Consider the following 72,089-nt stretch of genomic DNA (forward strand, 5'->3'; position numbering starts at 1 on the left):
CATGAAACAGTTATCAAAGGTTTTCAATCAATATGAGTACGAGTACATCTCATCTTCAAAATTAAACATGTGTATATCAATAAAAACACAAAATTGACACTGTTTGGCGTCATTGGTCCCGGGAGCAAAAACCTGTATCGCTGGTATTACAAAATCTTAATAGTAGTAATGAAAAATGAGACGTTTGATTAAACACCTCTAAATGTCTTTAATACAAGTCATTGTTCAATTGCTTAAATGATGTGACGTAAATACAGTGCCTACTCGTCAAAAGGAAAAGGTATAGGTTGTTACCAAAATAACAAAACTATCCTATAGGAATATTTATGAATATTTCTTTCATTCAATATATATTTAAAGTATTGAATTGGAATTGAACTGACCTAAATAATGTGATTAATGCTTTTGACATTTAGTCGTCAGCCAGCTAAACTCAATACGGAAAATAACGAATATGTAACCAAGTGCTCGCTGATTCGATCCTCGGACGCAGCAAATTGACGCCTGTGAAAATAGATCTCGGATGTTGGGTCTAATGGTTATCTGTCTCTCACCGCTGATTCAGAAATAATGTGGGATTAACGTTAAAACAAACAAACAAACAAATAAACAAATGCTTTATCTTTCCATCAGAAGAAAATATTGACCTGCTTTAAGCGTTAAATTTTGGTTAACTGAAAATCCTTCACGTATATTATTTTGGTCTGAAAATGACTTCAAAAAAGACCAACACATTTTTCACTTAACTTTGAACCTGTTCATTAGTTTATTTGAATCAATTTTAAGAACTTTAGGATTAATATGTAAATTTAAAAGATCCTGGTCAAGCTGAAATAATGTGCAGTCTGAATCGGCTTTATAATGATTTCGATGGCAAAATCGTATGTGAATTAAAATACGCCACCAACATTTGAAGTGTTACAGTTATGTGTGCACCATTCTGGGATTACCACAAGTATTGCTGCCAGCCCCTGATATTTGGGAGGTATTTAAAGTGCTGAAAACAGATTTTGGAAACATGAAAGGACTTACAATATTTTTTGAGATTTGTGTGCTATTTGATGTAGGTCTGGATGTGCAAATTTTCAGCTCATTCACTAAAAATATGATCCAAAATCCGGCCAAGAATGGCAATAAAATAACGATTGTTGTCAATTTTATTCCGAGTATATTTTTTGTTTTGATTTAAAAAAAAATAATTTTATGCCTTTGGTCCTCAGTGGACTTCCTTTTAAAGCGGGGAGGGGGGTTAATCCGTCAAAAATCGTAGGAACATTTTTTCCCTGAAGAAATGTTTATTTATTCCGTGTAAACGAATGCATGATTAGCAATGACATATTAAAATACTTGAGTTACAGAATGTTGTTTGTAGAGTAAACTTGATCAAGCAAAATACCATATATACATAGTGTGATCATAACCGTGGAAAAAATTAAGAAGATTCAGTTGTTGTATTACTAGAACTCTAAGTCTTAATTAATTGATAATTATAAAATCAATCATTCAAAATAACACAAAACTAAACAATCAATTTTCATTGTTTTCCATTGTTTTCCATTATCAGACTAAAGTTTACCGTGTATTCGAATTTCACTACATCGTTTGTTTACATTGTTGTCGGTGAATTTATTTGTTTCCTCGAGCGTAGATATACAATACCAGCTGTCAAGTGCAGAATGGCAGCTGTAAAACATTGCAGAGTAAATTAAGTAAGTGTCGTAACATAACTCTGGTGCTTTAAAATCATTGATTCTTAGATATAAAGTTGTTATACTGAATACGGAAGAATGGAGACTTGGTGCATGTTTCATCAAATTTAATTAGTGCATCAGTATTATCCGGAAGTGATTTATTTAAATATTGTTTGAAAGGAAACAATGTTTGCTTTTTATTTCTTACAAAAGGAAAAAAAAACTGTTTAGATTTCAACCAAGAGTGAATGAATTGATCTAAGTTGGAGCTGTGTTTGGTTTTCAATATCTTGATCAGACATTATTTATTTCGAACCATTTGTACTTAACCATTATGGCTTCTAACCCCGTCAGGGATTTTGAACTCGGTTATGTGAGGAAGCTATCAAGCTAGCTTACAGAACGTCAAGGGTTCTAATAAGCTGCCTACTCGTCCATGAAATAATGAATAGATGGGTATCTGAGGACTTCCTTTTCCAATAAAGCTTGGAAAGGCTTCAAAAGACAAATGACATAACATATATTCTTGTTCATAAATCGACCTTTTAAAAGAGCATAAAGAAAACAACATATTTATTAACGTTTACTGTTTGGCTCCATGACTTATATCAATAAAACAATATGCTTAATATGCTAATAATTGTCTTCTTCAGGAACAAAATCATATGTTTTAAATGCGATATCGACGATTCTTCCAGTTAAAGTTATTTAAACTTTTAAATATTTACGAGTATTGAATTGAAAATTTTGGTTTAGAAGCTAAATTCAGTGCATTTACATTTTTTAAAAAGAAGACCATGCTTAGGTAGATATAGATACTGTATAATGTATCGTCGTAATTGCGTTGCATATATCGTAGAAGTATCGTAGATTGAACAGTTAAAGTATTTGAATAAAGGGAAATATTAATGCAATCAGTAGTACAATAGCACTTCATACGAATTATTCTTTGGTATTATCATTTCTTACTTAAGTTTTATACTTTTATACACACATGATGATTAGCAAACATAATCAAGTATGAAATGCTTGCAAACCAAACTGCTAATAAAAATATTTAAAATGACTATTAACAGCTTGTATCATTTTTGCTTGATTTTTTTTATGATCGCAGTGTAGCCATTGAAGGAATTTATAAGTTTATGTTCACTCATCACCTTACACTGACCGTGGAAATTCATTTACGCGGTAATGCTCTACTACTTCAGGTACAATTCCTCAAACATCTTGATGTATCATTGCCTATAATACACATTTCAATTAACAATCCCCTATCTTTGTCATCTGATACAATGATGATATGGAAACAATAATATTAAAATAAGAGGAGGTCGGCAGACAATTTGTTAAACAAACAATTACATTAATTGTTTCTCAAATTTATAAAATAAACACTTTGTATATCCAAAGGCTGTAATGTTTAGCTTCTTAATAATAACGTCGATCTTTATATCATTCAGCATTGTATTTTACTTTGTTGAATTGAAAGTGAACTCATCTAACTTATACATGGTTATTCATGTGTTTTACATTTAGTAGCCCATCCGTTGAATTAAGGTCAATAAGGAGAGCGTCGAATTTGTAATCCAAAGGTCGCTTATTCGATTTTCGGGCAAGTGAAAGGGACGTTGAGCCAAATAGTAATTTGTCTCTCAGCGCTGATTCAGGAATTATGTGAGATAAGTGGTCGGTCCGTTGCGCAACTGATTATTACGGTTTAGTTTTCATTCAAAGCCGGTCGGCAAGATCCTTTAAATCGACGACGAAATAGACAGAACAAACAATTAAATCAATTTTTTCTCTTTCCATATAAATATAATGGTCTATATCTCTATTAACTACCAATTATTATTGTTATCATACTTAAAATGGTCGTTACAAAATGCCGAAAATCACACTTTACAGTACCATCATACACTATGATATACCACTACAAACTGCCAGTGTATCTTGTCCTCCAAACTCTCTCGCTATAGCAAAAAAATTTTCAATTGATTGATTGATTGCTTAGCAAAACTGTAAAATATCTTACTTCATAAACTCGCTGACTACACTTATGGTAATATTTCTGATATTATCAGTTACAGAGCAGACAAGCGAATTGCCAACACTAGTTAGATTGATTCTTTATTAATGCATCATCTTATACAGTAATATAAAAGTTAAATATTGCGTCTATCTGCTCGTGCAGTAAAAAATATTGACTTATCTTAAGCCTGACATTTTTGTGTTGAACGACAGAAATTCGAAACAGATTTGAATGTTTCTTCAAAATTATTTAAAGCAATAAAATGCATCAACTTTGCCATCATTTGTCCTTGCAAAAAGCGAAAAGTTATCTTTTTTGAACATCCATTTAATGAATATGGCTTAAATTTCAATTAGCTCAAATCCCAGGGTTTTGATTCTGTAAAAAGTTAAATCTTGAACATATAGCGTGTTATCAAAATGTAGCGTTTAATTAGCAAAAAATTATATAAGATTAGATTTTACTATGGGCATAAATGTTTTATAGCGAGATAAATATATTTCAAATGTTCAACTTTTCTCCTTTGTTGGAAAGCAGTAATCAAGTGGTAGGTAGGGCATGTGCTTTGGGATTGCAAATGTTTATAGAGAGAATTATCTCATTGTGTACACGGACCAAATTTCTGTATTTGTGTACACTTCTTGTTGATGTATGTTGATTAAATGCAATATCGGCATGAAATAATTAATGAAATTTGTAGCTTTCTTACTTTTGTAAAATCGATGTTTCCATCGAGTTAACTGTGTATAATTTGGACATTCGTCACTTTTAAGTGTACCCTAGCCCGCGTTACATGTTGCTACGATAGTGTTATTTGGGGATGTGCGGTGACTTAATTCTGATTTATTCTTGCTGTCATTTATATTGTTTTTCAGACAGAAGTGTATTAGCAACACTTTTGCTCTAACTGATAGCTGCAGGAATGTTTTACAATAAGCTGGATATACCGATAATGTATACATGAGCAATGAAGTTGAAACATTCCGTTTTTAACTAAAAAGAAAGTTTAAATTTAATCTAAAAAACTTGCAATACAGTTTAAGGAACAAAATCACTATCATACTAGTAACATCTATCACACATCCATATTACGATATTATCTTTATGGGTTCTTTAAGTATTACACCTCTGTCATATTTAAACTTTGTACCTTAAGAGAAATACATTTAAATATTCACAAGTTGTAAAAGAAACACTAGTTTATTTCGTTGATGTGTGCTGATAATCATTGCCATTTTGAAGAGGAGTTTTTTCCTTTTAAACAACTCAATATCTTAATTTGAATTATCAATTGATCATTCAAAATAAGTCTAAACAATTAACATGGTAAAGTTAACCGAGAATCTGAATTCACTTGGCTCTAATGTTTTCATTCTTGTTGGTGAATTTGTTTCAAAAAGCGCAGACATACTATTCCAGCTGTTAAGTGCATAGTAAAGATATAAAACGCTGCAAAATAAATTTTGTAAGCGATTACGTATCAGTCTCGTCCTTTAAAAATCATTCTTGAGTGATACTATTGAATCGGAAAAATAAGAGACTTAAGAATATATTCGAATCAGATTTAATTTGTTCCTAAAAATGGTTTTATAGCGATCAAATGCATCAGTTTTGCCATTATTCTTTCTAGCAAATAACGCAACGTTATCTTTATTTGAACAATCATTAATTAACAAGGCCTTTGTTGCAAGCCGTTTCCTTTAGCTACAGAGTTTCGTTTTTGTAAAGGATTAAATCATGAACACGTTATTCGTTTTTAAAATGAATCGGATTGGATTCTCAAAATGTAGCTTTGTATTAGCAACAAAACATAAGATTTGATCATAAAGCTATGAATGTTTTGTAGCGAGATGGAATTATTTTCTTGTTCGACATTTCTTCTTTGTTGGAAAGCAGCCCAGTAGTTGGTAGGGCACGTGCAAAATATTCTTTGTTTCAAATCAGTGTCCTGTGTACTAGTTGGAAATTCTTCACTTTTAAGCCTGCGTAACACGATGCTTCGATATTGAAGTTGGGGTTGAGCGGTAGCAGGTGAAGAATATTAAGAGTTTGTAGATAAAAGAATGGTGCCAAGATGGATGGTGAAATTCCTATGTCTCAGTTGTATGCGAATAATATTGTGTTGTTTTTATTGTCGTGTCATCGTTCTTTTAAAATCGTGTCATCGTACCATAGTGACTCTACAATGTGCTTTCATACCATTACAATTTGATTATCGTATCATCGCGGTTTAGTTATAGTGCCAACTCATTGGAACCGCTGACCTACATTTACTACGTTCTCATAATTAAATTTTCTTATGTTTTTTGCAGTATCAACGTTCACATAATGAGCTTATTGAGCGTTTCTGTAATGCGACATCTTCTAAAGGAATCAAGGCCTATAAATATGGAACAATTCTCTGCGTAGCGTGTGCTTCTTTAGGTTAAGATTGATGTAGCAATAAAATATGCAAAACATATTCTCCGAAACATGGCAAGAAAGTTGTATCTATCATAACAATATGTCGAAAGGACGTCATATAACGTGTCATGGTCACCTTGTATGAAATGTGCTAAGAAGTAAAGTTACTCGTTATTGCAGAAAGAAAAACATATTTTAAGTAGCTTGAAGAATAAAATCATTCCATCATCGACCTCAACATCATTAACAGTATCTCAAACAAAGCAAACAATGCTTCGATTGTGTCCTATAAATTCTAGATTCGCGAAGACATTAGCCGACATGAAATCTGATTTATTATTCCTGTCATTTAGATTGTTTTTCAGAGAGAAGTGAATAAGTAATGCTTTTGCATTAACTTATAGCTGCAGAAACTTTTAACTTTTTTTAACTTTTAGCTTGGAAAATGGTACCATTGATGTATACATGAACATTGAAGTCGAAAAAGTTCGTTTTTACTTACAAACAACCTTAAATCAAATCTAAAATAACTTTATTATTGCAATACGGTTTCAAAAAAGCTTTGCAGCGATGATAATATCAAAATCTTAGTTTAGCAATATCTATCACTCGTTTAAACTAATATATAATTCATCTTGGTTTTAACTTGTTCTTTAAATTGTTGCCTTTGCATGATTTAAATGTTATATTAGTTGACATCGGATCATTTCCTCTCACCGCTTACTCATACCGTCATGTAAGGAAACTATCAAGCTGGATTAAGGAACGTCGATGGTTACCGAATTAAACATTTCATGTAAATAAAGGGAGGTAATTAGAAATTTATTTTAAATTAAGATTAAGCCAGTTTTTTAACAATAAAAATGAATGTATTAATTTTTACGAGTAATAATAAAGTATATAAACATTTTTTTGTACATATTTAACATTTTCTTAGATGACTGGAAATTGTTTTAGAAGAATAATAATATACATATTTAAAACTTCACTTAATCGATGTTACATCGTTAATTAAAATATACTGAACTAAAAGGTTGTGGTACCGAGCTCAAAAAATATAAATGAATCAAAGTGCATAAAGTGTTGCAACAGTATGATTCAAAAAACAGTTATAAAAGGTATTCAAAAAATATGAGTACATCTCATTTTCAAAACTAAACATGTGTATACCAACAATAACACAAAATTGACACTGTTTGGCGTCATTGGTTCCGGAAACAAAAACCTGTATCCCTGGTATTACAAAATGTTAATAGTAGCAAGGGGAAATGAGTAAATGTCTTGAATATAAGTCACTTTTTTCAATCGCTTAAATGATGTGACGTAAATACAGTGCCTACTCATCAAAAATAAAAGGTATAGGTTGTTACAAAATAACAAAACTATCCTATATGAATAGTCATAAATATTTATTTCATTCAATATATTTAAAGTATTGAATTGGAATTTACCTCACCTTAATAATGTGAATAATGCTTTTGACATTTTGTCGTCCGCAAGCTAAACTCAATACGGAAAATATCGAATATGTAACCAAGTGCTCGCTGATTCGATCCTCGGACGAAGCAAATCGTCGCCATGAAAATTGATCTCGGATAATTGGTCTTATGCTTATTTGTCTCTCACCGCTGATTCAGAAATCATGTGGGATTAACGTTAAAACAAACAAAGTAAGAAACAAAAAAATCAATGCTTTATCTTTACATACAGATATAATGGTACAATATATGTAATAACTACCCATTATGGTTGTTATTTTTCTTAAAATGGTCATAACAAAATGCCGAAAGTCATATTTAAGAAGACATCATATTATACGTGTGTTTAAACATTACAAACATGCACAGTTTATGTTCCATCGTTTCTATAAATGACAAGAAGCAGTCTTCTGGTAAGTATCAATTCAAATTTGTGAAATATTTGTAACAGCAATTTCGCAAAGGGAAACTGTTTTCGGTTTATTAATGGTTAGCTCTACAGTAAAATGTCTCACTGATCCGTTTATGGTAATATTACTGATATTGGCAGTAACAGAGCAGACAAGCCAATTTCCTACACTGATTCGATTACTACTTTATTAAGAATTCAGCTTATACAGCAGTTTAAATGATTTAATATTGTGTCTTTCTAATCGTGCAAAAGAAAATATTGACCTGTCATAGGCCTTACATTTTGGTAACCAGAAAATCCTTCACTGTATTATTTCGTTCTGCAAATGACTGCGCAAAAGGAAATAATAATTGAAATCATGGAAATAAAAGTTCTTCTTTTATTTTTCTAGCCACATTTTAGACACAAAAAATTGGCAATATATTGTCATCATTAAAAAGTGAAATGAAACAACATAAACGAAAAGAATATGTTATACAACACCACGTGTACTGCAAAAAAGATTGGCATATGCCCCTTTTGATAGTTTTAATACTGTGTAATACTGTGTATTAGAATAAATCTACTCGCGCAAAAGAAGTTTTGGTATATTATCGACTTAACCTTTTGGTTTACATGAAATGTTTAAATATACCACGGAGTATTATTACGTTCAAAGTATGACAGCTTAAAAGCGAATTAATTAGACTTGAAGCCATTAAAAATATTATTTACATCCATTTTCTTTTCCCAGCCATATTTAAGACTCAATAAATTTCCTGCAAAACCTTTAAGACCTTGAATAAAAAATGCAATCTTTCTAATGTGAAATTTGAAAACGACTTAATACAAATACGGTGTATTATACAAAATAACGTGCCAACATCTGGGATTAAAACACAATGTTTTTGGCATGTGCTTAAAACAGAAACATTTTATGGCTCCATATACCAGTCCTTGTCAGCAGTAAATCAGATTAAGACAAAACAGGCAATTGCAGACTCATTTAGAATGACGGTTTGTCAATGTTACGCAATGAAATGTTCAAAATATTTTATGCCATTTAAAAACTTATAATGTAGTTCTGGCTTCCAAAACTTTGTAAGCCGCTATTTAATATTCTTAATTTTCATCTGATGCGACATTAAAGTTTTGGATTAGACACGTTACGAAACCTAACCAGAATAACATCAACTGATTTAACCTTATTTTTCACTTGCAAATACCCTTGTCTTAATCAATTCTTGTGCATTTTACGATTAAACAATTATTTCAATATCGTTCTATGCCATTTAAAGTATCAAAATATCAATACCGTCATTAAAATTGCCTATTTAACTGTAAAACATCAATTACACCAACTACAGTCGGCCATGACATTTAGGTGCTAAGCGAGACCTCTAAGACGTCTTTCGCGGGAACCGATTAGAGTAGAGTCGTGTACTATATTTAGACATATTTGTTGACATGCTTTAGTTTAAACATATTTATTTCAATATTTTACACATATTACATTTTATATGTGTATAATTGTTACATAAATTGAAAGGGATTAGAACGAAAGAAAACTTATGTAGTTTCTCTCCCTAAAAGATGATTTCGATATTTATAGTTCAAGATAATGTTTTTATTTATTTTCATTAATTTTCTAATACTTAAATATGATTAAATTGAATACAAAAGTCGGTAAATCACCCTTTTCAATATCTTTAAAAACGCAATTTATAAAGATGTTGGAAGCACATGGGTTCGTAAAGGTCAATCTCGTTATCACATGGCGGCCAAGTGCTGATTTTTTTTTTTACCTGTCGAAAACTATTAGGTAGTTTATGTTCGTAATAAGACGTTTATTTGTTCATCATTGGCTTATGAACAGATTATATATACATTTGTAGTTTTTTCAAGGTATGCTTCACTTTACTTCATGGCATTTTCGACGAAAGAATGCGAGCGTGTCAGATTCCTGGCACGATTATTGGTGGACTTTCCTTACGGGTCTGTCTTCAGCGTTCACGTCATGTCATAGTATATAAACGGGAACGCTGGAGACCTTAACCTACTTCTAATGAAGCATTTAATTTGATAGTAAGGCGAGTTGAAATGTTGTTTGTTATCGGTGTTCCGACCGACCCTAGATTTGGCTGCCGAAAACAAGCTGCACTTTTGATTGACGCCGCGTAATAAACTTTGCGCCGTTTAATTTCTATCCGTCGAATAAATCGATAGGATGGTCTAAGATGGCGGCAAAGGGAGTATCGTCCATTTTGGCTTTACAATTGTCAAAATGCCCACACATGGAGTCAATGGATGTCATGAAAGCGATTCCACACATACAATTCATACAGATGTGTTCAGCGACATCTACGGTTATGGAGAGAAAATGTCTCTTGTTTTTACAGTAAGCTGCCAAACGGACATATCAAAATCAGAAGGTTTTCAGATAGAAGATTATAAGAATCTAACACCGGCTGCCGGTACAGACCGGAATATCTAGCTCGAGGGTAACTGTTTACGGCGGTAACGAGGCTCTGCCGAGTTTCCGCCAAACAGTTACCCGAGAGCTAGATATTCCCGTCTGTAACAATTGCATATTACATGTCAATTATTTTCGGAACAGAAATTATGGAAACTGATATTCTCATTACGCACTTCTTTCTTATAGTAGCGTGTGAACATACAACTTCATTCATAACGGAAAAATGACGTCATCCTAAGAAAGCGATTCGTTCATAAAAGGCGCGCGTCAATGACGTCATTTAAATCACGCGACTTGTCTTACATGGGGGGTGTAAGACAGAGTTTTCTAGCACCGGTATAAACGATAGATAATCCTGTCTGAGATGCAAGAAATACAAGTAAGAAATACATGATATGAATGCGCATGAGGTAACAATACATTTTTACGCTGTCTAAAATATAAATATTAAATGGTTTAAATGGTAGGTACAAGCATTTGCCACGCAGAACTCTGCAAAAATTGACACTCTTATCTTGGACACATCAATATCTATGAACATCAATTTCTTGTTATAACTTTTTTGATCACAACATTTATGTTAAAACTTTTTTTAAATAAAAACATACATGTATATAAAATGCTAAAGTGGTGCAGTTGATCGAGCAAAACAAAATACGTGATTCGATTTTTGTGTAAAACAATTTGATTTACAAAAATAATCGTGTTTGCTTTAACAAATATCGGAAATGGAAAACTTAAATAACGTCCATTTTGGCAAATTTTAACAAATTGCAGTATAGTTTAATTAAGTATGTTCATTGACGGTAATGATTAATACAAGCTACCGACCCACGCCGACTGAAGCTTAATTCAGCATTTAAACATGAAAACGGTGAAATTTAGAATTTACATACATATTTATTTTTACGGCACCTATCTATAAAAATGGGTGAAATACAGACATGACCGTGTTGAATTTGTATACCAAATATCATAAGGCTGTGATGTTACGAAAATATTCTACGAAAATTTAACGGTAAACAGGATTTTGGATGAGCGTTGGACCTGAAATTGAGCCCAACGGTATGAGATTACGTGTTAATGCTGCAATACCAAATATTAAGCAGCTATTATAAGTATTTGCTGAGAAAATCTTTTCGAAAATTTCCTACCATTGACAATTTATGTCGAAAATTTACCTAAGATGGTTATCATTAATTTGATGAGAGATATACCTGAAATTGAATCCCACGGTATGTGACCACATGTTTATGCTGTATATATACCAAATAATCAAAGGCTGTGATAAGTAGTTGCATAGAAACATTTTCGAAAGTATTCCCGGGCATTTATAACTCGGGTTTGCACATGTGCAACCCGGCCAAAAATGTGCCACGTTCATGACATTCAATACAATGCGGCGTACGGTTCCTAAGAATATCAATCGATGTCCCTTCAATGATTAAACAATGGGCAAATTACGAAGTGGAAACAAATACTATGGAAGCTTTACATCACCGACAAATCGTCAAAAAATATAGAAAACATAGAAAAAACAGGCTCGGTCTGATTGAGACTATTCATGGACGGTAATGGAATATGCAAGTTACCCTCCACGCCCCTTAGCACCGGATTAAGCAGAATTCAACATTTAAACACGAAAATGGTGACATATTGAATTCAGAAACATACGCAGATGTGTTCATACAACTTTAAAAGCAACAAAACACCAATGGTAATGATACAATATTTAAGAAAGGAATACTCAAACTACCAAACTAGAAAAATGATAAAAAAGAATAAAAAGAGCTGAAATTACTTCATGTATAATCATAACAATAATATCTTGCTGAGCGTGCGTCAAGGGTCAAAAGTATCACGTCTCTGACTGAATATATATATATTGATTACAATTGAATTTAAAGGTTTATTAAGGTGACAACAGACACTTTCCGTGGTACTCACATAAATGCCATTTAAACAAAGTTATTTTAGTAATATTTGTTATTTACTGTCATAAGATGATAATTTGGTCTTAACGGTATATGGGAAAGTCGAAAAACGGGGTTATATGGATTATTATTAAAGTAAATACCATATACTATATAGCATAATTCTTACAGTATCGTTTGTGTATTACCGTTATGGCTCTGTCGGTAGGTCGGAGTAATTGTAACTTTTAGTGTTTTGTACTCTTAGGTTCGAACCCCAATTAGTGTCATTTTATAATCACAGTTATTTCTTCTTACTCTGTTTTTTTTCATTATTCTTTATTTATTTTTCGTTTTCCTTTTTGTTTTCTACTTATAATATATATCATATAGTATAATTATATTAATTTTTTTCTTTCCATTCTATTTTCTTTTTGTATTTTTTTATTTTTTTTTATCACAGTGTAATAAAATATTCGATATCATATTCATGTATGTATATGTATGTATATAAAAAAAAAACGGTCAAACTTGTTTTCTGAAAATTTGGCTGTTCTGAGGTAAAAAAATGTGTCGTACCAGTACTGTAGTCGAACTGCTGCCTGTACGGGTAAAACATAATACTGACACGGTTGCTCTACCTACTGCGCTAACAAGTCACATGATAGTATATAGTTTTATTTTCATTTTTATAGCTTGTGGCAATGATCTGCCTAACCTATTTTTCGCATTGTTATTGGTCTTTGTTATGTAAACAAAGGCTCAAGTTATCATCCTAGGACAGTATTTAATCTTTGTGCATTAAATGTCGTTGATCATCATAAAAAATAACATATTTGAAAAAAATGCCTTTGTAAATGATTGATTTTGAATAAAAATCCTAAAATTTTAAATCGTCATATCAAAGTCATTTTTTAATTTCTTGTCATCAAACTTTTGGAAAATAACCATACTTATATTATCTAGGGAACCGTGTCTCAAATTTTTTGTATCTTTTCTCAAAAAAATATTACGTAACGTCAAACATTTAATGCGACTTTTTTCATCATACATATTACGTAATTAAAGATAATTAAGTCGCCTATTGAGCAAACAAAAATCCCTGACACGGTTCCCTCCGTAAATGAATTTCCTTTCATGTGTTTTAAACCGCATGTTAATTGCTTGATTATTAAAAAAGTTATGCCGATTCAAAGTTAGTCCGACCCGCATCAAACGAAGTGACATAAATCGGCTGTTCTCTCTCGGACCCCTACGTTTCACGCTAAATAATTGCATAATACACAAATATCGCACCAGAGAGGGTCACAAGTTGCGGTAACATACTCTAACAACATTTTATGACCCAGTGACATTTGACCAATTAAAAAGCTGCTGATCAATATCAGTTTATAGCCGAAATTTCTTCAATTCTTAACGTGATTTACTGTCCGTCTGGTATCTGTCGCACATGTCACGTGACTATCGGTAAAATTTGAGGCACTCAGTGGGGGGAAATGGAACGCATTTGCGCACCGCTAGCGGGGTATTTAATTGTTTCCTTTTTTAAGTTTATTATTATTATTATCATCAGCATTATTATTGTATTATACCAGTGTGACTCTGCCTGTGTATTCGTGTATGAAATTCCGTTAAAATATAAAATAACAAAAAACTAAGCTTCTGACAGTCTTTTAAAGTCCATGGTAGATGTACAAATAAGAACGGGATATTATATTTTTTTTTTCCACCAAATTGATAATGCTTCACATATTTTAATAGAAATAAAAGGTATTACTCGATCATTATGATCTGGCCTTCTTGACTTCTATTATGAATATCATCTATGCACGGCATAGAGATCCAGTTTCTACCGGGATAGTCAATAAATTTCATACTTTGTCCCAGATTTATTAGTACTGTGTCCGATTTACTGGCGAACAATTTATTTTCACTGAGAATATATTTTAATATCTTTTTTTTTATTTATAGAGATATAATGATCCTTAAACAATCTAAAATGGTTTAGAAATTTTCCAGGGACACCTTACCACAAGTCACATAGGCGTTCACATAAAAAAAATATTGTCTGTTTTTGTTGTTGTTTTACTTGACATTGTTAGAAAACGAGGTTGAATGTAAAGTAAGCCCTTGAATCCGTACAAAAGTCTATCAACTCAACGTAATATCTATCAGATTAACGGGACAGACAAATTATTTTCACACATTATGGATATTTTAGGAACTACATTTTTAATCAACCCCGTGGTCGTGCGATTTGCCGCTATGCTTAATTATTTATGTTTCATACATTATGTTACGTACATTGGCCGACAATTTCTTAATTTATAAAAAAGGCTAAATGTTGAGATATTCATAAAAAGATGTACGTTAGTTGTACGATACATGTATTACGAGAAGTATGGACCAGTATGGACCTGTAATTCACGGATATATGGAACTACCGATTTCCCTCATTGATGCCTCAACAGGGGGCGGAGCGTTATCGATAATCGACAGGTTACGCGAATAGCAGATATAAATAGTATAGGTTCCGTTTTAAAACGTTTAAAAACACATTTTTTGGACTAACTGCTTCCAAAATTAAATCACGAATGTGTTCAGAAAAGGTTGATAAATCTACTTAGCAAAAAATCTCATTTTAGGTATTTTCAGTGATAATTGACTCCGTTGTCACCTTAAAGCATAATGTAAATTCAATATATTTCCGTATTCTTAAACCATTAAATTCTACTTTGTCTATTTTTCAGATGTTGCATCGTTTATATTCTTTATTTCTGCATTTCAGCACTTATATTTACAAGTAATTTTGAAAATGTATTAAACGAAAAGACATAAATTGAACCATTGACTTTTATTTGATATATATTTCTACATTATATGATTATCTATTGTAATAAATGTCAAAAGAAACTATATTTTGCGGAAAATCAAGATATATAATCAGAAGGTAACAATCATGGAGTTTATCTGTCATCATTAAATTGCAGTAACTGACGCGAAAATTTGGATGAATGTATTATTTTATCTGTATTTCAGTCTTTATCACTAAAAATGTTAGATTTAACAGACCCATTTAATAAACTAAAATACTTCGTATAAACACATTAATCATTTTGCGTTTGCTATTTAATGATTCTATTTAATTAATGTTTAAACATTCAAGTAAACACAAATGATCTAACTTTAATAGTTAAGCACAAACAATTTTAAGTTTGTATATTTTATATTATATTATAAATATACCGGCACAACTAAAAAGTTGATAAGGATCAATTATGAAATTGTGTTTACTCTTTATTTAAGATTAAAACTTAAAATATTTGCTGTGTTTCTGAACATTTGTTCATTTAATATCAGAATTGTGCTTACACTTGGTATGGGCAATAATTCGAGATAACACGGAAAGGCTATGTATTGAAATATGACAAACATGATCAACAAGGAAAATGCTGTTTTCAATGAGGCTTTTTGGAAAAACTTGTATGAATTCGGGTAACTGAAGTTAGCCTTACAACCGTTTGTGGATCCATTTGATTGGATAAGTGCTCGGCATCGCTTTTTTAAAATTGCTCATAAAAATCTGCTTACAAAGTGATCCCTCGAAAGCATTAATCACAACTTAATTACAGATTATTGCAGACTCGGTTTGATTGAGTCTGTGCATGCGGGAGAATGAATACATGCAACATCCCTCACGTCCCCTAGCACCGGCTTGAGCGGTACTCAATTCTCAACTCTTACTAGTGCCGGCATCAATGATCTCGAAGGACCAGAAAATATAACAACACTGACGTGAAGTACGGGGCAACTTTCTACAGCTGCCACACAACACTTGACACCTGCTGTTGCGAAGTATAAAAATCTTGAAACAAAGTGATTCCACGGAAACATTAATCACAACAAAATTACAAGCCTTCGAATTATTTGTTGTTGGATATGAGCACACACTCAAATAGTGTCTATTCGAGCTCTGGAAACGTGGTTGGCTGGAATGGTCGGGCAGCTATTTCTGCAAGCAAAGAGATCGAGCTGCTACCAGACATCAGGACAGAAACATTATGAATACCACCTTCATCGAGCTACTTATACGTCGAGGGGAACAGTTGAAATGCATGGCCATCCTATCAGCGCCCATACTGTGCGTAGAAAGTTTAGGGAAATTGGTGTATGCAGCAGACGCCCTTTTCGTGGGATTATCTTAACCGATCAGCACAAACAATACCGTTTACGCTGTGCTCGTCGTCACTTACGGATGATTAGAGCGGACTGGGTGGTTGTGTTATTTATTGATGAACTACGATTTAATATATACGATAAAATTGGTATTGAACAAATTTACCGAATGAGAAATAGCTGTATAGTCAAAACAATACAAAAACACACAAAAAAACACGATGGAGGTGCCGTAATGATTTTGGGAGGGGTGTCAATGAACACTATAACTGTCACCCTCAGATTTCAAGATACATGTAATTTAAATGCTAAAAGGTACATTTATGAGATTTTGCCTCCCGTTTGTATTTATCGTATACGAAAAAATAGGGGCATGCGATTGTTACATGATGGGTCATAACCTGCCACACAGCACGTCGCACAGCGACTGTTCTAGCTGCTCACAAGGTAAAAGTTCTGCCATCCTGCAGACATTTTCACAAAAAAATCGTACGATTTATCTTAAGTTTTTCACTTACGATAATCGTAAGTTAAATCTTAAGTCATTTTCACAAAGCCACTCGTAAGTTAAAATTTTATCTTAAGATAAAAAATTCACTTACGATAAAATTTACGACAAAAACATCCCTAGCAACGTTCATTTGATAGTGATGTGCATGCTCTTTATTTGATTCCGGTTTTAAAATCAAGTAATCAAGAGCTTGAAATAACTATTGAACACAATCAAATTTAAATAAGAACAAAAAAATGATTCAAACTGATATAATTTATATCTTGATTGAAGATAATTATATATATATCTAAAAGATTCAGAAAGAAGGTCCACTATGTTATTAATAAATAAAAAGGTACCACTAGTACATGCTGGCAATGAAATCGAACTCACCAATTGTACAAATTATAAGTTTTCAATAAGTTACTAGTCTACAGTATAGTTCACATTATTTTAAACTATTCATAACCCTCTCCATCGTGACGTCATCAAGTCATGACGTCACAGATGTATATGTTGAAAAATAATTATAGCAATTTGTGTTATTTATAGCATACTGTTTGCTTAATATTTAGTTGTCCTCCAACTTTTTGTTTGTTTTTATTCAGTTTAGGTAAGAGATACATGATATTTTACCCTTAAGAGAGAAAAAATTACACTTACGAACGGGGAAGACCTATCGTAAAGTTACGACAGATTTTGCACTTAAGATTTTCTTAAGATTATTTGTGAAAAGGAGATTTATCGTACGATTTCTCTTACGACAAAAAATTGTCGTAAGATTTTTTGTGAAAATGTCTGCTGCTCACCGGACCTAAATCTGATCGAGCATATCTGGGATGTAGTCGATAAAGCTGTCAGAAGAAGAGCTCCATACAATCTGGAACAACTTTAACAGTTTGTCGCGGAAGTGTGGAACCGTAATTCTCATGCCACTTGTCGTAATTACAATGCAGATACAGATCTAAGCAAAGTATTAATTATACCAAGTATCAATTATCAAATAATGCCGAGAGTGTTCGGATACTTTATGTAGTGGAGCTTAAAGAAAGCTTTAAAGACGGTTATACAAGTACACCTACACAATCAAGTGAAGGTTCTGACACACTGTGGATAATGTGTTGTTACATTTCTTTCAATGTGTCAGAATGACACGCGTCATGTGATATTTACATTATTATAGCATAAAATCGGCTATTATTCCCTCTTTTGCCCATGTTATAACGGGACCAAAACCATGTGTTAACATAGTCACGCGCTCTTGTTATAGCCCGGTTTCACCTATGCGCAATACATACAGGGCCCAGTAAACAAACAAACAAAAAATGACGATTTGGACTGTTTGCCAAAGAGTCATGCGCGCTCTTGTTATATTGAAATTTATTGATTCGAGGGCCTCAGTTGCATTTTTTATTTATTTTTTTTATTTATAAACAAAACTCATGGCCCTTAAGGGCATAAGAGTGAACAATCAACAAAACAAAAAGTAATAATACAAACATGGCATGAAGTAAATAAGTAAATAAGGAAGATGACTTATTGAAATTTCAGCATTATAGCTTTGACAAAAATGGCTAGATTAAATAAAGTATTTCTGTTGTCGCTACACATAAGAGCCTGAAAATTTAAAATACTAGGAAACCTTGAATAATAGTTACTGATATACCTGTGCCTTTCATGATTAAAATAAGTACATTTAAAAATATAATGAAATTCATCACCTATTTCTTGCTGATTACAAAGTGAGCATGTTCTATTTTCTCTTTCAATACCAAAATAGCGACCTTTCTCTATAGGAATATTAGAATTGAGACATCTAAATTTACAGAGAGCAATTGCTAAATTTCTTGGTAAACATAGTAAATAATGTTCTAATTTAAATTGAGTTTTATATATTCTATAGTTTAAACACTTAGCAGAATCAAAAACATCACTATTCCATACTTGTAAAAACTGATCACGTAATCGTGATTTTATTACATATTTAAAATTATTAAAATTTGCAACATTCTGAGTTATCCAAAAATCAGAACAACCAAGATTATTCAAAGTAGATTTTACTTTCTCGATCCACTGACAATGTAAAATACCCTTTTCATGAAGATTATACATAGTGCGGTACAAAGAAGCACATATTTTATCATTTTTACCATTAACTAATTTACTCCAAAAATTTAACATTCTGCAAGTAATATCATTTTCAATAGGAAATGCACACCTAGTTCTCCCAAGACCATAACCGAAGGAGTTGACATCTTAAATTTAAGTATATATTTATAAAATTTCAATTGAAACTGAGAAAATAATAGAATTATTTTTCAGATCCCCACACCTCCGACCCATACAATAATATTGGCTTAACCATACTATCAAACAACTGTAACTGAATATCAATTGGCAAGCACAATTTCTTAATTTTAGTTAAAATACTAAACATAGCCTTCCTCGCTTGATCTGTCAAGTGCTTTTTTGTTTTATTAAATTTACCATTAAAGTTGAATATCACACCTAAATAACTAAAATCATCTACAGCTTCTAGAGGTGCATTATTGAAATAAAATACAGGCTTATTTCTTAATTTACCACGAGAAAATACAACAACTTTTGTCTTATCGGTATTAACAGTCAAATGCCATAATTTACAATAATCAAGCATGCAGTTTTAGTGCTGTTTGAAGGCCAGTTTGACTTTCCGCGAAAACAACTGTATCATCAGCATAGAGTAATAAGTACAACTTCAAGAATACATCAACTTCATCATTACTTAACTGTTCATTTATCTGGTCTGATAAAAACTGCAACCCTTCACAATATGTAGACATATAAGAAACCAAATCATTAAGGAAAATTGAAAACAAAATTGCATATTCAAGTAACTATGCCGGAAAAACGGCGTATAGACATCGGTGCTAATCTTGGTTGTCGCCCTTTCTAAGAAACGGACAGTTGTCAATGTAAACAAATACAGTAGAATCTACCTGTCATTCAGTTTAACACTCCGATTAACTTACAAAACTAGATAACACAAAATTAATATGAGAAAATGTTTTTATTTATGTTAATGTTGATAAATGCTCTTTATATTTCTTTGAGAGAATAATGCTTAGTGCCTGATTTTTTTATAAACTTGTTTGCTTGAACAAAAACCGATTCTGATGTCACTGATCCTTTTTCTACCGTCAATCTGAAATCATTCTAAGAATTTCTGAGGGTCATGTTTTGTCTTGGGTAGACGGGGTAGAGTAATGTAACGTTTTTTTTTCTTGAGATAATAAATCTCCAAAGGCCAGCTTTGTTAAATCAATTAAAATTCAAAATCTCGTTCGGTTCCGAAATTTCCAAGTTGTGGCCCCGGAAAAATGAAACGCATACGTAAAACATAGAATTGGATAAATACCGTCCAAGCACAAAGAATTTAATGTAATTGTGTTTTGTATAAACTATACATCACGAATCTGTTTGAAAATTTTATGCTATAATAGCGTCAACGCACGTTTATTTCGTGTTATAAAGTCTGCAGAGTCCCTCGGAACTGTTGGAGCCCTCGCCCTACCGGGCTCGGGCACCAACCGTTCCTCGGGACTCTGCAGACGTTATAACACGGAAAAACGTGCGTTAACCCTATATACAAAGATAGTGATAACAATTAACATGTTTATTAAATCTATTGACAATAATTTTATTTTAAGCATCCCAAGGACTTTTTCAAGATTAGGGACCATGTCTTTCAATTTATTAGTAATTGTATTTATCCGATAAATTTTGCGACTTTGTAAAGAGGGTTGCTTCAAATAAAATACAAAATATTCAGGATACGGATATGTCTGTTGTTTGTTTTCCACCAAACAAAGTCTGATATATGTCTTAAACTGCTCTGACATTTTCAAGGAATTATCCTTAATAGTTTAAAAAATATTGCGAAAGGGCTACTGGTTGCGTTAACAAATTTGTTAAGTGTTTACGATTTCATTGATGAATATTTGTTTTTGAACATTTGTTTTGAACGATAAACAATTACGCTTTTGCCTGCATGGTAATACCCGCCCACATCATGACTGAGACCCCTAAAAACAAAACAAAAAAAAACAAAACAAAACGGGGTCGTGGTAAACAATGCATACGGGTGCAAAACGCTCATTGGACTATCGTTCATACCTTGGACGTTCATCTGACATGAGCGCGCGCCCATTGGAGGCGAGGCTGTATGTCGTTTCGCGTTAAAATAGTGCAAATTGCTGGTCCTCATGTCAACTTTATTAATATCTCTGATTAGACATTCTTACGCCAGTGGCATTCTGGAGTTATTTTGCAGGGCAGTTGTTCAACAAAGTGCCGACGTCGCGCTCGGACGATAATAAAAGTCTTGACGCATAGTTTCGAACCTTTCAAGACCACCACCATGCCTATGCATAACATTTTTGTGAGTTTGAAACCGTTCCCACCTTCTTGCGACGGTGCTCTTGGACATCCCAAGGACCGCCCAGTATGATGAATCCCTATCCCCCTATTCATCTCTCGGCGACAATACGCCGACTTACTCGTAAGTAAGTCATACCCAAACATAGCTTTGAAATATAAGTTACCATGCACAAACAATTTTTGATGTTTACTTTTAGGTATATACCGATGGCGCACGCTTTTATTGAGTAACATTTTTTCCCATGGATCAAGCCCGATACAGGTTTGAAATTCTTATCTACTGGAAAGGCCAGGTACGAATAATCTATAGTTTCACTTATCTTTGGTTATCATGAAAGAGGTTTGAAAGAAATAAAAAAACGATCCCTATTTCATTTTGAGTTGCATGTATTTCATGCAAAGGCACAGCAAGGCAAATGTTAGTTTTTATTAAAATACACTTAATTTTCAAACATAAAACGATGCGTTCTATACTTGATAATTTAATACGACGTTGCATGTTACTTTTATATGACAGATTAGATGTGAACCTTTGTTGAAGTAAACCCTAATTTTACTGGTAAAAGTTGAGCTTCGGTAAACATGAAAGAATTCAATCTTTTCTTGAAATTCAGCAGCAGAATAAAACAGTGTAACTAACGATTACTTTCGTATCCAGATATGTCCAAAACCCACAAACAAACTTAATTAAATTGAAAACGGCATGCAACCATTGCCATATCGTGACCATTTTTTTACAAATTTGAATCTGAAAATTATTGGTATTTCAGCTTGAAATTGAGTTTGCAAGCAATAAAATTCCGTACATAATTTATTTACTTTAAAATAACTGTTACAATATATTGAGATGGAATGAAAGATATGTGGGCTTTAATGTTGTATTTATCTAGTAATTGGGTATTTTTTTCTTTTTATTCGAATCTATTTAAACATGTGAGAATGAAATTAATTAAATTGTTGTTTATATGATAAGGTCATAATATTGAAAATGAACCATATAAGTTCTTTTAAAATGCTGCTCACTGAGAATAATATTAATGTACATTTGTAATTGCATTGTTATAAATTCAATAAAGCAGCATAACCATAACAACTGGCATTTTCTAATTCAAATACAAACTGCTTTGTTAAGAAGCGTAAGCTTAAAGGCACATCTTTAAAAAAAATCCTAAGAGAGAAATGACAAACATTTGTTTAATACTGTTTTATTAATAGTTTAAGTCAAATTTAGAGCATGTTAGATGTTTAACAATTGAAAGTAGTGTTTTGACTTCTTTACAAATACTTAATTACTATAATCATACCAGTTTCCAACAGAGCTGAAGAAACAAAAGATACTTTATGAATATGGCAAAAAGTATGCTTTTGGAAACTGTGCAAAGATAAAAAAAAATCAGTTTTTAGAAATTAAAAGTGAAAGCATTTCTGAGGCATAATTTGTTTCCGGTTCCCATTATGATGTCAGCGTTGCAAGTAAATTGATTTTTAATAATCATGTTTACATCAAAAATCAAAATGAACCTTATGTGATTGCAATACATGAAATCTGTGAAGAAACATTTTGTTATGCATAACATATAAATTGAAACAACTTTCATATTCAGATTATTATACTTTTGTGTTACATAAGGCTTCTTTAATTGGTGTGGTTTCAGTTTTACACCACAGATTACATTAAACATATTTGAATTAATTATATGAAACCTTTCAAGTGTAAAAATGTCTGAAATATTTCCGTTATACATTGTAAGTAGATGTAAACTTAATTTAAACTGATTCATTGATAACTTTTGAAATCTTAGACAAAAGCAAACTCAATTTAAACTATTTGCTAAACTTAAACAGTCTTGTACCAGGATAAGTAAAAGGGGTTAACGGTTTATGTTTTATCGACAGGTTTCGATGTTAATTTATTTTTGTTTCACATGGATTAGCACTTTACATAGTGATTTACATCGCTTATCTTTAAAAACTCTTGAAACAAGTTTTAAAAAGGCACACTGGAGACTTGACAATTATTAAATGCAAGGTGCCGAATGAATATATATACAAATGCCTTATTTATACAAGTAATGCAGTTTTTATAATGTATTTATTGGAAAACAACTTTACACATGACCAGTGTCATTTCCTTAGTTAAACAGAGAATAAAGAAGTCCATTAAACAATTAATAATCATTAATGAAAAGTAACTAAGTTACACATATCATTTAATAATGTATTATTTTAATAATAATTGGTAACAATATAACAACTAATTTTTATAGTAAAATGCGTCTACGTTAAGTAAAAGTAAACATGTTCCATCAAATGGTAAGTGTCATTTATATGCAGTATCACGAAGCTGTCGTCGTTTCGTTCTGCAGTGATATATGAATTAATGAACATATGCAAAGTATGTTACATTATTATTTTGTTTGCTTTCTTAACTTTTCACATTTTAACTTGAAAACGTCTTGAATTATATCGATTCTTTGACGCCATTTTGTCACAATATCGATGCTTGCTGCAGCTATTTTGGATGGAATTAAATATCACTTTTGAAGATCTTGAATCATGATTTGAACATATTAATTAGTGCAAGACTACTAAAATTCTAAAAATCATATTATGTTTCTCCATTTGTTATTGATATTTTCATTTTCAAAATAAACATTTAATCTTTGTCAGAAACATATAAATGCTACAATTTTCGAATGCAACTCAAACAAAATTTATTATACCGACTGAGTTGGGCCTAACAATGGAAGAAAAATACAACCAAAACACAAATTTAATATTAATGATGTTTTCACTGTTGCTGACATGTAACGCGTTTCTATGTACATTCCTTTGTATTTTTGCTTTGATCTTCGGTTTAATTACAAATAATCACGTCGCTTCATTTAATTGCTATAGACATGCACAGAGGACGAAAGCTTTAACAAGCTCATGTGTTTTATCTTTTCATTGCAATAGAATCAGTTATCACAAAGCCAATCTGCAAAGCATTGATTGACTTTATACATATTAAAAAAATGCAGAAAAAAAGAAGCAAAACGGAAAGCAAATAATCTTCATAGCAATCTGTTTACTTGATACGTTCATTAATTTGCTTTGCTTAGCAATACGAAATGCTAAATGAAAGAGAATGTTTGCTAACCCTTTTTTCGGATTTTAATCAATATTTTGGGAAAGGATGAACGAGAAACTATAATAACAGTATTAAAGTCTAACGAGAAGTCAAAAACGATGTACAGTTCCTACTTAGGCCAAGCAAAAAGAGTCAGTCCAATCAAATGAATTCCTCATATCAAATATGAAATATAAACTATTTAGCAATTATTTTCGCGATAGAATTTACAAACGTATAATTGGAAATCAAATATCAATCGAAATGAATACTTAATCAACTTACCAAGGTTGAGCATAAGTACATCATAGACATGTTGAAACTCACTAATACAAAATGTTTTGTTTCTGTTTTACCGTACACTGAAGTTTACATTGAAATGAACATAAAGTTAAATGAAAATTGTAAAGTTGGAACTTTTGCTTAAATTTGAATCTTTATATTACTGTAACAATCATTGCTTTAATGTACAATAAATATACACTAAAATGTGGATACTGTATAACTCTGTTAATATGATTATAAACTGAGTTTTTGGGGTTTTTTGTCAATAACATTCTGCAAAATAAAATTCTATGTGATTCATGCGCTCATTTTGTTTGTTTGTTTCATTTTACGCCTTTTCCCAACAGTATTTCAGTCATATAGTCGGGTAGTTTCCCAACCATCGTTCCTGGAGTGTTACATCAGTACTAGACTAACTTCCTTCGCGCTAAACTACCAAAGCATCTCCCGGGGATCGAACCTCCGCCAGAGAGGTAAGTGGATTAGAAGTCATCGACTCTAACCCCTCGACCACGGAGGTGTCACTTTGTTATTAACCCGATATGTGTTGATGAATAATAAGTCACACCACGTTATCTAGGAATACTTTTTAATTTTCAGTATGACACCAAACAGTCGATATGATATTTTTCATGTACACTAATGGAGCTTATGTTTGATCAAAGCAGCAATTATCAGCCAATTGTATATGTTTTACTTTTCTTAATCACTGTTTTAAATTGATATACACTCTATCACAGCCCATTATTGCCAAGAAAATAGATGAGGTAAGTATAAACAGGCTATTGTATTTCGACTGATTTTCTAGAAAAGCCTATATTTAGTGTCAATATATTTATAGAATATGGCTAAGCTGAAGAATAAACATTTGCAAAGAGTTCGATTAGTGTTCAACTATTGGCAATTTAAGAAGTATTGGAATGTTGCGAGGGGAATGATGTATCGGAACGCACAGTCATACAACGAGATGATCAGTAAAGGGAGAACTTAACATTATCACATGCAGGAAAACGATCAATAGTGCCTGCATTTCAAAGGCGAGGTTGAGCTTTATTGCTGGATATCAGCTTCGAAACGCAAACCAATTGTTCTATTGACAATAATACTTGCAGCGGATTACAGGTGTCTAGATCTACCCGGCCAGATTTACGGGTACGTTATTGGATTAACCTGCGTCTACTGTTATTTCAAGGAGCAAGCAAAGTTTTTTCTATTTTTGAATCAACTTTAATCTTTTATCTGGCAATAAAATACTATTGTAAATGTATTAAACAACGTGCCGGAGATTATTATTTTATTCCCACAAAGGATGTATGAATAATCTGTCTAATTGTGTTTCCAGACAGGATTAAAATCATTTCATTGATTTCATGTACGTGTCGACAATCTGAACTTTCTTCCGCACACTAGACTATACTCGGTAACTTCAATATATACGGATTCCATCAGACGTTACGAGCTACTTGACAAAATTGTCTGATAAACGTTTGACTGCTATTTGTACAAAACACCATACAATTTATAATATGGAAATCGTCTTTAAGAAGCACTTACTTCTGATAGGAGCTGTTTTTCTTACAACAGATGTTACGTGTGTGTACCATAGACACCATAATCACAATTTACAAAAGAACCATGACGGTAGGAATATTTAACATTCCGATATTTCAAGCATAAGTTAAGAATGATACTGAAGTCTGACTCAATCAAACATAGCCTGCAGCATTTTAATTTTACCGTTTTGGACTTTCTTTAGGGATTTTTATTATCTCTATTTTCTCAATATATTACAGTTGTGTGTTTCTGTTTTATTCAGTTTTCTGGAGTTTTTATTATTTGTTTTCAATGTTTGGTAATGAAATAGATAATTGAACATACAGCTTGGTTTTTATTAATTTCCATGAATTTTGATAATTAAATTTTCATTTGTCTAATATTTTAAATTATTTGAATTCGGTAATGGAATAAAAACTGTATTCTTTGTTTATTGTTTAAGATGGTCGTTCTTTAATTTCAGAACCGATTGTTCCAGAGCCTATGATTCAAATTGAAAGTAATGACAAAGATGTGATTGATTTAGATGATAATACTTTCGATGTTGCCTTAGAACATTACCCACAACCAGTTGACAAGAATGGAGAAGATATGCGTGAGGTTCATATCGGTGGTGAAACTGTCAGTGAAGTTCAAGAAGAGATGAAGTTACAAATCAATGAAGGCGACACAGTAACTCCGATAGCCTTGACATCAGAAATACTGCACGGTAAAGGAATAATTTCTGTAACGACGGAGAATGCAACTGATGACGAAGATATGACTAGTGGTTCCGGATCTGGAGATTTTATGATAGAAGATGCCACTGGAAAATTTGTTAATACAACCGAACATTCATCCGGTAAGTGAGCCTTATAATAATCATGATTTAAATCATGCCAAATATCTTTTACCCTTAGCTTTTTGCATTAAACCATACATATACATTATACATTTGTTACATCATCTTCTTACAATTAAGGTAACTATGACGATGCTATATCTCTTGGTAAATGGCGTAATGCGTAACCATTGAGTTCAGAAAATTTACATATTTGTCGGCGTAAATGCTTATACTGTCCTGAATTTAAACTTGTGTTGCCCCTGATATTGAGGAAAATCTATCAGTAATATGACAACTGGGATATTTGCAAATCAAGATTATAAGAGAAAGCCATTTTATTGCCATATAATGCCTATATTTTGTCTGGAACTATTCCCAGCGGAAAAATCAACAATCTTCGCACATATTAAATATTGCTTTCCCAATATAATCACATTGTGGTCACACTTTTTAATGTTCGTTCAACATAAGAAATGAGTTGTTATATTCAGTATTTGCATGTCAATGATTACATTCTTATAATTGTCTTTGGTGGTGTAAAATTGACTGTAAGGCGTATGTTTTGAAAAAGGCGCATGTTATGATGATTACCGTGTAGGATAACACTTCGAATATTGTAAATTTCTGTGATATTTAACGGGTTTGGCAATCGTCGGCTCACTAAATCCAAAAACAGTTTTAAAAATCTATTTTTCCTTATGACGATCTACATCGTTACCAATTTACATGCAAAATTACGAGTTAATATAGTGATATTTGAATATAACACATTCTTTTAAACGTGGTTTCAAAATAGTACTAAATCTAGCAAGGGTAACATTATGTTATACAAACTTAGTTTATCTGTTTTAATTTTATTTAATAAAGTTAATCACACCTAAATCAGATGCTTTACATTATCTTTTCATCGTTACAAAGTACTAATGCATTTGTTGATGGCTGTTCTCTAAATTGAGACTCCTTAAACCATTACTAAAGTTAAAACCTATTTACGCCATATGACGAAATTTTGCAACAGTTTTGGTAATTGCATTTTAGACAAAATCAGGTTAAATATATTTTTTTCTGTAATGTTTTTGTTGTGTGGGGTGTATTTCTTTTTAATATGTTTTCTTTGCAAAATTTATATAATTTCCCTTGATACACAAATGTAAAGATCATTTTCGTTCCTTCTCTTTGCAATGATTTGAAATCACGAGTGTGACATGAATTGTTCATAGCAATTCAGTAAAAAATATTTAGAGTGTCCACATTTCTTTGTTCTCTCATTTTATGCTTAAATAAGAACATGATCGATTGAGCTTTTTGGCAAGAGAACCGAGGCAATTTCGACTTGAACCGAGACAAATTACGACACAAAATCAATTAAATAATGCATTATTGAGACGAGAAATGTTTCAAAAAGCCAGTGAAAGATTGATTCATGAAACAAAGACTTGCTGTTTGAATAGAAACCTTTGTACTCCATGCTTTTGAGTATCTTTTGAATTGAATCGTTTATTATTTTCTCTGTAAATTACATGAAATTCAAGAAGTTCAAAATGATAACATTGGATTAATCGTGTTTGTCTATCTGGCGGAAAAGTTCCACACAATATTAAAATTCTATCCTCATAGGTGTGTTTTTTACATAAAAGGCACTTATCTTAAATGTAATGATATTTAAAGACTTATAGTTATATTTGTAGGGTTTTCTGTTTACAAATTGTGGTACTAATATAATTTATAAATAGTTTTCTGTGGTCATATGGAATATACTGTTTTAGTTAAAAAATTCCGGTAGTCCCTACATTTTTAACATTTTAATTGAGCAAATCGAAAATCATTCCGAGTAAAAACCGTAAATTTACATACTGGTATAAAATAGTCTCCATTGCGAGTTAAAAGAACGGTCACACTTATATCTAAATACATATTTATTAGCCATAACTATTTAGAAAGGTGATTTTGCTTTTTATCAATTTAAATGCACCCAATACACAAGCTTCAAAGACTTTTTATTGTGAAGTATTACCAATAGATATTGTGTCTGAATGATTCGGCTAACATGGACATCAAATTATTACTATGAACTAGACTTTACGGAGGTTATCATTTCCTTAATAATTTGCTAAGGGATATATTGCATGTACTATGTAATTAACAAAAAAGTCCCAGAGGTAGATTAAATAAAGAAATGACACTTTTAGCCTGAGACCAGCTTATTCTCTTTAGAGGTTCAGACAGTATCTTATGGTTTGGATCGAGTAATTTCGAAGCAATTATCTGGAGATATACTTTTGATCAATCTTACATATGAATAAGATAAGACAGTGTTTTGAGGACAAAAATGATCAACATTTGACTTATTTGAAAAAGTATTCAACTCAATATTTTGATAGGTGTCAATTGTAAGGTTGCAAAAATACGTCTATTATTTACAATAGCATTTTATGAATCTACAAAAAGTACAAAAAATTTGGAAGAATTCTTATTGTGGAAAGTGATATAGAGATCGTGCTAGAAACGTTTCACAATACTAGTAATGAATATCTTACAGCTTTTGTTTTTGTTAAATATCGCTTTAAGAAAAAAAAACAAATCCTTAACCTTTTGAAACGAAGTAAGAAGCATGCACTACCATAGCATGGTCACCTTGTAGTAGACTAAACAACAAGTTTAGAATAGAACAGATACATGCTACGCTCTTTTTTAAAGCAACTGTTAAACACTTCATAATATTCAATTTAAGCTACTTGCAAGCAATAGAATATAATTGTATACCAGAGAAATATTTAGTTTTTTCTTAATTATAGTTTTGCGAGCATTTCACGAACAACATATGTATGATTGTTCTTAAGCCAATGATTATTATCATCAACACTTTCATGTCATTTAGTTGTTAATAATGCAGTATGTGTACATGAAAATGCTATTAGGAAGCATTTATCTGCTATACCCCGTGACATCTGTGAAGTTTATCTAAGAAAAGTTCTCAAGAACATCGTTTGTTCTCAAATATTTTATGTAGGAAAGGGGAAATAGTTTTACGACTTTTCGAAGAATGAAAAATTATGTTATGTACTAAATATGTTCTTTTACACCTTGATGACAGCAAGGCCAAGCCTGAAGGACATATTTTAAAACTAGTTTTAAAGAATTATGATTCGTCAATTAATTTTTGTCATGATAAGCAAATCAGTTGTTTTTTTATATCAAACATCGTACATTAACATAGCATTATGTGTTGCTGCTTTCAAATGAAATAAGATTAAGAAATACAGTCAAATGTTCCAATGAAAAGGTTCATAATGACGTTGAGATGAACATAACTATTTCTGTTTGTTTTGGTCGAAATTAATTGAATTCTAGAATGTTATTATCATGTCAAAATATTTACAGTAATACATCAACAGATATTTCTAGATCTCAATATGAGTTAATCAAAGTACAAAATTACTTTTATATGAATGAAAGGTTCTACTAACTCAGTTCGTAAAACAATGGTTGATTTTATTTTAATTATAAAAATGATGGACCATTGACAATATTGTAACACTGAAACCATTTTAATTTTAAATTAATTGGCGGTTTCTCAGACTGAAGTCTCATTATGATTGTGCTTTGCCTTGATAAAGTTAAAAGAAATTAGCGCGTCTTCTTTCCAGCTAATTTAACTGATGGATGTATTGGTAAACGTTGAAAGCATCGTTCGGTTTTGTCACATTTAACGAGCCAACACACATTTATCACATTGCTCATCGTTGTGACACAGCATCACTCTTCATTGCTGACACCTAATAATTCACTCAATCTATGTTGTAAAGTTTTCAATTTATCTCTGTTTTAGAATGAAAAATCGGAAAGAAGCCATTATGTTATGTTTATTATTCTTGAATCGAAATGTTTCTGAGAACTTAAATTCTTCGTGTTTTTAGAGAAAATTAAAAAGGCTAATGCACTGACTGTTCTGCGGACAATGCAGACCATTTAAGACGAGATTATGTCTGCATTAGTCTTATCGATAGGACTTGTAGCTGCCACACGCTAAAAATTATTTAATTCTGAGACGAAAGGGCGCCTCAGAAAAAAACTATTTACTTTCTAGTTACTTTCATGACATGACATAATTAAACGTCAGCAATGCTAATAAAACGGCCATGTTCGTTTTTTTTAAATGATATTTATTTTGACATCAAGTCCCGTATCGTTAGAAAATTGTATTGCTTATTAATGTTCAGAAATTATGGAATGTAATCTTAATAACGATACAATATACCGCGTCAGCAAGAATTAGTTCCTTGTATCAAGAGTTTTTTTTAGCGAATAGATTAAAATACAAAGATCTGATTGTTTACCATCGTCCGCCATTTTGAAGAGCATTTGATTAAGAAAAAATAGTCATTTAGTTCTATTTTAGACACAATACCCGAGAGCGTACTTTTTGGAATTTGAAAATCCTTTGCTATTTCAGTCTTAGTTGTACTCCCTATCTAAATTTCTCATAAAATATAATATTTTGTTTCTAAACACTTTTCGTTTTCTTTCCATGATTGAGAATAAAACAAGATTTTCGATTTTCCTTCCTTTTATATTGAATGTCTTCTTTTATATTTTAAGGGTGACTTTTACTAATGAAAGATATAGATTTTTTCCATTTAAATAAAGCGTACTTTGCAGTTTGTAATGGATCATGCTTGCAAGCATGCGTAATTATGTTGAAAACCGATTATGAATTATCATAATTAGTTTACTCGAGCAAAACTTTTGAAGAAAAGAAATAATAAATAAAAGGAATAACCGTTTTATCTTTGTGAAAAGAGCTCATGCTAAAAATATCCTAAATAGAAAACTATACAAATTCATTTAAATAGATGTATTTAAGTACTTACAACAATAAACGGTACATTCGGCCGAGTTTTAATCCGTGCCAATGAAAACGAATGTTAAAAATGCAGGATCTATTTACGGTAAGCCAATATTTTAAAATTCGTTATAAAAGTGTAATTTTCTGTACTTTTAACTAAATTGGGACTAGGAAAAGTTCCTTATAAACGATAATTCCTTATAACCGTGTTCGCTTTAACCGTATATTTTTATATTAAATAAAGAAGGGCAAAATTCGGGCCAAAATAAATTGTTCCCTATAACCGGCAGTTCGCTATAACCGTGTTCGCTATAAGTGAAGTTTACTGTATTTTGCAGATGGGAAATTACTTTTATATTTACAACGAATGTTTTCGTCCTGTTTGACCAATCTTTTGTTTATTCGTGTTGAAATAAATTGTTTTGGATAGCAATATACGAACATTATGTTTGCGTGTTTTGTTTCGAGGACAACTAAGGCCAAAAGACAGACTCATTATTTTGACATACTGTAGCTGAATTTTCTGACAAGAAATCAAATAAACGATGCACAATTGAGCTTAGATGAATATCAAATGATCGCTTTAAGCCAGACTTTACGGAAATAATCATTTCTTTTATAATTTGTATAAATTACCAAGGGCTATATCGCATGCAACATGTCATTAAAATAAGTCACAGTGGATGGTCTTGATAAAATATAAACCCATATATATTCTGGATCATGCATATAACCAGTTGTTCAGAAACAGTTCTTAGGTTGAAACGTATATTTAAGAAATCATTAGCACACGAGGCCAGGTTGTAATTGGCACACTTATTACTATCCCGTTTCTCAATGCCCAAATCAGTGTTTTGATTTCTTTTTATAATTGTGTCCTTTTCGAATGTTTTGCACAAATGCATTGGCGATGATATAAGAATTGATTTTCACTCCTTTGTAAAGTCCATGTTTTCTCAAATTCTATACATAATCAAAAGAAGTCAAAGTGTACAACCATCCCAAATTTATTATAATTATTATTTTCATTACACAGATGTACACACATAAACGTTATTTATCAATAATTGTGTCTGAATTGACCCCGTATATTGTACTTTAAAGATCCTTGTTGTAGAAGCATAATTGTATACATATATAAAATTTCATTTAAGTTTGGTAACAACCTAAAAGATCCTGTATGTTTTATTTGAGGTTGTATTCCACATTTAAGTGAAATTATATATTCATATAATTATGCTTTCAAACATCGAAGAAAATGTAAAATATGTACTGCAAATATGTGTTCATATTATAAGTTATCATTAAGATATATGCATTCATTTCTTATTTAAAAAATGACTTAGACTTTATAGAATTTTTTTTATTACCTCCATTTATTTACATGAAATGTTAAATTCGATAATATCTTTATAAATAATGCTTTATTGGAACTTACATAATTGATAAATCATAATTTGCGCATCATAAATATTGTGTTACGGGATCTTAAATTACAACATACAGGATCTTTAACCTTTTACCCCATGAGCATATTGTGGAAAATGGCCGTTTTCATTGAAAAGCCTCCTGTTACAAGTTCCAACTGCTATAAAATTATGAAAAATGCCTCAATACTGATGAAACTTGGCGAACCATAACCTCTGTAATAACATGCTCAATATTAAATTTCCTGTTACCATGGCAACGGGGGAACGTCTCAAAATTGCGAAAAATCACTATTTTGCATTGTTTTTTCCATCTAAACTGATTTCAAAGTGCTGCAACTTCTCAATGCAATGAGATATTGTAAAAGGCTTTTCAGTGTTAGTTACATGTCACCTAAAGATTGACCTGAGGCAATTTTAAGCCTGTAACATGTCCAAATTTTTCTTGGCAATAATGGGGACTACCGCCCCCTTCAACCCCCCACAAACAGAAGGGGGCACATCCCTCTTCTGGCAACCCACTGATGTATAATTTTGAATGGGGACCGCGCCGAAAAAGTGGTCACTTTTTCTAACAATATTTCTCAAACGAAAAACAGTGTTTGGGGCCTAAATAGGGCTTTTTTCATTGTTTGAGGCCTCAAAAAGGGGGACCAAAAAGCCGTCAAAACACGTCTATATGAGGGAAATGGTTAACAAAATGATGAAAAACCTTGGAATTATCCAAAATCTAGATTTCTATGTTAACACGTGGCCTGAAACCTAGTTTTGGTGAAAAATTGTTGTTTTGTGGCATTTTTTTATTTTTTTAATTAACATAAAATGATGAAAAACCTTGGAATTATCCAAAATCTAGATTTTCCATGTTACACATAATTTTAGTGAAAAACTGTTGTTTTGTGGCATTTTTTATTTTGTTTAATTAACCTTTTACCCCATGAGCATTTTTTGATAAATGGCCGTTTTTCAGTTACAAAATAGAGAGAAATAAGAATCCGTAAAGAAAGCCCAACACGGCAAAATTGAAAAGTTCCAACTGCCATAAAACTATGAAAAATGCTTCAATACTGATAAAACGTGGCACATATGTTAACTGATATATAACCTCTGTAACAACATGCATAATCGTAAATTTCCTGTTACCATGGCAACGGGGGGACGTCTCAAAATTGCGAAAACTCACTATTTTGCATTGTTTTTTTTCCATCTAAACTGATTTCAAAGTGCTGCAACTTCTCTATGCAAAGAGATAGAATAAAAGGCTTTTCAGCGTTGGTTACATGTCACCTTTCGATCGACCTGAGGCCATTTTTAGCCTGTCACATGTCCAAATTTTCTTGGCGAAGTGTGGGACTACAGCCCCTTTCAAACCCCCCAAACAGAAGGGGGCACATCCCCCTTCTGGCAACCCCCTGGTGTATCATTTGATGAGGGGCCGCGCAGAAAAAGTGGTCACTATCTTTAACAACATTAATTTCTCAAACGAAAAACAGTGTTTGTGGCCTAAATAGGGCTTTTTTCACTGTTTGAGGCCTGGCTTTTTTCACTGTTTGAGGCCTCAAAAAAGGGTGAGGGACGAAAAGCCGTCAAAACACGTCTATATGAGGGAAAAGGTTAAGATAGGCAACACAACATTTTATCGGAAGGTTTTAAGGGCTGTGCTGTACATGCATTTTTATTTATTTTTAAAGACGTTACGGAAATAAATCATTCACGGTATCATCTACACGAGACATGGCGTGTAGCAAAATGCGTGTTCTTAGTCATTATAACAATTTCCCCTAGGATTGATCGATGATGTAAATTAAATAATACTGGCCTAAGGTGATGACACAGCAAGTATAAAACATATGGGAAGCTTGTGAGAGAGTGATCGCTGGAAACTGTGAATTAAAAAAATTAATTGGATATGCATGAACAAGTAAATGAAAATATAAAAAAAGACAAAATGGTATGTTTTATATTATATCACAATGGTTGAATAAGTCAAAAAAATAATTGACATCATACTTTTAAGATGCGGGCAGGGCATTGAAATCGAATCGAAACAACTCATTTTTCATTTCAAATCTATTTTTATTTTATGCCGAATCGTTATTGAATGCTACAGAATGTTTAGCACAAAAATCATCTTAAAAGGTACATAATGTAAATTAACCTTAACATTTGCGTTTTTTATGTCTTCGATTTAATGTATACTAGTTGTATACGTACGTTGATGCCAAAAACCTGAAGGCATCGAGTGAAAAGGAGTGTTATATAGTTCATGATTTGATTGATTATACACTCTGCTTTTCGGTCATTTTGTCATTAAGGGGATGAATATTATATAACTTCACAATTTCATCGGAACAATTTTTGTCCTTGGGAGGTTGTAAAAAGAAAAAGCAAATGCAACATGAACAAATGAGATTTATATTATACATGCCTTTTCAATACGCAAACTAATCCATGTTCCATTGTTGCAGTAATGATCATAATAATACTGTAACAGTTGAAAAAAAAAAAAAAATGCTTTAATATTCAAGAAGTTGCTTTCAAAGTATTGTATACATTATGTAGCTATGGTCTCATGAAGAAAAGCTGTAGTATTTTGTCTTGACTTATTTAATATGTAAAATTACGGATTTCGTTTCAGATTTGGTTTTCAATTTGCAACATTTGTCACTTAACGCACGTCAAGGGGTACAAATTGATTATAGTGCTACTAAGCAAGGAACAAAAGTCATTTTAAAGAATCCGTTCAGCATGCTTGCTTCTTATGTACTGTTTGGAATCATAATTGCTTCAAGCATAAAATCAAGCACAGGGCCGCATTATAAAATAATTAAGCCAACTCCAAACTATCTTTTCTTGAAACCTCTTATATATCAAAATCTACATTTTCTTTAGTATTCAAAACCTTTTTTCTGCCATTAAATTGTACCTAAAATATGATAAACAAGATCAACAAGGAAAGACGGCGTTCAAAAACTTAACACCTATATGTATAGTATGGTATTGTATGGTAAAAAAGTGGTAGCATCTACAGCTTATCTGAGTAAGAAATAATGATAAATTAAAGAAATTATTTTAGAAAGTGCATTTCAATCTTAATACATCAAGTTGCTGAAATGTTTAACTGTAGTTACAAAGCGCAAAGTGGTAATTGTATCGAAGGTTTAGAAAAGAGTTAATACTATTGATAATCAATATTATTAATAAGTTTGTATAGTTTTCAAAATAACTTCTTTTAGCTTGACAAACATGTACCAACACATTGAATAGTAATGAAAAAGCTTTTGACTAAAACGGTAAAGTGAAATAAAAAATAAATATAATATCGGAAACATATGTGCAGATACTTTGGCATTGTCCGATGGACTTCATGCTCAAAAACATGTCTGCTCTGTACAAGACAGTATCAGAATTTTCCAGAACGATTTGCTACGAGCAATATTGCGTTTAGTTAGTCATCATTTAGATATCACGGTATTAGATTTTATAAGAGATGGCCTTTTGTGTTTTGTAAATGACGCATGATGTCATGAATTACTTACACGATCTTATAGCTGTGACATCTATCTCGGAAGCAATAATTTGAACAAGATCAGTTAATTATATTGCTATCTAAGGAGAAAGTAATGCCAAATATATATATATAATATTTTATAAAACGATAATTTTAGCAATGTAAATAAAGCATTGAGTTTTCTTATTTTCTGTCCAAGTCATTGAACATTGAAAAAAAAACACAAAAAAAACATTGAAAATGAAAATAAAAAAAAATGCAAAATACACTATAATTATCAAAGGTAATTGACTGTTTTCATAGCCTGTTATAATATAATGAACATGGTTCCTTTAATTATGACAACGTATTTGTCTGAGATCTCTCGATTTAGGTACGGAAATTCGAAAGATGAAATTAATTAATTTGAAGTAAATGACACTAAACTTAGAGATAACAAAATTATATGTAACATGTATTAAATACTGAGATATAAAATAATGCAAATAACACGATATCTTTTTTTGTAATTGTGCCGTCGTGACAAATGATGTTGAAAATAAAATTAAAAGGTATTTCATGACACAGTATCATTAATTATGATGAAAAAGAATTCAACTGATAAATGAATTATAGATAAAAATGCTCAAAACATCGTTATCATATATGGTCTTTTACATAGCTACTGCATTTAAATATCTTCTAAATTACTTCCAAATGTGACAAAACATACCTTAAAATTATCATTTTTAATGAGGAAGAGTTAAATGTCAGATAAATTTTAGTATCGAATTGGACAAAAAAACATGAAGCATTTCTTTTGCAACTAAACTGAAACCGAATAACTTCCTTATTACATTACCATGTATTCATTCAGACAAAAAAACTCAAAGCAATAAAAGTATGACACATTTGTGCATGACTTCGCTATGTTTACGTCAATAGTTTGTATGCTTAATAATTACCGTTGCTGCAGTTTCAAAACAGAAAGTAATCTCAAGAGAATGAAACAAAGCTTGACTTTGTCAACAACAAAAATATTAAAGTATGAGTCATTAAATGCATCTGTTTTTCCTCTCCTGGAAATAAATTAGAAATGTATTTGCAATTTTCTTAAAACCATGAACTTGAGTGAGACCAAGGGCATGTATGTTAGTAATGGCATCAAAGAAAAAGTAAAAAGGAACAGTTTAAAAATATATGATATTGTATCATAACACACAGCTTTATATCATTTGATCAATAATCATTTTAAAAAAGGTATTCGGAAAGTAGTAGTGATGTGCTCTTCACTGATTATGATCATATACCTTTGACCATGGTTAAACTGTGCAATTGATGGTGTGGCTGATAATTACATTATATGCATATACGCATGGACTAAATGAGAATGCAAGACATGTTTTAGTTATTTAATTTGATCCGACAGCCGATCTTGTTAATAAGACGAATGTCTTTGTGTGTGAAATCACTTTGAATTCGACTTCCATGAACACACGTTTCTTGAAAGATTTATCTGCATCATTGCAATTAGCTACGCCGTTGATGGAGTTTATATATGCTGAAAGCATCTTACGTTTATGTCACATTTCACGTGGCAACAACAGGTTCTTTACCAATTAAACTCACAAGAGATGTGACGTATCAATGCATATTATCTTTAAAGAGCGAGAGCCGCAAAACATTTTTTCTTTGTTTTAGAATGATAAATTCACCCAAAACATTAAAAGATAACTATGATGTCGACAGCACGTCATATTACATTTTTTTGCAGCACAAGCATGTTTTGTTGTACTGTTGACAATGGTTTTAAAAGGAAAAATTATATGTTTTACTTATTATTGTGGAGGAAAATGAGAGAGCCTGCGACACTAAAATCAATATAATTGATAATTGACAATCTTGGATGACGTAAACATAGCTTTTTATACAAAACCATCATGATACTGAAATTGACAGGAAATGGTTAGTCGATTTGCCACCTGTCAGAATGTCATTCTTTAATGCAAAGTTGATAGTATTTTCAGAAAACCTCAAGCACTTCATGTTTAACAGTTTGACTTTTCATACGGTTACATAATATAATTATGGGAGACGAAAACCTTTGTTTTTAAATACTTTAGGTAAGCTTGTGACAACTCTGTATTGTGAACTCCTTTCACTTTGAATCTGAAGCGTGACAGTAATTTTCTTCTTTGAGGCTAAAATTGGGTAAGAATAAGGATACTTACAGTAAAGAGCCTGATTTATATGAGTTCATCAAAATTTGTGTTAATTAAAGCCTTTAGTCACTGTAGTAATACGAATGTTATCACATCTCTCATATATTTTTACATTCAATAACATACTGCTTGTTTCGTTTAGTGTTACGGCACACTGAAACAATTAAAGTCAAATTGCGTCGAAAAGGAAAACTGATTTTGGTTTACCTAGGTCGTTACAAATCTAAATCAACATCAGTGGTCAAAACCACCTCACTTGCTGGAGCTAAGAGATGCATATACTCCAGTAATTCGAACCCATTTTATCGCCTTTTACAATCACGCTGGGATAAACGGTGGCTGCCAATCTGATGTCTCAACCAGTAAAGGCAACACTGCACCCATAAGGGGTATATAATCCTCTTGAACTAGTATTCATTATGAGCTGTTTTAAACTTAATGGTAAAATTGTTAAGTTTCATATTTGAAATGTTGTTAACACTTGTATAACAAATGTGGTAAGTAGAGAAAAGATCAATCTAAGTATGAAATGAAATGAAACTTGAAGCTCTTGTTGCTTAGATATAACAGACACATATTGTTTCCAGTCAATTAAAAGCTTTAATAAGGACAAAGAATAAGAGATTTTCATGGACATATAACAGGTTTTCACACAATATTCGTGTTGTTCATTGAAATTCGATAGTTCGATTGCGATCCTTTCCATTTAGCCTGAGGTTGAAAACTAGTCATGGTTTGAAAAAAGTCCGTATCATGCTCTTTCATGTAACCTTTTGGTCCTGCACACAGCAAAATAAATGTTTAAGAGATCAGAACGTGAAAATCAATATTTGTTTTTAAGTCGTTAAAATAAGAGGCATTAAATACAAAAAAAATGTTGTTTTTTTTCATAAAATGAATACATAACAGGCATCCTCACCACGAATATAAAGATGATTAGAACTTTCCTGAACCATTTTATTTCTGCTCTAGCAACTAAGGTCGATAACATATTGATGTGCTTGATCTAACCGTGTGATATCGCATGTTCACTGTAACCAAGACAGCATGGAAATTAATCATTTCCGGGGTCATATACGATAAGACGTAACAAATGGCAAAATGCATACACTTTGCCATCAGAACATCACTGCTGTTGTATATGCATGTGGTTGTACTAGCAAATAGCCAAAATGATATATTTGACGTTGCAAAATCAATCAAAGAATATCACGGAAAAAAACTAAAATCCTATGTCAATATTTTATATGTTTGCAATTACCATTTAATTTAAATGTAACTAGCTGGTGTCTTCAGCAAATGCTGACCATCCAAATCCAGTGAATGGTCACTTTTCTTAAAACAATCCGTCTAGTTAATAAGGTTGATAAAAATTAATCTACAGTGAATCAAAATAAAATTGTTGACTGAAAGTAATTTAAATGTGACAACTTTTTTAAAATTATCTCATAATGTCGAATAATACATTTTGAAAAAAAATATATTATTTTTATATGATGTTTAGTATTAAAATGAAATAAACATTATAACAGGAAAAAAAACTATTTATCACCTTAAAGAAACAGAAAGCTCGTCTTCTGAACATTTACTTTTATTCTGTTTTAGCTATGAAGTTTCTTTTCCTAATCGCTGTGTAATATTTTCGCCTCTATGTAATATATCCGCCTCTATTTATGACAGTAAAAGACATCATGTTAACAGTCCATTTAAAAACTACAGAAATATGTTGAAAAATGCTTGGTTTTCATCTGATACCTATTAAGTATTAAAATGATTGACTTGTAACTTATATATCAATTTCAATATCAATTGCTATAATTTTTTCTCATTGCGAGTTTCCAAGTTAATGAGATAGATTCAAAACATGGCGGAATGAATAAGGTGGTTTTAAATCAAATTGACCAGTGAATGGATATTGTTTAAAATCTAAAGGAAAAAAATGAAAAAAAAAATATATTTGTTTTTTATCTTTCTGTTCAAATATTAGCATTAAGATGCACTTCAACAAAATCATTAAAGTCAATGATATTTTTTTAAACTTTCTGATAAAAAGGAGAAAGGAATGAAAATTCCATAAACTGTTGAAAAACTTCGTTTTAAACTTTCATGATGCTCAGTCAGCGTTTTCCTTGAATAATTTTGTTGATTTTCGAAAGCATTTCTAAATTAATTTCATTTATATCAATTTAAGCCTTTTCATAAATATAATAGTTTTTATTTAAGACAATACATTAATGAAATATAGCATAGAACCTCTGAAAAAAGCTGTTTCAAGTGTAAGCATAAGATGTTCTGATACAGAATGAACTTTGGAGGATGCTTTCACCGCCCTTCCTTGTTGATCTTTGTTTCCATATTTTATTTAAAGTTTTATACAGATTTAGTGCTTTGGTCACTGCATCTTTCATTAGACAGACACAAGATGCGTCGGTTACCGTTTTAATGAAAATGGAGAGCATCTGATTTGTAATCAATGTGGCTTTAGGTTTGATCCTCGGACAAGGCGCGATTTCCCCGAGACAATTAATCTCGGACGATAACTCTATTTTGTCTCTCACTTCTGATTCAGCAATCATGTGGGATAAACAATCGGTCACTTATACATAACTACAAAATCGACTTATATATAATTGTTTGCGTTTGTATAATTATTTAATATCAAATAGGTTTTCATAATTCGCCAAGAAAACTGCAGAGAACGTATTTTTTGATTTGGCAGTTGATCAGTTTTTGGTCAGAATGACTAAAGCACCTGTATATCGAGCTTGAGTTAACAAGAATGAATGATTTCATAAGGCATCGAATTAAAACAGGCGTGAAAAATTTGTATTAGCATCGTTAAGGATAGCTAATCTGTTATGGTGTTTACGTATGGTTAACTTACAGTACGCTGCTGTCATATTGTACGCGACAACAACATTTAACACTTTTTGTATCACAGAAACTAACAATGGCTTGTCAAAATATCCACTTCATCGTTCCTAATGCATAAATACCTTTTAACAATGAAACCCAAATCTCAATTATTCCTTCGTTTAATAATGCAGTCACCAAAGAGAAAAAGGCACTAAAATCAATGTAAGTGTACTTGTTTGAAAAGCTAAGATCATTTAAAGTAGTTTTCCTTAGACATTTATTGCACTACATCTACACAAAATGTTTAGACTATTGAGTGGTCAGTTCAGTCAGATTATGCAGTGCAAAATCGAACTGTCGTAAACGTTCATAACTTCATTCTTGGCCTTTTTGTTTCTGTGTGTTTTTTTTCCTGAACAGTTGGAACAAAAGAGAATCCTTTTAAAATATTGTTTTGCTTGTTCAATAGCGCTTATAAATAAAGTGTGATCTGTAAAGTTTCGTGATATGAATGTATTTCTTTATCTAAAGATGTGTTCGCTCATTATTCCTCAGGCAAACCATAGTATAATCTTACTTACTTACATGTATTTGCTACATAAAAATATTAAGAATAAAATGATTTACAAACATAATGTTTTATCATTGAGTACTTATATTTTTTGGCATTGTTGACGAATAGCTTAACTAAATGAGAACATTGTGTTTTATAACAAACAGCGTCAAATAACATTCAATCTGCAAATCACGTTGCTAAATTTGTAATTTGTTCTACTTGTTTTATAATCATAAAAGAATAGTTGATCTTAATTCAACCAATGAATGTATTTTGAAGCAGTTTTCATTTATTGAATCTTGTACACAAACAAACAAACTACTGATATTGTAGATATGAAAAATAACGTAGCACACATGCATACATTTTTCAGCCTATTTTTACGTAATATTTTGATAATATTGCATTCAAAATTTGTTTTCATCTCATATTGTTGAAAAATATAATAAAAACATATAAAATCTTTGAAAAAGTGTCTGGAAGGATAATAACTATAATAATTTCTTCTATTTTAACTGGATTAAACTGTATATTTTGCATTCAATATGAACCGATAAGAATACAATTTTGCATAAGCTTATGTTATAATATATTGATTTATGCTTGATAATGAAAAGAAAACTTTAAACAATGAATGAATAATATATGTATAAAAATGATATTCGAGCACATGTTTTGTTCTTTATTCAAGAAAAAAAACATAATTGAATTATAATGTGAGCAGCAGTATGTCTTGTTCAGCTTACAGAACGTTTTTATTTGGTCGTAAAAGTGTCCACTTAAAGTTTCCATTTTTACTACAATTAATGTACGGAATAACATAACAAACTAAAACTCGGGGTTACAATTAATACAACGTATTTGTGAAAATGAATAGGCGTTTATCGTAGTTATAATTGAATTGAAATGATAAAAGAGTATAATGAAATATAAATTTTTTTTTTCATCTTTCTTATAGAAGATTATTCACACTTAAGGAAAACTTATATTTCATTTGCTACGTAGATTAGAAGCTTCATATTTAGTTGAGTGATTTTAAAAAATTGATTAATTGCAGTTACGTATTTTGGTTTGAGGTTAGTATGAAACTCACTGTATCTTAGGTTATGTTTAATTCCATTAAAAGGGAATATGTTTATGAATCTCATAAACATGTAGTAATCAAATCTTCCATCTGTATAATACATTATGCCTTGTTTTTGTTTCGTTTTGTTGTTTTTGTGGTTGTTTTAAAACTTTTAAGAGTCAATGTTCTGGCAATAAAAGGAAAATAACAGCCCTTGAGAGCAATTAAAACTGAATGCAGATGGTAATGTTGAACAACGAAGATTCCGTATTGCATTATTGAAAAGGTTAAAAGTGAACGATTTTGGAAAGCGTTTTAAGTAGATTCTTTGAATAAAATTGAATATTTAATAAATAGTTTTTGCATTGATCAGATTTCCTTGTTTCACATTGCAACGACAAGCGTAATATTTGCAATTGATGTGAGGAAAAAAGTGCTAATATACCTTTTCTATTAACATGCAGTGATTTATTTGCTTCATTGTTTTATAATATTTGGGTTTTATAGTAGAATGAAACTTATAATATATTATTTTTGTATTTGATTCCATGAAAAGAAAGATGTTTATCAATTTTATCAACATGTAATGATAGACAATCTTTCATCGTTTTAATATTTTATGCTTTGTTTTCGTTTCGCTTTCTTTTTTGTTAAACTTTAAACGTTACAAAGAATGAAAGATCTTGCAACAAAAGAAAATAACATCCCTTGAGATCCATTTAAACTTAAGGCAATATATAAAGTTGAAACACGAAGACTCTGTATTGCATTATTGAATTATTCACACTGCAACTAAAAATGTAATATTTGCAATTTAAATGAGAAAATGTGATACAGAGGCCAATCACTTTTTGCTCTAGCATATTATGGGTAAATCATAACTTTACATGTATCTGAACATATCTTGGCGTGTTTTGAACCGATGATAAAATGTTATATAGCCATTGGGTGACTAGTGAGTGCCATTTTCAGTAAGTATTATTAGATCTCGGGAATGCATCAGTCAAATATACATTCGTTAACTTATCGGATTTGTCTTCTGTCGAGAGATATGAATTAAAATGAAAGAATATATAAAAATTTATTCTTAGAATTATTTTGTGATAAAAGCTATACTTATTCTTAAGACGATCTGACATTTTCTTTGTTAAATTCAAAATATTTCTAAAGTATGGCTTTAAGACCTGCAATTTTAGAAACCATTACAAATTAATCATAACCTTAGAATTATATGGTTTCACGTTAAGGAGTTTCTTTATGCTCATTATTTCAAAAATAATGAAGATGTATTTACCTACTGGTGCAGTTTTATGAAATTAAAGCTAAATGGAAACAGAAATTAAAACAAACAAAAAATATGTTACAATAATTCAAGCAAAACTTTTAATGGAGATGGATTTATCTTAATATATAATAACAAGTTATAAAAAGGGAGAATGTGAAAGCATGAACGTCATTATGATAATTGACAATTCCTTTACATTTTACGAATAATTATTTATTTTTACTTCCATATTGGTATATTCTTACTTCCATCAGTTTTGCTTATAGTAGCTTCGCAATTTAATGTTAAGCTTCGGGTCGCGTGCTTATCAAAACAAGTGTACGACAAATATTAATGAAATATATTTTTAAGCATTTTATCATACAGGGAAGCAAAAGGAAATGAAAATAAAAAAGATAAATAACATGCAAATGGAATTTAATATAGATAAAAGCATAAACCTTGGTTTAAATCTTTTCTAAATTAAAAGAAGATAATAGACTCTGAGAGAAAACTAACACAAATGTAGTAAATACAATATAATGTAGAATCCCTATTTAAGACCACCAAAACGTTTTGAAAGACCGTAAGTTTCTATTCTTTATGTCAATGGTTACATAATTAGACCACCTCGCTTATCCACTTTTAAGACCACAAGATTCAGTCCCAATTCATTATTTTGTTCCTTATTTGACCCAACTATTGAGTCCATTGACAGTTAAGTTAACACCAACCTAGATCTTAAATTTATTGTTTTGTTGCTATTATCTGCTTGAATGATCTTGGGTATGACAACTGATTTCACAAGGTGTCGAAAACTGTTATGATTTGGCTTTTGTATAAAATAAGGTGAGAAAGTAAAATTTTAGAGAGTTTTAATGTTCCTTTAAGCACATTTATTTTGTAAATGATTAATTTTTTATTTGATAAATCATACCATAATTAATATTGAAATCCGACCAAAAGGAATTTGATATCAAATTTCTTCAGAAATATGTTTTCTTCCCATCAAATTTAATATCATGACATACATTTATATTGCATTTGCAGATTGAGATACATATTGTTTGTTCAAACAAAATGACTATAATAGACAATGATCATAAAGTGAATAAGCAATCATAAGAATATTCACAATTTAGATCACTTTGGTCCAGTCCCGAAGGTGGTCTTAATTGAGGGATTTTACTGTTAGTAAATACATTATATAATGCTTCGTAAGTTAAAATCTTCAAACTGATAAATCTAGTCAGTCAGGGTGGTAAATTTTGTTTCTGATGTAACTTTATAAATCATTGCTGTTCTGGCAACGAAATTTCTTTTGAGAACATGAGAACTTTTGAAAAAAAAAGAAAACTTAAAGCAGATCGATTCATTAAATTGTACTTACATTGATTAGATTTCGTGTGTTTTGTCACGCCGCAACGGCACCTCCTTTCCAAAGACAACGTCGGCATCATATCCATGAAGTTATTGAAAATTTCGATGACAATACAATAATGTAAAGTTGCTATTATTAAAGGCAAATTGCACTGTTGAAAACAAAATGCTGATTGATTCAATTAAATTGTACGTACATTGATTGTTGATTACATTGCGTTTTTGTTATTGCTTTTATTTTGACGCTGTAACGGCACCTCCTTTTCCAAAGTTCAAACAGATGTAATGATGTTGGGAAGTCAGATTTAATAGCAGCGTTTAGCTTTTACTTATATTACTGTTACGCTTAATATGAATACGTTAACCCAAAAGCAGGTTAAGTGAAAAATCAAAACGGATAGTTTTTGTAATTATAATAAAGCATTTGTTTAGTTTATTAGGAATTTTGTATACAAACACAAATATTACAACGGTTCTTCCAGTAACAGGATACAATTGATAATTGATACCATTGTAAAAAAAACTTTAACTTTTTCTTTATATGAGTAGAAATTGAGAATATTTAAAACAGATAATTACGTTTTATAAGCATTATATTGTTAAGATTTTTTTATAAGTCAATTTTAATAAGCTAGATATATGACACACAGTTAATCAAATTGTACAATTTACCCGATTGTTGACAATGCGGGATTTTTAATCATATGTTTCAGGATTGGTTGTTAATTAACATTTTATTAAAATGAAATGTGCTGATAACATGTAATAAAATCGTCTTTGTCTTGCATTAAGCGATACAAATTACGGAAAATAGCTATGTTTATTATTAACATCGAAACATTTCTGAAGCAGAGCTTTGATATATATAATTGTCGGACATTTAACCAATAAATTGCCCGAATTATAGCTATCAAAATGAATTAATAGAATTTAATTCGTTTTTGTGATATGATGTCATATATATCTTATATTCACTTCAGTTTTTATACTATTAAAATAGGGAGGTATAATTTCTAGAAACTGTTTTGCTTTGCATCTTTATTTCAAATTAATTAATTTAATACAAATCACCTTTTAAAAGCGACAGCATTTAGGAGCTCTGATAATTTCATGACGTGAACTTCCGTTGTATTTGAATTAATTAGATTGTACTTATGTCAAAGTTAACCGACTGAAGTTGAGGTATACATCAGGAGACGAAACCTTTATACAAAAAAGGTCATTCAAGAGATGTTAAGTCAACTGTTCACTTAAATAATATTTTATTTAAAACAATTCACTATTTCCTATTTATGACACGAGAAGCGTTCCCGCATTTTTGATATCGATAACAGACGAAATAAAACGTAGATTTTAAATTAAATATTTCATTTCTTACAATTCCATGAAACAAGTGATCAGAAAGTAAATATATACTGTATCATATAAAAATTTATCATTGCCATTATCGAAAAAATGCCTGCTCGCATACCGATCATAACGGCAACGCAAGTACCTATTTCCCAAAAATGGAAACTTTATGAGATTTCACGGTCGTTGAATGAATTAATATTCTAAAATTCTCTAATGTAATGGAACGTGAGTAATACTATACAAAATATTCCTGAATCATAGACAAATAACTATTTTTTATAAAATAGAAAACCAAAAGGAATAGAGTCACTATCACTTCATTACACGATATTTATTCTTTATTCTAAATGGCGTTCTTAGTGAGTTCATGATCTCCGAAGAGTTTCTTAGACTTGACAAGTAAACAGTTCTAGTGTAGTGTTGCCCTATTCATATTAAGTATTACCAGGAGAGACTTATCATACTATTAGAACGCTTTAATAAACATCCACATGACAAGAAACAACTTGTCAGTAAAGAAGTGAATTAGTGTGTACCAGTAAAAATCACTTAAAAATGACTAAATAAAGGTCGACATTTAAGCAGAAGCAACTTGTCTTTTTTCAACACGGCAATTGGTGACAACGATAGCCGAACATATACGTGTTATTGTCGGCCGTAGATGCTTTCTAATTTCTAAAACTATGACCTGCATTCCTTACGATAAACAGGTAAAAGTTTTAGCAATTTAACCAGGTTATCTGCTGATAAGAAAGGAAGAACATATGTTTAAGCAGTTCGAATGACCTGAAATACATGAAATTACTAGAAGAGTAAAGCGTTAAGTGACATTGAACAAAAGGAGTATGAAAATAGAAGTAAAAAAATAAAAAAATGAATTTCATACAATATATAATTTGTTCAAGTCAGGACAAAACAAGACTAGTAAGGAGGATGTTATATTGCATAGATATTTTGGACTCTTTGATGACGCTAGCAGACCATCATGTGTTAATAGAAAATAGCAATTTTGCAGATTATGCCTACACAAGCCATAAAAATGTCATCAAGCAGAAATTGTATTCATAACAGCTCATTTCGACGGAAGATAAGATAAAGTGCATTATAAAAGTTTGTTTTATGATCCATTTATATCAGCAACACTGTATAAAGTTTGTTTATTGTTTGTTCTTTCAGAAAACAAAACTGTTCAGAGGCAGACGATTCTACCACCATACTGTGAAGAACATATCAGTAAGTCGTTAATATATTACATTCTAACGGAAACTTATAAAAAGGCAAAGACAATTTTTCATAACACATTCTTTCATTGCGCTGATTTGATAATTTTGTTGTTTTTTATAAGAAGATCTCTTTCGGAATATTTCTTCTCGTTTTATATCAAATGTCTTTCCATGGACACTTCAATGTACTAGTGTATCACAAATGTTGATTTTATGTCAAATTCAAAAGTCACATATAAATATTTAAAACAGATGTCACATGGGCACCGTGGTCACCATGGGTACAATCAGGCGATCACGATATCCGGTTCCGCCGTTGCCATGACGAAAATAAGGTGAAGGTGAACGCTCACCGTTGTCAAGGAGATTATTTTGAAAGACGTCAGTGTGCTGAGAAAGAAGCAGACGTTTGTCGTATGACTGACGGAAGTGTCACAGAACAATATCATGTGAGATGTCACGGCCTTGACCTGGATGATATTGACAATTCTGGTAAAATTGAGCTCATTAATGAATTCAAAAAGTACTTTTTGATTATTAACGGTAGCAATTTTTCTTTCTTTTTTATTTTGCAGAGGATAAATCATGTATTCTTAGGGATTGTCTTAATATGAAAATAAACAGACATTACAAATTCCACGATTGGAAATATATTTCATGGCTTTGTCTATACCACTAGAAGAAAAAGCAAATAAATTAGAACTTTTAATCCTATATTACTTAGTTCAACGATAAATAAATTATTTTGTTCAAGTTTAAAGAATTTTCATTGGTTTTCAAAAGTATAATTACATAATTATATTACGACCCTTTTGTTGATTTTGAAGTAAAGACCTGATATGATCTAGTGCATACATGCAGAATCGCATTAAACTTCTAAAAAAAAACTTCTAATAAAAACCCTCAAGATATTAAAGTGTTGTTATTGTTTATATTTCAGAGATCCTACGAGATCCGTACGACCAGCAAGGTGAGAGAGTATCTATGTTTTCACTAGAGAATATTTGTATCATAGTTTGGTGACCTTTCTGTTGAAAATGTGTGTGAGTTTAATTGTATACAGGCACAGTGCGTTAACTGGAGTGCAGGTATTAGTTACCCGCTCTCCAGAGCATGCCCATTAATTGGCTCATTTTTGCTGGGGTTTACATATTGTGACGGAAGAGAAAGGGAAAGCGACAGAAATATCATATTCAGATGCTCGTTCATTGGTTACTTTTTCCTTGGGTTTCATATTGTGACAACAGGGAACGTTTTTTTTTATGTTCGACTATGATACAAAAGAGAAAGAACATCAAAACACTCGGCAATCTGATTACTACTCGCTCGTACAAATCAGATGTCTCGTGTTTCGATGCTCTTTCTTTTACTTATTATGTTTCACCGACATACGCTAGAACACTAGATTTTATTATTTTCACGACTGACTTAGGCACTAGGGAAAATGTAATAGATGGTGAACCTTAGTGAAATATAATTTGAACTATATTGTTAAACAAACAAGATTTCATATAATTCTTAGCATTTGTAATAGTTTGATACTTTTATGTCCCCTTGGAAGCATTTAGTTTTACCTTTCAAGTTTCACTTAAAAAGTAATTGACCTGATATTTTACAAAAATGTTGGTCAGCATGTGAAGTTGTGCACCAGGAGGTTTGCATATGGATTTACAATGTTTTAGTTATTTGTAATTGCACTTGACTAAGTATAAGTTTGCAAATTTCAACTTGTGACGTACATAGTGCAAAAAGTGATTGACATGAAGTCATGAAACTTTACAGGAATATAATTAATGTTGGTCAGCATGTGTAGTAATTGACTTGCGGTTAAAATCGGTTAATATCAGTCAAAAAATACCGTTGGTTTGCTAAATTCGTTTAGAAGAGCTTTCATTTAAAGGCGTTTTAAATAAATTAAATAAAAACTTAAAACTAACCTGCAGAGAAAATAAGATTCCAAACAAAAAAAAAAGCAATTCTTGGATGATTTATTTTTTGACAGGTTAATGTTATTAAACACGAATATTAACATCCTTGTAAGAATGATTCAGAAATCAAAAGGATACAGGAAATTTGACATAAAAAGCATTAAATGATTAAAGAATAAAAACAATTAAGGAAGGTCTTGGAGAACGGCGTCTCATGTGGTTTAATTGATTAAATATTTGCCATTAAATCTGACAAAACCGATCCCAGAATCCATTACGGTTGGTGGTTAAAAATGTGGAATTATAGAAATCTTGCTTTTAGTATTGATTCTTACTATTTCAAAAAACAAAACGGAAAAGAAAAACGCAGAGATGAAGAATTCCAGAATATTTTTTTTTAATTAAATAATCATGAAATATTGTGTGTATCAAATACAAAGCTCGATTGTACATACAAATCATCTTGTAAAAATGTTTGTTATCGTTATTTCTGCGTTGTCACCTTGTTATTTCTGCTTTGTTACATTGTGTTATTGAAATATTTTATTTTCTTTTATTCAGAGGACTGTCAGTATACATTGTATGATATTAAATACAGAATGGCCATTGGAAATCCTCTAACAACAGAAGAACTGCAGCACGCGGACCGGAAGTTGTGGTGTTTGTCAGATGACAAATTCATTCCATTCCACACACCGAAACAGAGATGTCTTGACAATCTAAACTCATTTTGTAAAATGACTGAAAAATGCAAGTACGAAAAACTTACAGAGGAGGGGAAGAGTAAACATTCTTCAAAACAAACATGCTGGAAGGATTTCGTATTAGGTGCGTTCTATTTCCAGTAATTTGGTCTGGCTATGAGTTTTACTGGGTTAATGGAGGATACGATATTGTTTCTTGAGCAATTAGTTCTTCACATTTCACAAGATCAGATCACAATAGTCAAAACTATTCATAAATCTTCTGTTTTATTGTTATTTTTATTATTTTTAAAGGTGATTAGATGGAATGTTTAAACGCCGTATATACACTGTCATAAAGGCCCTGTCACACTAGACTACACTTTCACTGCGTTTGCAGGCGTGTTTAAATTTAAAAAAGCTCCGCGAGATCGCAGTAAAAAATGTGATATTTTTGATGACATGGAGATTTCACGGCGTCCTCGCGGCGATAAGCCGATGCTTCGGATCTTCGACAGCGTTTTAATTGGCGATTGTCTGCGTTTGGAATGCGCTTCTACTGCGTTCTTTGCGTCAACACTGCGCTTTTATGGCATTTTACAGCGCTCTCGCGGCGCTCTCTCTGCGCTGAAATCGTAAAGCTCTGTAAAAGCGCCGTGCACACGCAGTATTTGCGCGGTAGGGATGCCGAACTATCTCCGTACAAGCGCCATGGTTAACCACTGCGTTCATTCGGCGTTCCTTTTGCGCTCTCATGACGCTCTCATCGGCGTCCTTACTGCGATTCTACTGCGCTCTTATCAGAACGCCGAGTGACGGCGTTTGTTTTGAGCATGCTCAAAATGCGCGCCGTCGGTCAGCGTTCTATGCAATGCCACTACGATGCTGTAGCGATGTTGCGGAGATGATCTTACTGGGCTAACCTCGGTGTTATCAATTTTCCTTGGACGCATGAGATTGCCGCCCTAGTGTGACAGGGGTTTTACTTATTTAGCTGTTATGTTAAACGCTTGTTTTGAAAATAGGGAACAAGTTAGTTATTTTGAAATCCTAATCTCATATTAACACAAGAACAGCGAAAGCAATCGATACGTTTACATTTCATAACTAGATAATCTAAACGATACTGTTTATTTTTAAATCAGGTGGTGTTATGCCAACTGGGATCCCTGTGTTTAAAAGCCAACAAGTTATTTGTCAGCACTATGACAAAGAGAGCAAATATGGAGAAGTATTTGGGCATAAGAAAGTACACTTTGCATCTATGTACGACACTAAACGACGCTTACCATTACTTTCTATGGTAACTGTGAGGTCGCTTGGAGACGAAAAGTGGCCAAATGTTCCTTTTATGATAGAAAGAGGTATGACATTAATTGCTTTACTATGATCTATATCAATTTTATGTTAAAAATTTTAATCTGTAGAGAAAAAAAGCATAAGTGATAAAAGGTACGAGAACATTTTGTTAAAATGTATGCATCAAAGGAATTTAGAATTTCTAGATTTTAAAAGCATGTGTCAGAATATTAACAGTATAAATCTTCACATACAAAAAAGAACGATGTCTCAATACAATGCTAAGAGATACCTCGATTCGTACACCTAGAAAACATGCATAACACTTTATTGGTACCGGGATGTAAAAGGAGTGGGCTTTCCCGACTTTAGACTTTGGGTGTATATTTAAAAAGAATACAATTGAATTCAAACGATTAGAACAATATATCTAAAAATTTATCTCAGACACAAAGTCACAAAATATTCTTAAACAATATATTTAAATTCTTGTGGTAAATGTAAAAGAAAACATATCTCTTGTAAATTCATTATTTGTTGAAGAAAAATGCAAAGCATAAAAATGCACGAAATCTCCAATAGAAGTTTTTTTATTGTCTTATCGAGAAACACAGTTACCTTCCATTGCTTTTGTCCACTTGCATATGAATGCACATGTTAGACGATAATAACATTTTTTTTTCAAATTTATGTATTGTTAGGTCTGATTGAAGATACAAGCTCCTCCGTAGTATCTTGGTTCTTCCGAAACAAAAAGAAAGGCATGACAAATATAAAGGAACTGACGTCAGAATGTGAAATACCTTCCTGTCAGTTTGGGAAAAAACAAGCTCTGCCGTCTGACTTTGACTATAGTGGATACAAAATGATGCCATTGCTTCCTCCAGAGCTGATTGGTTGGGATCTAGGTCAGAGAGTTGCAACTTTTACCATGACAAACGTCGTACCTTTAGAGCCAACAGTCTATTCTGTATGGAAAAGAACAATTCAAATGGTTCGGAAGTTTGCTGTTGAAACATGTAGAATACCTATTGAATTACCATATCAAAATGCTGAGCAACACCGACGAGACGGTCATGATCTACCTGAGCTTTATTTATTGTCGGGAACAGTGGCGCCATTAAATCACATTGAAGTTATCGGAAACGACGTTGTCGTTCCGGAAATAGTATGGATGGCAGCGTGTTGCGCACATGGAGCAGACGTCTCGTCGTTTGGGATCTATTCGTATAACCAATATGGTCAAATACCAGCAATCGTTTCCATCGAAAATCTCCATGTTCTTCTACAATCTATGTACTATGACAATGTGGATGAAATCAAAATAGACTTGTTCCCGGCATTTGACAGCCTTTGTAGTTACCCCGGAAATGACGTTTCATTTGATTTAGTTATAACATAATTCTTTTTTAAATTGTGTGATGCATTCTAATTCATGGTTGTGTTTGTTTGTTCGTTTTACATTACAAAGTTTCGTAGTCGAGAAAAAATGTTAAAATACTAGAATTGATATCGGTAAGGTATTTTAAAAAAATTAGAAGGCAATATTTATGAGAGGATATTTGGTACATGCAAACCAAATGATTCATATATGAATATTTTGTTCGTTTGTTCCACGCTTTATAATTTTAAAATGCACAACAGTTCCGCTTTTAAACGATTACAGTGTTGTGTTGTGTACTTTTAAGAATATTATCGTTTTACTTTTATTTATTCATTTATTTAGAAATCGTACATTTAGAATTTTGGTAGAATGGTTATTTATTCAAAAACATTCCAAACCTTAACAGATCAATAACTTAAATATTTGAATAACCTACAATGACTTCAATATCTGTATTATCAGTCATGTCTGAGATGAAAACAAATTAAAGTGATGTAACCTGATTTAAGTTTATATTTAATAGAGAAAAATAGAATCTCTAAAAAAGTCCAAAACGGCAAAATTTAAAATGTTGCAGACTCGAAGACACTTTTAAATCAAAACATTTGGTAATTCCCATTTACGGGTATATCACATTGTTATACCCGACCTATTTAATATTTATGCTAAGCATAGATTCACTGAAAAATAATTCGAGGACCAATTATGTTTCGTTTACTTTATTTTCTGTTGTTTTTCACTCCATTAAATAAACGTTACGTTCACATATCTTCCCTTACTTGTCTATACACATGAAACCCCTTTCTCTTGCTATGAAATAATTGTCGTTTTATCTCCTTTTGGATAACGTTAATATGAAATATATTGAAACCTAAAAATGTGTCCATAAGACACGGATGCCCTAGTTTTCATTGTTTTGTCAATTTAGTGGCGGACAGTTTGACAACAGTACAGCTTAGCCGATCGGACCGACAAAGGTAGATATATAAATGTATATCTTCTTCCCCCAAAAAAACTGGGTTATCCGAAGGTCATCTGATTATTGACACAGGATTCAATTGTTCAGTGATTTAATGTAAATGGCGATGTACTTTTAATTATGCATATACAAATATGTCCATTATGGTTGGCTTCTATAAAATAAAAAATGACAATAAAATTAACAAAGAGATATTTAATTCAGTAACGGTATGTAAAAATATTAACCCTTCCCTATTCGTGACTTGTTACGTTTCTTATGCATTAATACCTAAATCCCAGTTGTTACTTCCTCTAAGAATGACATTTACATCCAGTACCACCATAAAAACAATGCCTTCCTTGTTATTTGCAAATTATTATTCTAGCACATTAAACCGATATTTTTAGAGACAGTGTTTATTCATTTAAGCTTGTTTTGGTCGCGAGTTCCACAACGGAAATGTCGATAAATGGCAATCTTACCAGGAAAAGTCACATATATAATGTAATATTAAATTCGTAAAGAAAGTTTCATTATCACTTTCTAAAACATAGAACAATTCGAAATTGCCAACTAACACCACTTAATATACAAATATACACATATCAATTCAAGTAAATTTTAAATTGCAGATAAACGCGTTAAGTGACAAGAAATTAAATCTAGTCTATTGCATCTAGCAATTCAATTTTAAGAGGTTTCTCATATTAGTTGAAAGAAAATTTACAGTCTTTATGGACTTTGGTCGTTTTTATTTGCAATTTGAAATCATATCTTAACAGTGTCGTTGGAAGATATGTCATACAAGTGACTTCACAAAAGACAATAAGATCAGCAAAAATGATATGAAATAAAGAATTTAAGAACTGATGTCATCGCATAAAAGATATTTAATTAGAAACAAGAGATAATAAGAGCTCTTCTTAGATATTTTTATATTATGATAAAGCTATAAAAGTCGATGATATTGAGCATGACTTAACTGATGAGAAGTAAATTGCTCACTCGCTGAATCCATGTCAGAATTGGAATAAATTATTCCGGAGGCTCATATAATTTGATATATAAAAAAAGTTGAGAATGCATTCTCTTTGTCATTTAAACATTCTGACTGTGATGGTATACCACTTCTAATGATGTAACATAGAACCTCTTAAGATATTAAAACGATCCATCAAGAAGTTAAAAGAAAGATAGATAAACATAGATACTGTGCAATGTTAACCATTCTGCATGTCAGGTTTGTAGTAGCTGTTTTACTGGTTTTGTGAAGCGTAACAACTATTTTATCTGATATTTCTATAGAAATTCTATAAATATCATATGTTTAGGTAGGCAAAATGTGTTGCTCGCCAGCTAAGCTTAAAATAGAAAATAGAGGGCATCGGCTTTGTAATCAAGGGACGGTTGGCTTGATCCTCGGACAAGGCAAAATTTCCCCGAAACAATTGATCTCGGACAATAAGTCTAATTTGTCTCCCACTGCTGATTCAAAAAACATGTAGAATCAATAATCGGTTACTTATACATGAAAGCCGGTTGTCCGACTGACCGTCGAGATATGATAAAAACATGTAAAAAAACGGCGTGACAGTTTGTGCTATAATTTTTCACCACTGTAAAATTATCAAAACTCCGATTATTCCTGTTTTTTTTTGTAAAAGAGTTTAAGGGTACTATATTTCAATAGTTGTGTCCTAATTTGATTGTAAATTTGATACATGTATAACAGTCGATCTGCCATCTGTCCAAAGGAAGAAAACGCCTCTATTATATTTTTTAGAAAACGAACGAATACCTTCACACACGTTTGAATTAAACACATATCTATGTATTAAATCATGCGCAACACAGTGAAAACGTAATTTTGTGACATATTTATCTGCATCGTTAAAGCTAACTAAGGTATTAATTTTGTTGACGAATGCGCTGTTGTCAAATTCCACACGACAACAACATTTAACACTTTCTGTTTTACAGAAACTCGCAACGGCTTGTCTAAACTGACCAATTTAAGGTCCTAATGCATAAATACCTTTTAACAGCGAAACCAAAATCTCAATTACTCCTTCGTATAACATTAAAATAAGTGCATGCGACCTTCAAAGAACTATTATGACCATTGTACTTCGTTAATTATTGATTTCAGAAACTTATCATTATTATAGTGTTGTCTAGTCTTTAGAGTGGAAAAGGTCGAAAGAAAACTCTCATTAATTCAGTCACCAAACAGACAGAGGCACTAAAATCAATATAAGTGTACTTGTATGTGCAGCTACGGCCATTTAAAGTAGTTTTGCTGACATAAATATTGCACTATATCGGCGGAAAAAAGGTATGTTTTTTGAGTGGTCAGTTTAATCAGATAATTCAGTGCATGATATAACTTTCGTAAACTTCGAGAAATTTATTTTGTACTTTTTTGTTGCTATCATTGTCTGAACGGGTATGAAAGGAGAACCCTTTTTAAATATTGAAAGTTTTAATTTTTGTTTAATAGCACGTTTAAATAATAGCGTTGTCTTGAAAGTTTAAGCACACGAATGTATTTCCTTAATTAAAGTTGCGTTCCTTTATAAAATCGTCGGCATATAATATTATAATTTTACTTACTTGCTACATAAAGAGAAATTTTCTGTATGATTTTACTAACATAATGTAGTCTTGTAGAATTCTTATATTTCATTTATACAATTGTTAATTTCAACGATTGTGTTTAATGATGCATTTCAAAGAAAATTTCTGTCACACAATTTGCCAATCGTACTTTCACAAGTAATGGATATCAATTGCAAATTATTATATTCCCAAAACGAAGTTTAGGGGGTATATAGGAGTCATATATAGGAGTCATCCGGTGGTCGGTCGGTTGGTCAGTCGGTCGGTCGATCAAGTGGTTCGTTGCATTTTCCTTGTCCGGAGCATAACTTGAAAACTTATGGTTGGAATTCAATACAACTTTATACAATAGTCAAGCACATTGACAGAAAGGGCAGTGCACAAGAACCCTCTTAACTAATTACAGCTTTATTGTCTTTTGTTACTTTTGTTGCGCAATGCATAACCAATGAGTTCAGAAAATTTACATATTTTTCGACGTATATGCAGATTCTATCCTGTATCTAAATTTGTGTTGCCCCTGATATTGAGGAAAATCTATCAGTAATATGACAACTGGGATATTTGCAAATCAAGATTATAAGAGAAAGCCATTTTATTGCCATATAATGCCTATATTTCGTCTGGAACTATTCCCAGCGGAAAAAAATCACCAATCTTTACACATATTAAATATTGCTTTCCCAATATAATCATATTGTGGTCACACTTTTTCAATGTTCGTTCATTATAAGAAATAAATTGTTATATTCAGTATTTGATTGTCAATAATGACATTCTCATAATTCCTTTTAGTTGGTGTAAAATTGTCTGACAGGCATATGTTTTTTAAAAAAAGGTAATGATTTTACCGGTAAGACTAACACTTCGAATATTATCTTGAATGTTGTATATAACGGGTCTAGCAATCGTCGGCTGGCTAAATTCAAAACCATTAATTAAACCTCCTTTTTTCTTTATGATGACCTACATCGTTTCCAATTTACTTGCAAAGTTATGATTTAATGTAGTGATATTTGAATATAATATTATCTTTTAAACGTGGTTTAAAAATAGAGAACAGTTATTTTAGCAAGGGGTTTGTCATGCAAACTAAGTATATCTGTTTTAATCTTATTTAGGCTTTCTTTATATTTTGGTTTACTAATTTGTTCCAAAAAAAGGGTACGTCGGAGGCGGAAAAAAAGAAAAGAAACAAGCGAAATATATATATAAAGTTAAAAAGTTAATCACACCTAAATCAGATGCTTGACATTGTCTTCCCATTGTATCAAAATACTTATGTACTGATTGATGGCTGTTACCTTAAATGAGACTCTCTAAACCATAGCTAAAGTTAAAACATATTTACGCCATATGAAGAAATGTGGCACCCGTTTTGATAATTACATTTTAGACAAAAATCAGGCTAAATACAATGTTTTCCTATAATGTTTTATATTGTGTACGGTTTATTTTGTTTTATGTTTTCTTCTCAAAATTTATATAATTTTCCTTGATACACAAATTTGAAAGATCTTTTTTCCACAAAAGTGCTGTCTTCTGTCTTTGCAATGATTTTAATTTACGAGTTTGACATAAATTGTTTATAGTCATTCAGTAAGAAAATATTTAGCGTGTCCTCATTTCGTTGTTCTCTCATTATATGATCCAAATGGTAATACAAACAGGGCAAACCATGCAAAATTTTGGAGATGCATGTGTTTTAAATATGTTGTAAAATTAATTATAACGTACTAAGTAATTATACCAACAATAGAAAGTATTATTTAGATGTATAACGGTGATATATTAAAAAAAAACAGATACAATATTAATGTTCATAACTTATTCTGCTTTCATTTAAACAATATTACACCGATGTGATTTGATTTTATCATCTTCTTGTTTATTATGATGCACCAAAGAACATATTTGCATAAATATATAATATCAAATGTGATATAAATACAATTCTTCAACTATAATAACTGAGTTTCGGGGCGTTTTGGTTTTGCCTGCTTTTGTTATTTTACCATTGAACTTCATATCCTATGCCAATTGTCAATATATGTGGTTTGTCTATAAGTAGGATAATAGAAAGAAATCTTGGAATGAAGAACAGCTTTTGTTATTTTACTTAATATATTTTCTTTGATGCAACGGAAATTTTGTAAGTAACGATTTTCTATATGTGAGGAACGTTTTATCTATATTTAAGAGTTTCAAATTGTCACCATGGATATAATGAGATATTGCTGTAAATAATGTAAATATAAAATTCAAATGTCACACTAAAATAGTATCATTTAATGTTACTTAAGAATTAAACACAGTTATGCCAATGTAAATTTTACATTGAGCAAATCGGAGATCATTCCGAGTAAAAAAAATTACATACTGGTATAAAGTAGTCTCCATTTTGCGTTAAAAGAACGGTCACACTTATATCTACATACATGTTTATTAACCATAACTATTTAGTAATCGTGATTTTGCTCTTTATAAATTTATCTACAAATGCACCGAATACACAAGATTAAAATGTGAAGTATTACCAATAGATATTGTGTCTGAACGATTCGGCTAACATGAACATCATATAATCGCTATGAACTAGGCTTTACGAAGGTTATAATTTCTTTAATAATTTGCTAAGAGATATATTGCATGCACTATGTCATTTACAAAAGTTCCAGAGTCAGATTAAATAAAGAAATGACACTTTTAGCCTGAGAGCAGCTTATGTTCTTTAGAGGTTCAGACAGTATCTTATGGTTCGGATCGAGTAATTTCGAAGCAATTATCTGGAGATAAACTTTTGATCAATCTTACATATGAATAAGGTAAGACAGTGTTTTGATGAATTAAAAATGATTAACATTTGTCTGATTTGAAATGCACTATAACTTAATATTTTGATAACTTTTAAGTGCTAGTGTCAATTGTAAATTTGCAAAAAAAAACGTCTATTATTTACAATAGCATTTTTATGAATCTACAAAAAGTACAAAAAACGTACCGAAATTCTTATTGTGAAAAGTAATTCTAAGATTGTGCCAGAAACTTGTCACAATGATGAATTTCTTACAGCTTTGATATTTGTTAAATATATCGTTAAGAAAAAAAAACAAATCCTTAATTATTTGCAACGAAGTAAAAGGCGTGCACTTTTATAGCTTGTAGACTAAACAAACACCTACAAAAACAAGTTAAAATAAAACAGATACATGCTACATGTACGCTCTTTTTTAAAGCAGCTATTCAATGCTATATAATATTCAATTTAGGCTACTTGCAAGCAAAAGAATATAATTGTATACCCCAGGAAAATATCTAGTTTTCTTTCTTAAATATAGTTTTGATAGCATTACGTAGGATTGTTTTAAAAACAATGACTATTATCGTCAACACTTTCATGTCATTTAGTTGTTAATAATGCAGTATGTGTACATGTAAATGCTATTAGGAAGCTTTTATCTGATAAACTCCGCGACATCTGTGAAGTTTATCAGAGGAAAAAACATTCTCAAGAAGATCGTATTTTTGATCAATACCGTTATGCATTCTTGTCTTATACTTTAACAAAAGGGTAGAGATATTTTACGATATTTTTTAAGACTGAAAAAATGTGGTTTGTAGTAAATATTTAACTTTACACTTTGCTGAAAGCGTGACCAAAGTTTCAAGAATAATGTATATTTTAAAGCTAGCCTGTAAAGAAATAAAGATTTTGCGTCGTGATAAGTACGTAAATCCATTATTTTCATATCAAACATCTTCTATCAATTAACCATTAAAATGTTGCTTTCAAATGAAATAAAATTGGGAAATATTTTTTGTTTCAATTACAAAGTTCATAATGACGTTGAGACATAACAATTCAGTTTGTTTTGGTCGAAATTAATTGATCTTTAGAATGTAATTATCATGTCAAAATATTTACAGTAATACATTAACATATGTTTCCGAATATCAATTGTGACTTTCTCAAAGTACAAAATTACTGTTATATTAAAGAAATGTTCTACAAACAAAGTTTCGTACAAAATTTTGATAAAAAATGGATTTAATTTTTTTTTATTTTTTATAAAGATGGATCATTGAAATATTTAGCACTAAACCTTTTTAGTTAAAATAATTGGAATTTCTCAGACTGAATCTTTTTGATTTTACTTCCCTTTAAAAATTTAAAAATCTTAAGCACGATTTGCCTTCTCTTTCAAAAAATTTAACTGAGGAATTTGGGCAAACGTTAAAAGCATGTTGGGGTTCTTCTTTAAAAAAACCCAACAACATTAATACATCCTCATCGCTTTACACAGCACATTTTTTTTGTGACACCAAAATTAAAAATCTATTTTGTAAATTTGTAAATTGACTTTTTAGAGCGAACATCGGAAAAACCCAATTGGTTATTATTCCGAATCGAAATTAAAGGTTCTGAAAAACTTAAATTCTTCTTTTTTTACAGAATTTTTTAAAGCAGATGCACTGACTGAAGTGTGCAGACCAATTAAGTCGAGATCATTGTCTGCATGAGTAGCATCGGTAGAACCTGTAGCCGCCACACGCTACAGATTATTTAATTTAGACTCAGAAAAACATTTTACTTTCTAGATACTTTCATGACATGACAAAATTAAACATCAGCAATGCTAATTAAACGGCCATGTTGTTTTTTGTTTTTGAATGACATTAAATTTTATTTTGACATTGTAGTCCCGTATCGTTAGAAAATTGTATGGCTTATTTATGTTCAGAAATTATGGAATTTAACCTTAATAACAATACAATATATATTCCAAGTGGGAAATATTTTTATATTTATATTTACTACGAGTGTTCTTGTACTATTTGACCAATCTATTGTTTATTCGTGTTGAAATAAATACATTTTAACTTGCATCAAGACGACAAATATTTATATCATTTGTAATATATTACAGACATCTTGGAAGAATATCATTAACAAAGTACATTTATATTATACGTGATTGTTTGGACCGATTGTTTTCGGATTACAATATACGCACATTAAGTTTGCGTGTCTGGTTTCAAAGACAACTAAGGCCAAAAAGGCAGACTCATTATATTGACATACTGTAGCTGAAGAGATGGATTTTCTGACACGAAATCAAATAAACGATGCACAATTGAGCTTAGATGAATATCGACTGATCGCTTTAAGCCAGACTTTACGGAAATAATCATTTCTTTTATAATTTGTATAAATTACCAAGGGCTATATTGCGTGCAACATGTCATTACAATTAGTCCCATGGCTGTTCTTGATAAGATATAAACCCATTATCTTCTAGATCATGCATATAACTAGTTGTTCAGACATAGTTCTAAGGTTAGATTGTATATTTAAGAAGTCATTAGCACAGAGGACAGGTTATTATTAGCCCATTTATCTATTTCTAATTAATTAACAAAATTATCATTTTGATAATCGTGTCACAAAAAGTGTTGCACCAATGCATTGTCGAAGATATAAGAAATGACTTTCACTCCCTTTTTTAAATCCAAAGTCTTCTCACGATGTTCTCTCATAATGTTTTAATTGTGTGTAATTATAAATGTACGTGTTATTTCACTGTAGTATGTTATAATGTTTTAATACACACGGCAGTGCCTTTTGTTGTAAAATGCTTCAGACATTTGGGCATTTTATCATTGATGAGTTTGTTGTTTAATCCAGTAAAGAAATAAAATAGAAAAACAATACTATATAACATATTAATATTCTTGATGTGAAACAATCATTTGATATCATTTCCTGTGATCTTTATTATTTTTATTTTTTGGAGCATACGACGGTGATCTTTTGTTTAATGCTTCGGACATTTTGACATTTGATTATTACTTGTATTACGCATTTCTTAACCCATGCACGAAACAATAGCAATACTATTGCTCAACTCAACAAACAATTGCACATTCTGTATGTGATATATACAATATTTTTTGACTACTGAGCATTAATGTGAACCTCATTTCAAGCCAATGTAGATGTTAAATTCGTCGAACGGAATTTTTGTTTATAAAGATACACACACATAAACGTTATTTAACAAAAATCGTGTCTGAATTGAACCCATATATTGTACTTTAAGATAGGCAGCACAAAATTTAATCGGAAGGTTCCTTTTAAAATGCTGTGATGTACATGCACTTTGATTTTTAAAGATGATGCGGAAATAAATCATTTACGGTATCATCTACACGAGACATGGCGACTAAACGAGACATGGCGAGTAGCAAAATGCGTGTTCTTTGTCATTATAAAAATTTTCCCTGGGATTGATCGATGATGTAATAATACAAGCCTAAGGTGATAACTCACTGTAAAGACGCAGCATGTATAAGATAAATGTGAGTGGTTGCTGGGAGCTGTGAATTATAAAGAAAGGTATTTAGACATGCATGGACAAATAAATGAAAATGTAAGAATAAGACAAAATAGTATGTATTTTATATCACAATGGTTGTGTTAGACGTAAAAATACTCATTAAAATCGAAACAACTCATTTTTCATTTCAAATCAAAATTTTACATTATAACATCATAGTAAGTAATGTAAATTAATCTTAACATTTGCGATCCTATCACTTTGTTTAATGTTTACTAGCTTTATTCGTAGGTTGATGTAAAATGAAACTGAAGGTATCGAGTGAGAAAACGTATTAATATATTGTTCATGATTAGATTGATTATACACTCTGCTTTTCAGTCATTTTGTCATTAAGGGGATGAATATTATATGACTTCACAATTTCATCGGAACAATATTTGTACTCGGAAGGTTGTAAGAAGAAAAAGCAAATGCAACATGAACAAATGAGATTAATAATATACAGTATGCCTTTTCAATACACAAACTAATCCATGTTCCATTGTTGCAGTAATGATCATAATAATGCTGTTAAAAAAGAAAAAAAAGAAATGTTAAAATATTCAAGAAGTTGCTTTCAAAGTATTGTATACATGGTCTCATATAGAAACGCTGTAGTATTTTCTCTTGATTTAATTATGTAAAGTAACGGATTTCGTTTCAGGTTTGGTTTTAATTTCCAACGTAAAGTCACGTGAAGTATAGTGAACAAAAGTCATTATAAAGAATCTGTTGATCATGCTTTCTTCGTATGTTCTGTTTGGAATCATAAATGCTTTAAGCATATAATAAAGCAAAAGACCTCATCATAAAGTAATTAAGTCAACTCCAAACTGCCTTTTCTTGAAACCCTTATATATCAAAATCCATATGTATATAACTTAATATTTATTTAGGGTATTAGTTGATATACAACATCATTAAACACGTTTTCGACATGTGTAAATATATGAAATAACATATCACTTGAAACAAATGGTGACTTTGTTACGTTCTTTGTCTTATATTTTGTGTTTTGTCTATGGTTTAAAATTGTTCATTGATACCAAAATTCCGGATGATCTTCATTTGGAAACGATTTAAAACAGTTGATAATATATGCAATAGTAATGATGTAACATTTTTGCACTTTAAAATTGAACAATTACGCAGTACCTTTTGCTTCAAAATTTTGATAAAAGACAATAGTGTGTATTCTGTTGTACCCATGAAATAGATAAATGAACTAAATATTGACGTGATCGATTTATTGTTTTAGGACGGAAACGAAGACAAATCTGTACACAAAATCAATCAAATGTAGCATTAGTGAGCGGAGACATATATCACTTGTCAGAAACTGACGAATCAATTATATTCAACCTTATCGATTTGAAAAAGATTGTACATTATAAATTGCATGCTAGCTGAAACTTCAATTAATTAAATTGAATTGATAAATACATATTTCGTTCTATTTCCTTTTGCATTGACACTTAACACGTTCTTTATTGTGTATTGTTTAACTCATGTGTAACGCAACACAACAGCCTCAGAGTGGCCCTGAGTTAGGTAATAATGCCTTATAGAAGGAATATATATGTCAAGATGCTCGATACTGAAAACAGAATTCGTCAAAAGGAAAAAGGAAAAACACGGTAAGGTAAAAAGGTGGTAGCATCTACATTAAAATGGACTCAATTATAAGATTTTCTATTCGTCAAGAAAATGCAAAACATTTTTTAGCTTTTAAGTTTGATCAGGCAGTGGATCTTTTAACAAGACAATTGTCTTCCTGCTAAAAAAAACTTTTACATTTGACTTCTTTATGAACACACATTTCTTGAACGATTTATCTACATCATTGCAATTAGCTACGCCGTTGGTGGAGTTGATATTATGTTGAACACATCTTACGCTTCTGTCACATTTCACGTGACTACAACACGTTACTTACCAATTAAACTCAAAAGAACTTGACGTATCGAATGCATATTACCTTGAAGGTGCGAGAGCCGAGTACCATGTTTTTGCTATGTTTTAGAATGATAATATCACCAAAACATTCTACAAAAATAACTATGATGTCGATAGTTCTTCGTATTACACTTTTTTCAGCACCATCATGTCTTTTCTGTTGACAAAAGTTTAAATAGGAAACATTAATTTTTTCTGTCATTATTGTGAAGCAAAATAAGACAGCCTGAGACACTGAAATCAATATAATTGATGATTGCGATTCTTGGATGACGTTAAATAGCTTTTCACACATTACCATCATACTGAAACTGAAAGGAAATATTTTGTGGAATTGACACCTATCAGAATGTCAATTGTTAATGAAAATCTTATATTACTTTCAGAAAACCTCAACAATTCATAACAAAACATAATAAAAGATAATGTTCAAAAGACAAGCTTCCTGTTTCTTTAAGGAGATAACTAATCTCTTTCTTGTTATATCAGCAGCGGTAATAGTCCTTTTTGAATTGCATACTACGAAACAGAAAATGATTTTATTTTTTCAAAATGAATTATTCGACATTATAAGAGTATGTAGTTAGAACTGTGTCACATTTTAATTACTATTAGTTAACAATTTCATTTTGATTTTCTGTAGATAAATTGTTTTATTAATCTTATATACATGTACTACTTGCACTGTTACCTGAAAAATATATTGTTGCCAACATGCTTGTAGTGACCATTCACTGCATTTAGTTGAGCAACGTTTTGCCGACGACACCACCTAGTTATATTAAAAGGTAATTGCTAAATTTAATGTAAATTATATATTTACAGAGCATTTTTTTTTTCTTCTTCTTTTTTCCTTCGTGATATTCTTTGATTGATTTTGCAACATCAAATATGTCATTTTTGCTAGTACAACCACATGCATATACAACAGCAGTGATGTTCTGGTGGCAAAGTGCATGCATTTTGCCATTTACATTGTCTCATCGTATATGACCCTGGAAATGATTCATTTCCCTGCCGTCTAGGTTAGAATGAACATGCAATATCAATATTATTGGTTAGATCATGCACATGCACTATATTAGTTGCTATAGCAGAAATAAAATGATTCAGGAAAGTTCTAGTCATCTCATATTCGTAGTGATGTCTGTAATACATACATATCATGAAAAAACTTTTTTTAAATATTTTAATGCCTCTTATTTCAACGCCTTAAATCAATGTAGGTTTTCACGATTCTGATCTCTTTATCATTTATTTCCCTGTGTGCAGGATTCCAAGGTTATATGAAAAAGCATGATATTAAAAAAATCCAAACGACAATTAGTAGTTGTTTTCAACCTCAGGTAAAATGAAAAGGATCGCAATTGAAAAATTCAGTTTCAATGGAACGAAACGAATATTGTGTGAAAAGCTGTTATATGTCACTGTAAAGCTTTTATTCCTTCTCCTTGTTATTGCCTTTAATTGAATGGAAACAATATTTGTCTGTTATATCTAAGCAACAAGAGCTTCAAGTTTATTTTATTTGAAACTTGTATGCCAAAATACATTCATTTCATAATTAGACTGATCTTTTCTCGTCTAACCACTCATGTTACACAAGTGTAATACAAAATATGTAACATTCTCGAAGAATTTTGACATTACAGTTTAAAATAGCTTACAGTTATTTCTAGTTCAATACGATTGCATGTCCCTTGTGGCAGAGGTGTTGCCTGTACGGGTTGAGACATCAGAATGGCAGCCAGCGTATTAAAAGGCGATTAAATGGGTTCGAATTACTGGAGTCTATGCATCTCTTTGCTCCAGAAAGTGAAGTGACATTGATACTGGGGGCGCTTTAATTTTGTAACACCTGAGGTAAGAAAAAATTATTTTTCCGTTTCGACGTCATTTAACCTAAATTGTGTTGGTGCGTTGTAAAACCAAACAAAACAAACAGTATGTCATTGAATGATAACATAAATGAGAGATGTGATTGCTTTTGTAAAACTACAGTGAAAGACGCTTTAATTAACACAAATTTTGTTGAACTTATATACTGTATTATCAGGCTCTTTCCTGTAAATCTTGGTTAAATCTAATAATTGTTGGTAAATTGGTCCCTTTTCTGGTAAAACAGACACGCTGTCACAAGAACATTCGATACATTTCTTTGCCCCAAAGGACATAATATGTCTGCAGTAGTAAGTCATGTTCTTGGTCAAATCAGAAAAGTATTAAGAAAATACACCGTTTCAATATGGAATATAGAATTACTTACGTCTTGGCCAAAACGTTATTAACATATCTTTTGGGAGACCTTGTTGACTTATCTGTTTAAATTGCTTTCGTTGAAGATTGGTCGACCCGACTTTATCACTGGCCATCGTTTGTTGCTTCATACCCTTAGATAGCTGTATCTGCGGATTTTTTTAATATTCAAAATTTTACCTTCACATGTTTAAATGTGGATTTCTGCTTAATGCTGGTGCTAGGGGACGTGGAGGGTAATTTGCATTTGACAGTACCGTCAATGAACAGGCTCAATCAAACCGAACCTGTTTGCCTTTCTTTAGGGATTCTTATTTTCTCTATTTTAATTCTAGCGCCTTTATGATATACATACTTTTGATGACGTCATTATACGCAGCTAACTAATATGAATTATATCAAATAATATGGATTTAGTATGTGGCGTTAGTGTATGTGAGATGTCAATTTAGCATCATATTAAAGGAAAAACTAGAACTGTGTCCAAAGGACACGGATGCCCCCACTGTGCAGATGTGCTCGTAAACAAGAGCATGGATATCTGTATGTAAGATTTTTATGTGGAACTTTTTATTAAAATCTGCCATCCGGTTTAAGAGCAGTTGCGTTCACAAAATTTCTATATGGTATATAGTGAAAAATCAACAAAGGGCCATAATTCTGTTAAATTTGGTCGCAGCAAAAAATCCTTTCTTTACTGCCATCTACACATTAAGGTTGTTCATCCCTGAAGTTTAAGCAAAATCTGCCATCCGGTTTAAGAAAAGTTGCGTTCACAAAATTTCTACATAGTATATAGTGACAAAATCAACAAAGGGTCATTATTCTGTTAAATTTGGTCGTAGCGAAAATTCCTTCCTTTACTACCATCTACACATTAAGGTTGTTCATCCCTGGAAATTTAAGCAAAATCTGCCATCTGGTTTAAGAGGAGTTGCGTACACAAGATTTTGAGACGGACGGACGGACTTACGGACGGACAGACGTACGGACGGACGGACAAGTGCAATGCTATATGCTCCCCACTTTGTGGGGGCATAATAATAAGAACGTAAAAAATAGGCTATCGCCTACCGTCTAACTCACAAAATGATGCATTTATTCAATGATATTTTGATAATAATGCATCCATAATTAGTTTTCATCTCATGTTGTTGGAAAATATCGAAAAATAGACAGAATTTATGAAGATATGTCTGTACGGATAATTACTATCATAATTCCTTCTAGATTTACTGAATTCAAACGTAAGTTTTGCATAAATACTGACGTAATATGAACCGATAAGATCATATTTTGCATAAGCGTCGTTGATAATATATTGATTTATGCATGAAAAAAGGAAACTCTCAATAATGAATGTATAATCTATGTATTAAATGATATTCGAGCACTGTGTTTGTTCTTTATCAAGAAATAAATAATCCGAGAAACAATTAGATTTCTATAACATTTCTTGAATAAAGAACAAACACAGTGCTCGAATATCATTTAATACATAGATTAAATGATATTCGAGCACTGTGTTTGTTCTTTATTCAAGAAATGTTATAGAAATCTAATTGTTTCTCGGATTATTTCATAATGAATGTAAGAGAATGTTTTGTTCGCATTAAAGAACGCTTTATACGGTACTGACCAAACCATGCATCGTTAAACTTTCCACTTTAATTTTCCACTTTAAATACCATTAATGTACGGAAAACGTTTCATGTTTAAACTCGGGACTGCAATGAATATGTCATCCAATTATCATGTATTATAACAAATAAAAACATTATTTATTTGTTTAAAGCAACTATTTTTACATAAAATTTGCAATGAAAAATATTTCAATCTAATTCTGTTTAAAATCTATGAATATACAACATTCACAAGAAAATAAACTCAGATTTGGCAATGAATCGCGCACACATCGATTGTCCATAAGATTTGTAAATATGAGCATATTTCTCTATCATCTCTTGCATATTTATATTTCAATTTTGAATGAATCAGTTGGTCTATGCAAGAATTTTTCAAATTTTATAATGTAAGGCCTGTGAACCTCAGTGAAACTCCAGAATTTGTTCTGCGAGGATCCAAATGAGATTACATGCCGTGTGCTTAAAGTTGTCAAGAACATTAAAATATGCTTTTATGTCAGCTTAATTTATTCCTTTCTAGGCTTAAATATACATGTACCATAATAGAAAAACTATGCAATATATCAAGTTTGACTGTCTAAGTTATCAAATTAATGTAGACGAGACCAGACTTATTAAAACTCACTTATATTTTGTCATCATCTACGCGCATTTTGTGCAATTTTCATCGTTCATGAACCATTTTATTTTTGGAGAAAAACAGGACTGTTTTTAAATATAAGTATTTTTTGTCGTTTATGTTTGATATATATAGTAAATGTTATATACCCGTATTTAAGTCAAATTTTATTTACTTTAGAACTGTTTTGATCCATGTTCCTCCTTTTAAAACAAAACAAAATTGTTTATGTTACTTCTCTTCATTCCCGAAAAGCGTATAATTTGAGTTTGCATGCTTAAATTGTTGCGACTAACGTTGATCATATTTTCCTTGTACTTTGTAATATTGTATCTTGCGAGTTGCTTTAAAATACCAGATGATACAAGAATATTGCGGAAAACGGGACAAGATATTCTACGCCAAAGGGAAACAGGAGTTAAACTATTACTTTAATTACAGTTTTGTTATAAATTTAATCTATTTGACGTTGAAAATTGGTTTATCTGTTGTAGAGCAGACACAATAACAAAATAACGTACGAATCATTTACCGGCCCCATAGGATAAAAATGTCTTCAATAATTAGACATCTGTTAGGTCTATTCAGCAAAGAACACATCGGAAAAACCGTTTCAGTTACGGAATTCTACAAAGGATAATTCAATTGATTAAGTCTATATACATGTATACGCAATAGTGGCCGGGACATTTCAAAACTTTAACTGTACTACTAGAGTATAATACTTGTTTTAAAAATACTTTTCGTAATATATTCTTCTGCTACAGTGTAACTTCTGAAAACCGAACACCCATGGGACTTGTCAAAAAGTTCGGATTTCAGAGGTTTCCGGAATTCAGAGGTTTATGATAATGTGGACAATACTTGAATTTCTATCAGTCTGTAGAAATGTTGTTAATTGCATAAACTTACATATTGTCTGATGCTAGTCAATTAATTATTACATTAAATGCAATAAAATCCCTAAAGACCTTTGATGCATACATCCCAATTAATTGTCATTTAATCCACTTGTACACACTTCAAATTAACTGACCGCCGGTAAATTAATTAAATTAACCGCATCACTTCAAACAAACCATTTCACAGTTTGTGATTTTAACCCGTGTCAAATTACACGATCACCGCTAATTAGTAAACAATCGACAGGGAGATTAAATCTTCCTGCAGGGTAAACATTCTCGATGTACAATGTATTTCACACCTTTGGATATTTCCGGTTTTTGGAGGTAAAATTGCATTGATTGATTCTAATTTTACGAAAATATCGTCCGGAATTCAGAATTTAGAAGTTCCGGAATTCAGAAGTATTATATTAATAGAAAATAAAAGAGAAAAAATCGGGACCGAAAAAATTGTTCGGTTTTTAGAAGTTTCCGGATTTCAGAAGTTCCGGAATTCGGAAGTTACACTGTAATAGTTTGAAAATGAG

The 72,089-nt window shown here is 31.4% G+C and overlaps 1 protein-coding gene across 1 annotated transcript; it reads left to right on the plus strand.

Annotated features, from left to right (window-relative positions):
• Positions 1–25,781: 25,781 nt before the first annotated feature.
• On the plus strand, positions 25,782–54,723 carry LOC132743978 (uncharacterized). The gene is made up of 8 exons (XM_060732577.1): positions 25,782–26,507; positions 26,884–27,261; positions 48,880–48,936; positions 49,179–49,418; positions 49,867–49,896; positions 51,416–51,682; positions 52,683–52,901; positions 53,538–54,723. The coding sequence occupies exons 1-8, from the start codon at positions 26,393–26,395 to the stop codon at positions 54,236–54,238; spliced, it is 2,007 nt and encodes a 668-aa protein (XP_060588560.1). The 5' UTR covers positions 25,782–26,392; the 3' UTR covers positions 54,239–54,723.
• The last annotated feature ends 17,366 nt before the right edge of the window (positions 54,724–72,089 follow it).

This window comes from Ruditapes philippinarum, unplaced genomic scaffold, assembly GCF_026571515.1.
Source record: "Ruditapes philippinarum isolate M1 unplaced genomic scaffold, ASM2657151v2 ctg108_1_1_1_1, whole genome shotgun sequence".
Classification (NCBI taxonomy): Eukaryota; Metazoa; Mollusca; class Bivalvia; order Venerida; family Veneridae; genus Ruditapes; species Ruditapes philippinarum.

Excerpts from the sequence above, each read along its gene's own strand:
- LOC132743978 (XM_060732577.1), top strand. The coding sequence starts at position 26,393 with ATGGAAATCGTCTTTAAGAAGCACTTACTTCTGATAGGAGCTGTTTTT. Across the intron at positions 26,508-26,883 it reads TTTACAAAAGAACCATGACG|AACCGATTGTTCCAGAGCCT; the intron begins GTAGGAATATTT and ends CTTTAATTTCAG. Across the intron at positions 49,897-51,415 it reads AGATCCGTACGACCAGCAAG|AGGACTGTCAGTATACATTG; the intron begins GTGAGAGAGTAT and ends TCTTTTATTCAG.